The sequence below is a fragment of the Haemaphysalis longicornis genome, unplaced genomic scaffold, assembly GCF_048455015.1.
Source record: "Haemaphysalis longicornis isolate Haplotype H1 unplaced genomic scaffold, Haemaphysalis longicornis Haplotype H1 scaffold_5, whole genome shotgun sequence".
NCBI lineage: Eukaryota > Metazoa > Arthropoda > Arachnida > Ixodida > Ixodidae > Haemaphysalis > Haemaphysalis longicornis.
The window spans coordinates 40,245,270-40,311,636 of NW_027526385.1; the positions used below are offsets into that span (position 1 = coordinate 40,245,270).

Genomic DNA, 66,367 nt, shown 5'->3' on the forward strand with positions numbered 1-66,367 from the left:
CCTTGCGCGGCGTTACTGCCGATATAAGTCTCTTCATCTCCCGTTGTCCAGAGCAGGTGGCGGTGCTTTGTTGGCGGTCTCCGGAGAACGACAGGTAAAGCCCATGGCACCGCGGAACACCACCCTCCTCAAAAGTAAATTGGGCGCAGAGAAACGTGTGTCTACTGCTTACATTCACTGCTCGCCGGCAACAGGGCCGTAGCCAGAATTTTTTTCGAAGGGGGCTGTGGGGTATGAAGGGGCGGAGTTTTGCCCAAGGGAACCCTCGCTTACGCTTTGCCTGGAAAAAATTTCGGAAGGGGTTCAACACCCCCCCCCCCCTCTCGGGCTGCGTCCCTGGCCGTCAACATAATGTGCTGCATGTACTTACAGCATAATATGTTGCTGGGAAAAACGGCTAGGGTAATTCCACTTAACGGCCCACTCGCTTAATTGAATGCACCCAGCCAGCTTTGCCTGTAGGCTGTTGGGCTATCAGGAAAAGCTAACAATAAATTAACTTGCACATTAACATATCCACAGGAGAGTTTGTAGCTGGCTAAGGCAGTACGTAAAAAGACGCGACAAACACTTGTGTTTGTTGCTTTTGATATGTCCCGCCTTAGGGCTGCTCAGCTTACGAGATAACCTCGGAAATTTTGCCGGGTACATTTCTTCCTTTCATTCAACCCGTTCATTCAACCCAGTTGCCAGCAAAACTGACGAGATGCGCTCCAGTTGACAACACATTGACCTACTGCCTGTTATCTGCGACGTTAAAAATTAACGCTGTTTTATTTTTAAGCAGAACGTAAAGTTGAGTTGTTTAACAGCATGGATATATCCAAGGAGAACAGAATAAAGCGATGACACAGCTTTGTTTCTGCGCTAGAGACGTTTTTGCCTTGCTGAAGTGTTTTCGTTTTAGCTATTCGGGTGTCATTCAAGTGATTGATTTTGTCTTTTCGGAGTCATTGTTATCGTTGGAGTGGTTCTGCCGATAGTCAGTTTACTAGGGGAAAGCCAGGTATGCAACTGCAGCTAAAACAACATACAATATCGTCGAAACATAGAGGCTTACCTCGCTTCAGCTTACGCCATTAGAGGTAATTGTCCCAGGGATGCAGCGGTGTTTTACCTGAACAGGCCAACTTGTCGCAGCGGCCCACTCAGCTGACGTTGCGTAATTACATCCGCAGACTTGGAGGCTCAGGAAGTGTTTTGAAGGCCGGAGGGCAGCTCAAGACAATCGCTTCGGGTGGTGGTGATGATTAGAGGCCGGCAGCAAGCAGAGTTTGTAGTTGGGCAAGTTGGTTCACCTCCCAACGAAACAGCGCGAAACATGGGACAAAGTGAGGAAAAATCGTGCACAAGCGCTGTCTAACAAATGTTTATTTGATTACAAAAAATGGGATATATAGGCAAAATATTCTAGAAGAGTAGCTCTGCGTTTGAGCACAGGCCGGATGAGCACAGACCAGAGCACAGCACAGGGGTATGAGCGTGAGCGTGAGCGTGAGCATGAACACATGAGCATGAGCATCAGCACGGAGCATGAACACAGACCGGAGCAAGATGCCGGATTTTTAGTCATTAAAACATTAAAAAGCAAGTTTTAGGCTCCAAATATAGACAGACAAAACAATGTTTTAGGCCTCCAGTGTATATATAAGTATAGGCGCGCCTTAAATTACTACGTAAATGTTAAAAAACTTCAAAGGAGGGCGTGCGTGATCTGTATTTACTACACGAAAACCAAAGGATGTTATTGTTTATGATGACACAAAAGCCCCAACAGTTTAACACAGCCGTTAAATTGTCCCATAAAACTGCTGGACTAAGGACGATGCAGTGACTTCGTTCAACAAGCTGCTCGCATTCATGTTCAATGGCCACTGTCACTTGATCCAGCAACGCGTATAATGAAACAGGCATGAAAAAGAATACTTAAAAGCTGGGAATACTCATTCAAAAGTGCTACTTTATGTCTGCATGACGCAAAAAAATTACGACATTACAAAAACAGACAGGAATAATGAGCGCAAAGAAAGGACGATTTATTAAGAAATTAACATGTTCTTATAGATGAAGACTGTTAGGCACAACTCTGGCAATTTTCTCAGAGATATTATCCGAACTATACAGGCAAGACGTCCCAACACTGCCAAATACACTACACACATTACGAGAGCATTTCTGAAAACGTCTTTAGCAGCCGAAGAGATTTTGATAAAAAGAAAACGTGTTTTAGAGCCAGACGTCAGTTTATGAAGTAAGGAAATGCAGTTGAGCACTGATGTTTCGCCGTCGGCTCTTCAACATAATAGTTATCTGCTAACAAAGGCGTGTTGAAAGCTCAAACGTTGCGTTGAAAATTGAGTTTGGTCAGAATATGCCCCCAAAAACAAGGATGCGATGGCTTGTGCTGGAAGGAATCTGTTTGGAGAGCACGCAAAAGGTTGTCTAAGAATCACTGTGAGAATTGTGGAAATAATAGCAAACTACCACCATCTAAACATTTTTGGACTCAAAATTATGCCTTTTGTGTCTGAGAATGACCAACATATTTCACTGCCGCTAGCTGTTGTTTTCCGGGAGTTGGTTGCACCAGAGGAGTAGTTTGAACCCTATAGAGTTCAGAAAAGTCAACGGTGCCCGGTTACATGAATAACTATCTCAGACTGCACTCGAAATTTAAACTTGAGCTTAAATAGTGTTCATATAGGCGCCGATTTTGAAAAAAAAAGGCATTTATAGGGATTTATAAGAATTTAGGCCAAAACGCCATAATTGGCATTTATAGGCGCTATAAAAGCCCTTCTTAACATCGAATTAATATCAAAGTGGGGCGACAGGAGCGCAAGAAACAAAATAGGCATTTGCCGAAAATCTAGTCCTTAGGGATGATGACGATGATGATTGCCTTAGGACACCTTTTGCTCGATTCCAATTTTTCTGCTACTCTGAGTATATGCGTGCCAATATATTGCATTTTAGTTTTGAATTCTTAGAGTGGTTTTAGAAACCAGAGTGTTTTCTTTTGGCGTCCGTGTAGATTTTCTAAAAGAGGTAGGCCTTGGTTTTTCCAGCTGAGTCTTTAAACAAAGATATTTTTTTAATTAACAGCGTTTGACCGCCTCAAACATCCTACGTAACGTAATAATTAGGAAAAATGCCTTTTTTGGTCAGGGAAGGGCAAACGCACTATTTGCGTGGCACTCGAAATGTACTTGCAGGCACCTTCACGCGTGATACAATCGGCATCGTGACTAAAATTACGGGAGGAGGAGGAGGAATGCTTTTATTATCAGAGGGGGCATGAATGTTCTGTTGGGGAAGAAGAGGGACACAAAGAAAGGGAGGGAATAATCGAAAAAAGAACACTGTTCCGGGTTCAATCACTTGAAATGCATTTTAAAGTCCCTAAACATGTAGTTTGCAAGTTTCATTAAGAGATAGGTGCGGCGATTTTTTATAGGTATCGGTCCAGGTTGTTAAACCAACTTGTAGAGACCACTGTAAAAAAATAATTTATTCCCTGTTACAGCAACAGCAACGCACTGCAATATTACGCCAGTAACAGGCCACGAGAAATTTTGAAGCAAGCAAAGGCAATTGAGGAATGAAATAACAACTATCCTCGTCAGGCAGGTCAGATTCAGTCGTATACTCGGAGCGTCGCGCTTGGGACCACTCCAGATATGTTTTTTGCTTTTCCAAGCCATGATTTTTCTAATCATGACAAGACGAGAAGGGGGGGGGGTGGGGGGGCTTGAGACAGGACACATGTACGACCCCACAACCCCCCAGCAGACCCCCTGCCCAGCTATCTGTCTGAAAAGGCCAACTGTTCAGGAACCTAGCAATACCATTGCAAAAGGGGAAACCCAGGTATTTTTCTAGGCTAGGTTCCGAAATATAAAACACAGGCATCCTTTGTATTATGCCATCTTACCAGACGATGTGCCGTCCAAACATCAAAACACTTGCAAGAAAGTGATATTTCGCCTACCACAATTTGGTATACCAACATTGTAAAATATTTTTAAAGAAGTGTGAATAATTTTGTGTAATTTGTGGTCAAACGTTACTGCCCGTACATTTAAACCTTCCAGTTTCCACGGCTCTGGAACCTGGAAGAGCAGTGTTAAATTTAAAACTGCGCACAAAGAACACTTCCACCGTCAATATTAGCTGCGCGAAAATATTTTGCATTTCACCCAATAACTCCAGAGTAATCACCTGTGAAAGAACTGCGACGAGTCAAAAAGCTGCACCTGACTTCAAGCTCTTGTTTTCGCGCACGGATGAAAAACAAGGATTGCCGAAAGATTCATGACGCAGTCACGCACAGATATATCCACTTCACTTTCATTCCGAGCCGCATAAAGACGACCGTGAACGCGGAAAAGGTGAACGACACTTGTTGGGGCTGTCGAGCCAGGGGACCTTGAGCAACGTTTGCAATCTGCAGCGGCAAGGTACAGCCTCGTTCCCAGCCTTCTGATGACACTCGTGTTCCCAGGAAGCGTGCCAATAACTCAGGTGAAGGTAACTCGCTATCGGACGCTGTTTGTACCGTACACACACACATGGCGGCTTCTGTGCAGCGCGTGATACGGGTTATCGCACCGACTGACGACGGCCTTCAGGGTCACGAATGCATAGTGCGTACGAGCTTACCCGAGAACCTCGCTCAGAGGTTACACTGCTTATGAACCTTATGGAACCGTATCGGAAAGTGCAAATTTTGGACACGTGAAGGTTTCGCCTCGAATAAGAAAACTGCGACGGTACCTTGCAGGGGGCTGTGGAATTTTCGAGCGAAAGCTCTATTATACCAGGCGCAAACACAGAAAACGCCTCGTAGCGACGATCTGACCTTCGAGATCAGTCAAGGTCAAACCAGCGCCACGTGCGGTTGCGCAGTGAAAGTCTAGGTGCTCTGTCGTTCCAAGAGAAGGGGTGGGGAGAAGGGAATAAGGAAAAAGGGTAAGGGGGCATAACACCAGAAAATGACACGAGGAGGCGCTGGCTACATCTAAGTTCACTGCGCGTTCGCGGGGGGACTGCGCCCAGCAGCGTCTATGTAGTGTCTTGCGATGCAGTTGTGTGCGCGTCCACTGCGTGCCCGCGGCGCGCAAACCGACCTTTCGCTCAACAAACTTGGTTTAACCGCTTTCAACCAGGGCGTCCATTTTTTGTGTTTGTGATTCTTTGTCAAACGAAAGCCGGATGGCTTTCAGGTCTAAGGAACACTGTTTGAACCATATTCTACACGTGATATTGTACACTACGCAAACAAGCTTCCATCTTCAGCTTTAAATATTAATTCAGTATTAATTAGGACAGAATTTCTAACGCAGGCTGTGAAAGAAAGTAAGGATCCTTTTCTGGAAAAGCTGAGGGAAGCTATCCTGCAGTACAAGGCCGATCTTTGAAGCACAACCTTGACTCACCAATTATAGATGCTTATCTGACTTTTGATCATTTGACGGCGCGCACATCTAAAACGGCATGAAACGGAGCTTGCGCATGGTGTAAGAGTAGTTTAAATTAAGGGCGACAGGCGGAAAAAACATATTGGGGCTGAACTCGAAAGCCGATTTTTGTTAAAGGAATCGTGAAAATTACTGCGCTAGCCCTCAACAACCAAATCTTCCTTAATAAAAACTAAATATGCGATCAAAGGGTAACCTGATTTCATTGCACCTACCGTAACAAAGATTGATTTAGTGTAATTTGATAGCGGAAGGCGTAGAGGAAGACTCAAAGTAGAGGAAGACGGTTAATTGTATGGAAAAATGAAATGATAAAATTCGGGGTCAAAGAATGGATTCGGCATCGCAGGTTAACAGTGGGTTGAAAGTCTATAGTAGAGGCCTTCGTCCTGCAATTGAAATAAGGGGATTGCTGCCGCTCCTGCAGCTCATGATGATGGCGATAAAGAGAAGTTTGAAGTTTGAGAGAAGTTTGAAGTTTATTCACTTTCCAACAGTGGAAAGTGAAGCAAGAGCTAAAGGCTACAGCCTGACAGAGGCTCTTGCTTCACAGGGCAATCCAGCAGTACAGAATCAGTACAATAATATTCAATTTCACACACACAAAAATATACTCGAAACGTGAGTAGGGTGAGGAGAGTGGGGATCAATACATATATTCACAGGCCCTCTCGTTCAGATGTAGAATACTTAAATACAAAAAAGTTAGTCTGTAGCTTGCAAACACACAAATTATTGTTTAAACTACATCTTGTATACATACAGTAAACATATAATAAATGAAATAATACATTTACAGACACCAAAAATAGCGCTAGCACTAAGACCAAAAATGATAGTTTACTCGGTTATCCCGGTTTCACTCATTTAAACAGTCTCTTAATTTAACCGGACCCTCTATTAAAGGGTCGTGAAGACAAAATGCAAGTTTGCTTCATTTAAAAGACTGCTTTGTACCGATAACAGTGATGCTCATTGTACCAAAGAATTCAACAAAATTTGAGATATTACAGAAAACAGATGAGGCGCTGGCTACTACCCAAACACTTTGCGGCGATTTTGCGATTAACGCGGAATCTTGTTCGTGCGATTGGCGGTCGTCTACCTAAGCCACCGCCCAGAAACATCTTCTAATACCGTTCGATCACATGACTTGAATGCTGACGTCCAGCTAACACACTGATAACTATATTTTCAGTGCTCGGTCATATTACGTCACTCCTGCACGTGTGCCGTCACGGTAGCGCAAAATTTAAAAGTACAGTAAGCTCGCGATAATTCAAACTCGGATAATTCAAACGTCAAACTTTTGGTTGGCCCGCCATGTCTTCAATCTATTTTAAAGCCGCTTAAGTCAAACGGCTTCATTATGCAAACTCGGTTAATCCGTACCTTTTCGCTTGTCTTTGCAGGAAAATATCTGCTGCATTTTCCGCTCCTAGCTGCACATTTGCAACCTCATATCGCTAACAGTCACATATAAAGCCGATTACCTGCATACACGCGCCAAAGAAATAAACTGGCTGCCCCTGATGGCATAGAAAATTTTGTTTTCAACTCTCATGCAAAGGCAAATCATCCATCCATTCGTTATTTTGTTTTCAAAGTGTGAATAGCAGTTTAATATTGATTGTTGGTGAATGCTGTATTATTAAATATATGTGAATGTTTCACTACAACGCAAGTTGGAACGTTGCCCGAAGTCGTATTTATGGCAGCTTCTGATAATTCGAACTTCTGATAATTCAAACAATCTCTTGGGGTCCGTTCGAGTTTAAATTATCGCCAAACTACGTATTTTAACATTGCTTGCGTATTTTCGGGTAAAAAAAAAACGTCTTTCGTGACTGGGATGAAGCTAAGTGAGTTAGTGTTTTATTTTTTAATTGAACAGAGTCTTTATGGCCCCTTTAATTGAAACCAGGCATGGGCTGCCAGGAGTCGTACTCGAGGCCTTCGTTTCTGTAGCAGGTGCTCGATTCAAGCGAAGGGCAGACAGCACTCTAATCGACCGTGGCAGCGAAAGTGGAATCTGCGGCGTTTCGCGAGTACCGTTGCTTCGACGTAAGCAACGACGTTGCGCAACGTCATCCTGCGACTGAAGCCGCACCGCCTTTAAGATAAGAAGCAAAAAAATATTCCACCCCCTTCTTCCCTCACAGCGTGATTGGCTCAGGCGTTATCTCGTCGCAAAAGCGTTTACGATCTAGGCAGCGAAGAACCGTACCGTTTATTCGGCTCAAATCGCGCTGCTGAGGAGGCTTTGTGCTTATCTACCAGGCATTGTCGAAGAACAGACACTTGTCAGCAAGCAAACCCTCTCCCGTATCGAATGGGTCGCACATCCTCGCCGTTATCAACTCATTCTCGCCGCAATCTTCTCTTTTTTTTGTTTGTTCAAGCGTGTAGGCACGCGTCGTAGCATTCATTCGGACGCACGGCCAGCTTTAGCAACCGCAGAAAGAAAAAGCAAGGCTTCCGCCCCCGCATAAAAGTTCGTCAACCCTCGGGGGAGCCCGACTCGTCGTTCGCTCGGAAACCGCACTGCATATTGGGCCGCAATTCCGTAACGGCGCTGTATAAATTCACCCCCGCAGAGCACGTACGGGAAAGTTGGGCGCCAGGTGCGTTGCTTTGGGCTGAAAAAGCACAGATACGTTGCTCATTTGTTTTTACCTTTAGCAGTACGAACGTACGGAAGTACGGTTTTTGCCGGCTCGGCTAGATGGCTTGCGCGCGGTACATCTGTCTGTTGCTGCTGGCGGCAACTGCTTTGCTAAATCGACCCTGCCGCGGCCTGCCAACGACGGCATCGTCGAGCCAGGAGGGCGCTGCCAAGTTTCTGGAAAACTACGACTATGTGATAGGTAGGTGCATCGCTTTTTTGTTGTAGTTGTTATTTCGAATTCTTTCTTTGCGGTGTAGTTTTTTGGAGCAGACTGCCCTACCGGTTGCAATTCATTGCTGCAGTGAACTGAAATGGCTCAAGGCACCCGCCGTGGTGGTTCAGTGGCCAAGGCGTTTTTGCTGCTGAGCACGTGGACGCGGGTTCGATTCCCGGCCACGGCGGCCGCTTTTCTGATGGAGGCGAAAAGCGAAAACGCCCGTGTGTACGAGGTTTCGGCGCACGTCAGAGGTCCCCAGGTGGTCAAAATTAATCCGGAGCCCTCCATCACGGCGCGCCTCTTCGCCTGTGAAGCGTCGGCGCGTTTAACCCCGCAATCAATCGAAATGGCTCAAGGTATAACACGCTTTGTTGTAAGCTACACTGCCGCGATCAGCAGGACATACAGGGGGCATACAAAAGAATACGAACAACGGGGCCTTCGATACATGCTGTGTTATCTAGTTTCATTTCATTTTCATTTTATTTATTTACTCTCAAGGCACAGGGTATTACAGAGAGGAGTAGGTAAACAAATAAAAAAACATACAGTCCAAAGACAGTATTAAAGTTAATTACAATTCAGTGTTCGAAATGGCTGTTTTGAAAGCGTTGGCGTCAATGATCGATGCGATGAATGCTCGAAGGTGGTTCCAGTCGCCGGAAGTTTTGGTGAAAAGAGTTGAGATATTGGTTCATGTGGCTTAAAAGAATGCAAACTTTGTATTGGTGATCACAGCGTGATGATATGTAGGTTGGGGGCGAAAACAGTGAATCGGAGAGGGCTCTATTAGTATCATAATCTTATGAAAGAGACACAGACGTGAATTTTTTGCGTCGTAGTGAAAGGTCAGGCAGGTTGAGATTTGATTTCATTGACGTGACACTTGCAGTCCGGAAATAATTGAACATAATAAAACGTGTAGAGCGTTTTTGAATGGATTCGATACTGTCTGAGAGTGCTAGTGTCAGGATCCCAAATAGAAGACGCATATTCAAGTTTTGGCCGCACTAATGTTTTGTAAAGAAGTTCTAGGTTTACCGGAGCAAGAGAAAAATTTCGACGTAAAGAGTGCGGTTAGCATTACATGTTATGTAATCAATGTCAGCCTGCTACGAAATGTTATTAGAGACAACACCGAGGTACAGGGGGGATTAAAAGAAATACGAACAACGAAGCACAGAGCCTCCGACGCATGTCGCACCGTCTGGCTGCAATGTCAGTAAACTGCGCGCATGCGTAGTTTTTTCAGTGCGTTTGAGAGTGTGGCCTACTGTTAGGGGAAATGCTCGATAACGAAGCGACGCCGGTCATTTATTTTGAGGCGCCTTTTTATGCTCTGTCGCCACTGAGCGTCATGTTATCTAGTGCATTGGGTAGCCAAACGCGCAGCAGGCTGATTCCAGCTAGCATGATGCCCTTCAAGGGTCATCCTGCTCAGTGGCGACACAGCGTGGAAAGGTGCCCCAGAACAAACAACTGGCGTCGCTTCTTGATCAAGCATTTCCCATAAATTTAGGGCACACTCTCAAATGCTCTCAAAGAAGTGCGCATGCGCGGAGTTTACTGACTGCAGCCAGATGGTGCAGCATACGTCGGAGGCTGTGTGCTCCGTTCGCATTTCTTTTAATCCCCCCCACCCCCCTTGTACTTATAAGAAGAAACGTTGTTTAGTGGGAAGTTAAGTAGGTACGAGGGGGTCGTAGCTTTTGATTGATTACTAGCGATCCTCATCAATTTGCACTTAGATACGTTAACTTGGGGTGTCAAGTATTGCACCACAAAGAAATGTTATTCAGGTCAATTTGTAGCTCATCGGCGAATTTAGAAGCTCCGCGCATGCGCGACTTTCTCAGCGTATTTAAGAATACGGCCTACTACTAACTCGAATGGCTGGTCTACGTAACGGCGCTAAATATTTATTTAGTTGGGCCATTTAGCGCTGTTGCGGCACCAAGGGAGCTTACATCCACAGCATGCATCATCACATTAAACGTATATTCTTATTTTTGCAAGCTTCATTTGTACTTAAATAAATAAAAATAACAACCCCTACTCTTGCACTTAACCTCGCACTCCGCTTTTAATGAAACGGGTATCAGCAAGGGAGCTATTGTTACAAAGAACGAGCCAGTCCAATACAGCGCCTTTGGCAGGATGGACCTTGCGAAATAAGAAATGTTGGACCCGAAACTTGCTTCTTGCTCAGATGTGCAATGGTGTTGAAATGAGCAACTAAAGAAACGTATAGCCTCGCTTAACTGAGCACGCTCTCGATATAATGACAGGCCGTACTGCCAGATGGGTTAACGATGCTCTACTGGGGGCCGGAAGGCATCCGGAAGGGCGCCGGATGATATCCGGCGGGGTCGATTTCCCGCGGGGTCTCACGCTGTTAGCGCAGAGTCGCAGAGCGAAAACACCACCCAGCTTGCGTCGCGCGCATGAGTTTTGGCTATAATTTAGTGACGTCACGTAGACGCCGCGGGAAGTCAACACCGCCGGTAATCCGGCAGAATTCGGCCCCAGCGCATGCTCAGACCTTGTGCATCTGTCATCGGAATACGCCGCATGTATCGGAGGCTGTGCAGTCTGTTCGCATTTCTTTGTGTCCCTCAACTACCGAGTGCGAGCGACTGCCAGGGTGTTCTGCAAGGTCATGCATTGGCGTTCGTCTTTTTCCTGCAATGATTGCCGCTGCAAAATGATTATCGCTGCCGTGTCAATGACGCGTGCGTTTCGCCAGGAAAATCTTGTGGTCATTGCGAGAGCGACGATAGGCTTGCTGTTGCAAGTTCGGTCTTATGAGCTGTGGCAAATCAGTGCGAAAAAAAAAATTGTTTGTGAATTAGTACTCATTACAATGCTGAGACGTAAGACTGAAGAAAAACTAAAAACGCACAGCAACTGCTTGTTGTGCGTCCTTTCCTTTGGCGTTGCGCTGCTGCTTAATGCATCAAGAAAGAGGGATTTTTTTCTGATTATAGCGCAACCTGCGTAGTTACGCCGAGCCGGTTCACCACGCAAATGTGACGAACAGCTCACCAGATACACAGTATCAGACAATGACGAGCACTGGAGCCATTCCAGGGAGTGGGGACTAGAAGAATGAAAGAGAACGACAAAGGAGGAAAGTAAAAGCAAGACAAAGTCCTAAACCAGAAATCAATGCGAAAAAAAAAAAAACGCCGGTATGCCGAGAGAATATTCTACATGGCTTCCCGATAGTTGTGTTCATTTTTGTTTTTTACATGGTGCCTGATCGTTATGATAGGGCGATGAGGTAACTGACCGTTATGGTGAGGGCAGCCATCGAATCCACGTGAGGTTCACGCTTAACCGTCGTCGTAAAGATAATTATTGGAAATGTTTATTTGGCAATAGACAGAGTGCGCTCGTTCTTCTCTCTCCATGATTTCTAAACATTTCGAAGGGGGGGGGGGTGCAGTTCCTTCGGCACTTCCTTCCGCACCTTCTGCGTACGCAAGTGATACTACCTGACGCACCATGTTAGACACAGCGTACTGGACCCGCTACCAGCTGTCACCATATAGCTCGCATCGAGCACGTTCGGCAGTGATTATTTTGTACTTCGACTTTGGCCAACGAAACGAGACAATCGGCTCTGATCTATTAGGAAACGGAAGCTGTAGCAAGGATACATCAATTTTATAAATTCAGGCGATGTTTTAGGAGCTAAGGCTATGGGTATCAGGTGCGTCGTAGTGGAGGGTTACAGATTATAGTTCAATTATGTGGGGATGACTAACACGGTGGAAATTTCGCACACACGGGTGATTTTTGCATTTCCTGTTGTTCAAGGATAGAAACCACGACCTCTTTGCTCAGGAGCGCAATGCTCAACACAGTTATCCACCTGGCCGGGTAACTAAAACAAAAGGCGTAGCAATAGAACTGATCCTTACGAAACACGGGGATAACAAGCGAACAGCACGTGTCTGACACTGAGTCAGTCGGGTAGCACATGGCTCGCGTTAAAGGAAGAACATAACTTGCGGCGGACACCTGGCGGGGTAGGCCGTCATCAATTTTGAAACAATGGGGAGTGGGGCTAATAGTCGGGGAAGTTGCGAATTGGAAGGGGAAATGACCTGACCACACTTCGAACAGTGTGTTAACAGCGGGAATTGGGACAGGTAAATCGTTCTGAGAGATCTTCATCCTGCGGAAACATGTTAAAGTAGCCCATTTTTAGATGCGACGCATCTCTTGCTCTCGGGCTTGTACCTCCTGCGTCGTCGTCGCGGCGTCCGTCCGCATCCCTCCTCCGTTCTTCTCTCCCACAGCGGTGTGCAACGCTCTCACTCCGGTTCATTAGCATACCACAGCAAGCGCGCTTGTTTGGCGCGCGCTTCGCTGCGTTAACAACTGCTCCGGTGCGCGCAAGTGCGCGCATGCGCGACTCTCCGCCGTTGTCTCCTCTCCTTCAATCACTGTGAATATAAAGCGGGTATCGCGCCGCGGGGTATCGCGCCGCGGCGGTTCAGTCAAGCGCTCGCTCTCGCACTGACGTGACCTTGCTTTGACTACTTCGTGCTTGACTTGATTCTTCCGATGAAGACGGGATGGAAGCGACGGTCCCTTCAGTGAGTGGTGTGACGCAACAATTACGCCCGTCGTCCCGCGTATAGGAACACCCGCATGTGATGGAAATGCATCATACGCGTTCACAACACGTTCCACGCGATTTAGAGAATCAACGCAACGGAAATACCAATTGAACCCCCCGATGCGTCGCATCACACCAGGGTTCCCTCGCGGGAGAGAAAGAGAGAGAGAGAGAGAAACTTTATTAGAACCCCATTGGGCTAATCTGGGTGGCGGGTGACCAGCGGTGGTAACCGGCCGGTGACCATTGCAGCTCGCTGGATGACCTTAGCCTGGAGCTCACGGTCCGAGCTGCACAACGCCTTCGCCCAGTGCTCTCCGTCTGTGAAGGGGGGGAATGGGTTTTGGGGGCACTGCCACATGCAGTGGTCTTGGGTATCGAGGGACCCGCAGTCGGGGCACAAAGGGGTGGGGTACAAAGAAGGGTAGATTAGGTGAAGTCGATATCGGCAGGGGAATACGTGTGTCTGAGTGAGTCGCCATAAGCGTTCCTCTTCGTTGGAGAAGGTCGGAGCGGCTGGGGGTAGTTGGCGGCGGGAGAGGCGGTAGTGCGAGGTTATGTCGTTGAAGGTAACAAGTCTGTCGCGGGCGGATAGGGCTCCGTGGAAGGGCTCAAGGCCAGATGGGCGTAATTTTTTAAAAAACGTACTGGTTCCACTCGGGTGGACGTGCTGCCGGCGTATTTTGCTGCTCTGACTATAAACAAATGTCGTAAACCGGTACAACTAACGGCGGTAATATTTAACGACAATAATATTAATGCATAGAGTTAATAATTAATTACTGCCATCACGATAAGTTAAACTGGCAAGAACTCGAAATATTTCTCGCAATATAAAACACCGAAGTATTTGTGGGAATCTTTGTTTACTTGGTTCAGTTCCCGAAGCTCCCGGGTAGGTTTTGGTGGTGCCAAGAAACCTCTGGTATTCTTGACCTGCCCTAGCTGATTCTATAGTATTCCTACCAGCAGGAACAAGAAACGACTCGCACTCCGCATCTCGGAAGTTTGACCAAGCTTTATAGCTAGAAATCGGCACCTTCGCGGTTCTACAGTCGATGTCCATAGTTGTACAGCTTGCGGCTGACTCCGTGAAGGCCTACAAAATGCTGTACATGCTACTAGTTACCGTTCCCCAATCCAACTAACTACCCTGTCCCTTACAGTGGCTTTGTTTTTCATTCCTCCAGAAAGGTCTCATTCACTCATTCATTCACTCATCCTTTCTTTAGTCCTTAATTCATTATTTACTCATTCATGCATATTTTAATTCTGTAATTTTAACTCCGGAATGCGTTAAATCTTTTGTTAAATCTTTTGTTAAAGCTTTCGTTAAAGCTTTCGTTAAAGCTTTTGTTAAAGCTTTCGTTAAACCTTTTGTTATACCTTTTGTTCAACCTTTTGTTGAAACTTTTGTTAAGCTTTTGTTAAGCTTTTGTTAAAACTTTTGTTAAAACTTTTGTTCAGCTTTCGGCAAAACTCTTGTTAAAACTTTTGTTCAACTCAGGTTCAATATTCATTTCAATCTTTATTTTTTTATTCAATCAAACCTGAATTTATTCTTTAATTCACTTCTCAGTCGGCGGAGGCACCGCTGGCAGTGTCCTGGCCAACCGGTTGTCCGCGGATCCACGCATCACCGTGCTGCTTCTGGAAGCGGGAGGACCCGAACAAGCCGTGCAGCAGATCCCTTTCCTCGCGCCTTTCCTGGCCAACGAGCACAACACCTGGGGCTATTCCACGGTTCCTCAGGAGAACGCCTGTCTGAGCCTTCCGGGACGCGTGAGTAACCGGGTGATATCGTCCGGGCGGGAGTTAATTTCCGGCTAGTAGGCGAGCGATTTGTTAAAGGGGCCGTGTAGGCAAAGTACAAATCTAGTACATTAAAAAGTCTGTTTTGTCATGATAAGAACGACACCAATTTCACCGCGAATAATAGACGTATTACAGAAAAGGCATGAAGCAGTGGCAAGTCCTCAGCCACTTTCCGGCAGTTATTTGATGACGTCACATAATTTTGTTTGTGTGATTGGTGACCGCCGACGAAAGCCATCAGTTGAATGCTAACAAAACAGAACGCATCAGTTGAGTGCTAAAGTGCTGTCAACATACTGATAACATATTAACAGCGAAACTGTTTAGGAAGTCGTTATTTTCGGGTTCCTCAGTTAAAAATACCAAGAAAATGCCGAGCCTACCCACTTAGGGAGATTGGCAAAGATTGGCAAAAAAAAAAAAAACAAATCCAGCACTCTTCGTAATCGTGGCAAGATTTGCTCGGAACGAGAGACACGTCATACCGTACGCTCCTCCGAGGTGATGTCAAATGATTATAACTTCCAAAAAAATGAAGGAAGCTCACACTTATAGCAACAATGATGGAGTAGAGGTCGTTGCGGTAGTGAAGAAAAAGCAAATCATCTGAAATCTTGGACTTAAACCGTCGGGAGCCGTGAAGGGTGCGCAGAGCTTCGCTACCTCAAATTCTTGCCCGTTAGTCGGAGCTTCCATGATTTTTTTAGTGCCTGGCCTTACTGCGACACTGTAGCGCGAGTTTAGAAAAGTCTTCAATATTCTACGTGTGTTATTTTTCTATTTAAAGTGGCTATGCAGACAACACACAAGTTTGGTTCATTCGTTCGTGTTTTATAGTGCCCCCAGCGCTTGTCCGGCAGCAAATGATGCCGTTATAACGGAGAAATTAATCAGTTTAGGTTAAAATTTTGATTATTCCACTAAATCGTGTTTCCGTGACGTATATCATGAAGTCATAAGTGCGCGTACTCAAACGAACTTCCACTGCGCCATTCGGCTCTGCAGCCTTGCTTACCGTTAGTCCTCCCAGATGGAGCTACCATACTCGGCCACGGACCGTTGTGCGCCGTTGCTTCGTTTTTGACCGTACTTGCACCTGTTACTTTGTTACTGTAGAAAGTAATCGTTTCGTGAAAACACGGGGTATCCTCGACAAACAGGGTCACGTAAGACAACGTCGCTTACGCCAGTAATTCAGTGTCGTGTAAGATAATTTTAAAGCGGCAGACAACTGTGCAGCTAAACAAGCAAAGTGCGCCCATTTCCAACAGCGGTGCGCATTAGTACTTCTATGCTTACGGGTATTTTCTTAACTTTCGTTGTTTACCGCATTTTTATTGCTGTAAAATGAATATGCGTTACATTTAAGCGCAAATAGCTCGCTCGGCAAGCTTATATAATAAGCCCTGTCTAATTTGCGTTTGCTTTTCCTGGCCTCAGCCAATCGCACAGCTGGGCATATGACATAGTAGGTTCTGTGGCGGGAAATGAGCTAGTGGGTCGCATGGTCATTCCTTTTTAGGGGCGAAGCTCCTAAAGCCATGGGTATGTCCATCCCTTGTGTCTCGTGGTACGTGACCGCTGCATGCTTTCGGAGATGTCGCAAAGTGGGCCGCGTTGCACGCGCAAGAACCGGCTGCAACCAGCAGCGCAAACTCGGGAGCGCGAGCTTGTCTGTGTTCGCCAACGGAGGCGCGAGCGCACGTGCACTGCGAGGGGGAGATCACGCAAGAGATCACGCCACGAACGCAGGCAGTCGTTCTTGGAGATCGAACGAGACGCAAGGACCTTTGCTCGTTTCCTCTCGTCTTGTTCGGGCACAAGTTCGCCCTAAATAAAAGTTCTTTCTTTACCGTTGTGTCCCACCCTACGTGACTAATTGTGGTGGAGGTGCGGGGTAGTCCTCGATGGCGCGGGGTCTTTCACCAGGTCTGGGCCTGGGAGCATTGACTCCGAAAATAAAAGTTGATTTGTACAATGTACGCACACAGTCTTACGTCTTTCTTAATGATGTAATGGGCGAACTTTCACGGGAGAGTTACGGTTACCGATGATCTCCCGCTCTCGAGCTTCGCCCCACTTATCATCATTCATTCCGTGGATATGGCGTGATTTTTTCCCTAATCATTTAGCTTATTTGAGCGAGGTGTGCATTAAAAGTGATGTCAATATGATTCTAACAAGCCAATGTTTCGAATGAACCAAACGTATTTTGTCTGTGTGGCCCCATTAAGCACGTTTCTTATGGCTGTACTGGAACTAAGTGAATTGCTAAAGTCCAAGTTTTCAAATTGAACAAAGTTTTTTTTTTTGTTTTCATGGCACCGTTGAGCGTGTCATTGTTTTTTGTGTGTGTTTTTGTGGTGCCTCGGGGCCACGGTTAACGTTGATCAAAACCTAATGGAAACTTTATCAAAACCGGTGCCATCTTACCTGGACGCTGATGGGAGGGTGCTTTGATTACGGGAATTCTCCGTAACGAGTATAGACAGCAAACTTCTATAAGTATGAGATAGATGGGAGCCCTACATCAGTCATGGTGCTCTCAGTCTCTGCGAGAGGCTTCTAATCTGGGGAAAGAAGCTGGATGATGGGCAGCCCGGGATGCGAAACAAGCCTTCCCCATGTCTCGCAAAGGCCATTAAAACATCAGCAATGGCTTGGTCACCTCTAAAATCAAGCTGTATTTTTAAAAGAACGCGGAAATTGTCAACGTATACAAAATATTTGACGAAGCATTACGATAGAGTATATCGTTCAGAGTTCGGCCAATATTTGATTCAGAGATGTGGCATAAAACATGCGCTACACCCTGCCCTACGCAGATGCCATATTTTTCGAGTCCCGTTCACGAAACTGACGAAGGTGGCGTTCAGGTGAAATTCCAGCGAGGGTAGGAAATTATCTACTGTCTATCCCATTGCATTATGGGAACTTTACTTCCCTGTTGTAATTGATGCCTTTTTTAACGGCTTGAAACACTTGACACGAGGGAAAAAGAGAAAAAAGTTCAACATTGCCTCAAAAAGCGTTGCCAATTCGTAACCACATTGTGTTGCAAGCCGCTTTACCAGCGATATTTCAGAAGCTCTAAAGTTAGTTATTCATTGTTTATTTGTCTTCGCAGCGTGCTGGAATTACCCAGGGAAAGGTTCTTGGAGGGTCCAGCGGTTTAAATTCGATGAGCTTCGTGCGGGGAAATCGTAAAGACTATGACAGTTGGGCCACGAAGTACGGTGCCGTCGGCTGGAGCTACAAGGAAGTGCTGCAGTACTTCAAAGAAGTTGAGACATACTACGTGGGCAACCCAGGAGGTGAGATCAATTCGTTTGTGTCGTTCTCAGAATAGTATTTTCTTCTGGAAAGCCGCAGAAATGGTAAACGTAAATTATGCAATTGTATATGATATGTACCGAAGAACACAACAATCGTTGACGTGCATTTCGCGAAACGTAGAAATATTTTTTTCGAGAAATCCGCAGACATAGTAAACTTAAATTAGGCAATCGTATATGTTGTCTACCGAAAGACAAAACAATCGCTTACGCGTATTTCTCGAAACGTACTATTATTATGGTGTGCATAGTGCTCTAGCATTATTATTTTCTAGTGTAGTATGATTTTTTATCTATCTGCCTGCAATCGGATTCATAAAGACTGTGTGAAATAAACGCTTCAGTTTTGTACTGCCGATGATCGAAAACGAATTGCTTGAGCACTCCACTCACTTACGCAACGAAACCTAAAAAGCTTTCTATGAACGTTTTTGATTGAAACGACAAGTAGCAGTTTTGATAGTGAAACACAGAAAGTAAAGCCTTTTCTGAAGCGTTAAACCTGTTCTGGCAAATTTTATGAATTTCCTAAATATTGACACATTGTAGAACACACTTTGTGAATCGCTTTGTTCGTTTTGCTGCGAGCGCCGAGCCGCGCAGGTTGGTCACATCCCGTGCCGAAAGCGAAGCATATCCGCTTGTTCCTTCTGACAGTAATCCGCTCCTTACTGCGACATCCCGTATCGTCAACTGTACAGAACCGGCCCTCCATGCGCGGCGCAAAGAATCAGTTACATATGTTTATAGGCCGCGAACTGCCCCTAAAGCAGTTTAAAACTAGCGATGTGCGGTGCAAAGCATCAGTTACATATGTTTATAGGCCGCGAACTGCCCCTAAATCAGTTTAAAACTAGCGAACCCCTGTTGTTTACAAAAACAGGGCACATGTATCGATTTAGAACATTTTTACATAAAAATCGCTCGATCTAAAAAACACAGAGGTATGGTTCAGGGCTCAAACCCAGTCCTTTAGAGCTAGCAGCAGAGACATTTTCTCAAGACCACGAAGTTTAAATTAAGCAGTCGGTCGAATGAATGTCGGTTTAGAAAGCAAACCGCGGCAGTCGGGACTAGGTGTCTTCGTTTGGGTACCGTTTGCGAAATTGAATAACGCCACCCAGCCTAAATGTTTCTGGAAATGACCCGTTGTCGCGAGCTGCTTTAGGTCTAATTGCGCAGCTACCGATGGACGTAGCGATTAATGAGCTCGCCGCAATTGCTAACCTGTCGGCTATTTCATCTCCACTCATGCTGACAAGTGTAAATTCACTCAAAACAAACTTTGTGGCCAATATGCGGTGAAAGTGTAAGCGTTTGAGCTATTCCGTATACGAGCGATCTTTTTGGTCAATTAAGGCAAATCTGAAGAGGTGTTTACAGCTCCGCTTTGGAGTGCACTCTTGAAAGTAATTGCACTACAAATGAATAGAATAGAATGGAATTGAATGGCATAGTGGATGAACGCCTAAGACAAAACGAGCGAGCATTCGTTCTCCAATATCTTACTTCTGAATTGTTGGTATCATAAGTAACATTAACAGTTATGCTTGCCGATCGAACATTTCAGTCTGTAACGATTCTGCTGTCAAGTCTTCTGTCAAGTCTTCTGTCAAGTCTTCTGTCAAGTCTTCTGCTGTCAAGTCTGCCAATTCTTCCAATTCTTTATCCATGTTCCCCCCCTCCCAAAAATAAAAAGAATAATCTGGGGAACAACACCCGCTCCAGCAACGCTATGGCAGGTTTGCAGCCAATCAAAAATAAATGAACAGGGGTTATAACCCAAACATACTTTTTGTAGTAAAAGCCAATTTGTAGAATGCAAAATTAAATACACACCCATATTGGTACACTTTCGGCCAGTTCATAGCAGTTCGGCCAGTTCGTACCCGCACGGCCACGCATGTCCACTGGCCCGTCCACACGCGTACGAAACGTGAGCGTACACCACCCTAAAATCAAGGGTACAAGCGGTACGCTTTATCAATAAGCAATTGTGCTGCGTTTCTTCATATGGTACGTGAGGACAATGAGGAGACATGTTACATGAGCAGCCAACCAATTTTTGTGGTGTATTTGCACTCTTCCAAATGAAATGGCATTACTTAGGACACCTCGAACCAAAGCAGTTTTCTTGGAGGGCACTGGAGCGTTTAAAAGCTGAATTTTTATATCTCCCAGCCTTGAGTGTGCTGTCAGAACGAATGCTGGCAACCATAACAGTCAGCCGCGCGGCAACATACCTTTAAATGTTCGAGAGATAAAAAGAGGTTTTTAAAATTTTGAATCCCTCTAGAGCAATATTAAAGAGCAGTGTTTTTTATTCCTTTATCCGGTTTCTGTATCCCGCATTGAAACCGACAGAGCTGTTCGTGTATGTACGGCAGTGTCACTTTAAGACAACATGGTGCCACATTTCAGATTTCAGAAAGGTTAGTGCCAAATTAGTTAAAACGATTTCCGTCAGTTTATTAAAAATTTCTTGTGGTAATCCCACGGGCTTCAGTATGATCTAGAGGGTCTGCGCTCCACAAGACTGTTAGGTGGTATCACCCGCTGCGGTGGCTCAGTGGCTAAGGCGTTGCGCTGCTGAGCACGAGGTCGCGGGTTCGATTCCCGGCCGCGGCGGCCGCTTTTCTGATGGAGGCGAAAAGCAAAAACGCCCGTGTGTACGAGATTTCGGCACACGATAAAGATCGGTGGTCAAAATTAATCCGGAGCCCTCCACTACGGCGCACCTCATCGCCTGCGTTGCGTCGGCGCGTTAAATCCCACAATCAATCAATCAATCAATCAATCTGTTAGGTGGTATCCAGCTTCAGCCAAGTTAACCTTTACGGAGAGTTGCCCTGGTGCAAGGCAGTCGGTCCACTTTAATTTTGGAAGTGGTGATAACTATTATTGCGCCATTATAGCAGGCATGATTTAAAAACCATCGTTAGCACCAGCCAATGGTACCTGTAAAGTGTGCTTGAAAAGTGCATTGTTTTTACTGCGCAGAGTACCACGGTACGAATGGTGAGACGCCCATCAATTACGCCAATAGCCACACGCCACTGAGTGATGCTTTCATCAAGGCTTGCCAAGAATCTGGGTACTTGTACGTAGATTACAATGGAGAACACCAGTCGGGTGAGTGCGCATGGAGACACCCCATAAACATGGTTTGAATGGTACTATATGACATGGCCAACTGAATGAGACTCGGCGGAACAAAGGAGCGACGTTTTTCCCTGAATTTCCTTAATTTTGTTTGAAGGAAAAAAAAATTCACAGCATATCCACGGGGTGAATGATGATGAGTGGGCGAAGCTCCTGAGGGGGAATCATCGGTAAAACCGTGACTCTTCACATCTTGGCGTGGCGGACGCCGTGGTTTGACGCGCCGCTCAGTTTTCGTCCACCCCAACCTCCATGCAACGTGACCCGGCGAACGCCGCCGATGAAAGACAGGACAGGAAGTACAACGAAGTACGAGGCTGTGATTGGCTGCGGCCTCAAAATGCAGTTTGCCGCTTCCGGTCGCGTTCGCCGCCGCGCGTTCGACATCTAGCTCGCGTAGATCGCCGACGAACAGCCGTATTTTCGACGCCGGCGGCGGAGCGGCCGCCGCCGGGCCACGTTCGCCGCCTTTTCGCCTACATTTCGCTGCATGGAGGTCGGCCTTTATCCATCGGGCGACTCCGAGCGCGCGCCAACAGCGAACGGATTTTATTACAACGCTCCCCGCCATCTAGTAAACAATCCAAGAACTAAACTAGAGGTAGCCACGCCATCTAGTAAACAATCCAAGCGCATCTTTTCATCATATACAAGTACTGCCATCTAGTAAACAATCCAAGAACTAAACTAGAGGTAGCCACGCCATCTAGTAAACAATCCAAGAACTAAACTAGAGGTGGCTACATACATACGTCGAGGATGGACAGACCCACGCCTTAATTAAGGAGCTTCGCCCCTAAAACCCAAACCTCCCCACCTCATCCACTGGCGATGCGCCTTAAAGGGGCCATAAACACTAAAAGCAAGTTTGCTTTATTCGAAAGCTTTCGTGTTTTATAGTGCCCCCAGCGCTTGTCCGGAAGCAAACGATGCTTTATTCACTGCGAAATGAATCAATTTAAGCTAAAATTTTTGTTCTCGCGCCAAAACGTGTGTTTGGACGACGTTTGCAATGACATTATAAGAATAGGGCTTTCAGCTTAATTTGGCGTGGAGCGGAGACTTGCTTACTGTTAGTAACACTAAATGGCGCCACCACACCGCGGAAAGCCGCTCTCTGCCTTTGGTTTGTTTGTGACCGTATTTAAAACTGGCTTGTTTTTGTTCATGGAGAAAATAATCATTTCGTGAAACATGGTGCTCGCTCGACAAATATGGTCACGTAAGACACTGTCACTTGTGTCAATCGGCCAGTGTCGTCTGAGACAACCCCAAAGCCCTGCAGTGCTGTGCATCTAACGAAGCATAGTGCGCGCAGTACCAACAGCAGTACGCATCGGTACTTCTGTGTTTACGTGTGCTTTTGTAACTTCCACTGTTTGTCCCACCATTCTTACTGATAGAAAAAGAATGTGCCCTAAATTTAAGCGCAGATAGGTCGTTCGGCAAGCTTATAAGTTCTGCCTAATAATTGCGTTTGCTTTTTCGGGCCTCCGCCAATCGCAGAGCTGGCTGGTATGACATCATAGGTTGTTGCGGGAAATGAGCTAGGGGGTCGCATGTCCGTTCCCTTTTTTCCCAATTATACAGCTTATTTGTGCGAAGTTTACGTTAAAAGTGTGTAGCTTGTAGTAATATTTTAACAATTGTTTTTCAAAGACCCTGTAACGAACACCCCGTTGCATCCCAAGCAAAGCTTTACAAGTGGTCGTATGTCCTTCACGGCTTATTACTCTCAAGTCTTGAGTTACCTGCAGGGTATTATCACACGAATAGGATGGGAGGGGAAAGTTTGGTTTTTGCTCCAAATTTATTTTTGCCATGTTCCAGAGAAATCTAAGACGTGAAAAAAGGGGCAGCAGCACTTAACGACGATCACATCAAATCGTAGAGTGTTACAAAACTTTTTGCGCTGCTGAGTGGTGATGACAGCTTTGACAGTTTGAAGTGCAGCGTTCGTTAAATTGTGTCACATTGTTCTTAAAAGTCTACCCTTCATACAGAATTGTAACCGCTGGCCATTCATGGTGCACCGTGCATCAGCCATCTTTTCTAGGGTCGCCAGATTTTGGCAGGGCCTCTGTGTCTTGAATACTGGCTTGTATTCGGGACGTATGGAAATTAATGAATTTGGATGTGCTTCTCTACAGGCTACTCCAGAATAGAGGCGAACGTAGCCAATGGTACGCGACAGAGCGCCAACAAGTGCTTTCTCAAGCCCGTGCGAGGCAAGCGTCCTAACCTGCGCATAAGCGTCTTCAGTACTGCCAACAAGGTAATATCTTTAAGAAATCGGAAAGGGTTACTGAGCCTGCGCATAGTACTGTATTTTCCATGAATATGTTTAATACGATGTGAAAGTGCACTGCGTCGCTAGAAATCCCGCACACTAGCATTTTTACATTTTATACATTTAAGAAACTTCCGGCCTAGCTGTTCGTGATAGCCTGTCCCTCGCTTCTTTTATGGAGCACGGTGAAATTTCTTTCTAGAGTTTTATTTTATGATCTTGTCCCTGAAGAAGAAAGTCTATGACAGCTGCATCTTGCCGGTACTCGCCTACGGGGCAGAAACTTGGAGGCTCACTAAGAGGGTTCAACTTAAATTGAGGACGACTCAGCGAGCAATGGAAGTAAAGATGATAGGTGTAACATTAAAAGAGAGAGCGGAGTGGGTAAGGTAATAAACGTGGGTTAAGGACATATTAGTAGAAATTGAGAAGAATAAATGGGTTTGGGCAGGGCATGTAATGCGAAGGCAAGATAACCATAGGTCACTAACGGTAACAGGGTGGATCCCAAGAGAAGGCAAGCGTGGCAGGGGGTGGCAGAAATTTAGATGGGCAGATGAGATCAAGAAGTTTGCGGGGATAAAGTGGTCGCAGTTGGCACAGGAGCGGGGTAATTGGAGATTAATGGGAGAGGCCTTTTCCATGCAGTGGACGTAAATAGGCTGGGGATGATGCTGATTTTGTGATCGCGAGAAATTTTCACGAGCATATTTTCTTGCGTTGAGCCTGTACAAAATGTAAACGAACTCGTACCCCAACCCTGTTGCGTACAGTCACTGCCACCCCGGGAAATAACCTGACAAATGCCAGCGGAGTAAGGACAGGGCAGACCTAGCACACGTGCTGTGGGCATGTCGACATGCGACCGCGTTAGGTCGCAACATCACCGGTGTGGAGCGATTGGAGGCCGTATTGCTCAGTTCCGATCCAGCGGGTCGAGTTTGGGCTATTCAGCCGGCCGAAGCCCATGTCATAGTGCCCAAGGGGTCTTGACCGGCGTCCAGGATTACTGAATGTCACGCAATAAAATTCTTTTTTTTTCTCTCTCTCTGCAAACGAAAACATGGGTGGCGTTAAAAGGAACTGCGCAAGCTTTTTTAGTGTTTTTCTGTTTGCCTTGTATACTTTAATTCTATTCAGCAAAAATCTTTTGGGATGCCACTCCGTATAACATGCATTTTAGCATGTTTTATGCATTATTTTTCAATTCCTTGTCCGATTGTGCTACAACATTGCATAAAATGAGGTTAGAAATGACCATTTCACATTCGGCTGTTTAATGTTAGAGTTGCACTTGTTTTCATTGCTTTTGTTACAACGTCACAAGAAATTCTAGAGCAAATTTCACTTCGTATGGGTGGTAATTTTAGTTGTCATCTTAAACAGAGGTGACCATCTAACGTTCTTTTTTGTTAATTCGTCGGGTAAAGAACCCTGTTTTATAGCGTTTTTGATGTCTGACACTGTCTGGCATCGGTTTTGCTATGTGACACTGAGCACGCCTTTTTGAATCGGGGTTGATAAAATGTGTTGTGTGTTGTTCTTTTCAGCACACGCGCGGTTTGAGTATGTATAGAATGTTTAGTTTTGGTGCGCCGGGATCTTGTCGGATGATAGATTGTAAATTTAGATGTGATGACGGGGGCGTTTATTTTATGTATACATGTATTTTTTTCCGTAATAAATTTTCAGTTGCTAGTAGCGCTTTGTTCAGTGTACTTGCTTGTCTTCTTCATTGTAGCGCTTTTCCCACGAGGAACTTTCCGCAACAAGCCCAACTCGCAGTTCTTCTCGTCTACTCTGTTTCATCGTCCGTGTTCTTTTGTTGCGCTCCAAGTCACGACGACTGTTCCAGTGAGGTGCCGGTCCATCTACATCGGACACCGGCCGTTTCCTAAACGACAGGGCCCGAAAGCATGCTGCTTCGCTCCAAGCAACCCTTTCCGGCCACCTTACTAATTACGTTCAAGACTGCCGCTGCGAAGCCTACGTGCACGAAATCACGGTTATCGGAAGGAAGAGAAGCAGGATCGGACGAGAAACACTAGAAGGATTGGCGATAAACGAAGCTGGAGATAGCTACGTCGGTGTGCCGTCTGTGGCCGTGTCACGAACCAAAAAAGAGTTTCTGCGCAGCGATCTTTGTTAATCGTATTACTGACCAGCCTAAACAAATTTTTTATTTTTTGCATTTTGTATGCATATCTGTTTCCTTCAGTAAAATTTCAGTTGTTAGTCAGCAGTGTTTCATGTATCTCTTTCTTCCTTTGTGTTTGTTTCTATTCAAGCTGATTGCCGTCGAAGATGTATCAACTAGCACAGACCAGAGCCAGTCTATCAGTGATTTATCGGAGCTGACAACATTCAAAGGCTGATGGTCGACTGACATTGCTTACTTATTACTTACCTGGAGAGATGAGCCTTGGGATTATGTCAGATCAGCTGTTGCGCGTTCATGGTAACGGTAACGGGCGAGAAAAATAGAACTGCTTAAAAATCTGAGATGGTCCAAATTATTGTCGAACTGCTAAAAGACTCGTTGATACCAGAGTACAGATTCCTGCACTTTGAGAGACCGACATCTGGTATCAGAAGTGACTGTCGCTCCTCCAAAAGGGAACAGAAAGCAGAAAAGCTGGTGTATATTAGAAAATGTCGCATACATAACGCAAATAAAGCTCTTGCAAGATCCAGGGCTTTGTGCATGTATATACGTGTTTATCCTTTACAATGGTGCAGATTGTCTTCGAAGACAAACGGGCAACCGGAGTAATGTTTACGAAGAATGGCAAAGTGCGGTCTGTTGGTGCGAACCACGAAGTTATTGTGTCTGCGGGAGCCCTCAACTCTGCGAAGCTTCTATTACTCTCCGGAATCGGACCCCGAAAGCATTTGGAACGTCTTAAGGTACCATACGTAACTGTGCAACTAACCTTCAACAAACTGTTCCCACAATTACACTGGGATTTCTTTTCAGTTGTTTAATAAAAGGAGAACTGGTGTCCCAGGATCATTTTATGGGCGTAGGAAATGAAAGGCGTGGAAGATATGGGATTCCACCACACGGTGGTAGAGGTGAAATATCTGAATAGACACATTATTTTCCGCCTTCAGCGTAGAAACTTCGACTGCTCCTAGTAAGGAGCGCAGATGAATCTCTGCCACTTGATAGTTTCTTGCAAACATTAATAGCATTCACTAGTTATAAAATTGTAAACTTGAGAAACTTATGGCATAATAAGTTTAAGCAATGTTTTCGGAAATGCTAACCTGCGGAGACAAACCAGTAAGCTGATTAAGTTCAGGGCATGCATATTGAAATTTGTGCTGCTTCTAACTTTTATCTTTTTTATGTATGTTCCGATGTTCTTTTTTAAATAACTAAAAGCTTGGGTCTTTACCAGGTACCAATACCTATAATGCACATACCGGTGTACGTGAATATTTTGGATTATTCCCATTTATTTCCTTTCTTGAACTTTTCCCCATGTGTGGGCTTTCATCTCATATTTGCGCAGCAGTCATCATAATTTTATATTGGTTTTTGTAGGAATTACACTTTGGCGTGCCCTCACAAGTTTGTAATCTTTCTGTATCTTCTGTAAGTTTGTAATCTTTCTGTTTGTAATTCCCCAGTTTTGTTTATTAGGGGCGAAGCACCTTAAGGCCGACGCTTGTCCGGCATCCGTGCTAACGGCACAGCACCGTGTAAATCGAAACATCTGTAAACAAAAGGTTCACAAAAGGTTAACAAGAACAAAAAAAAGGTTCACAACAGGAGAGAGAGGCGCTCCTGGAGAGCCGTGCTGCGCATGCGCGAGGAGCATTCGATTGGATTGGATTAAATTGAATTGGATTGGATTGAAAATCGTTTTAGCAGCAGTAAGCACTCTCACGGGGGAATTATGGTAAGAACAATCCCCAGTGCTTCACCCACTCGTCATGGTTCACGCGTGAATTTTTTTCTTACAAAACAGCTGGAAAAAACTGTTTTAAGTATTTTGCAACCAAAGCGTTGCATTGTACAGAATTGCGCAAATATAACAAAGCTAAGTTAACCCAATAACACTCTTCTTGTGAGCCTGCTTCGTAGTGATGCGACTTCGTAACATTGGCCATGTTCCAGTCTCCGCTTCACAATTGTGGGACTTCGCGCTCCATTTTGACGCTGCACAGATTGACGTCGTGGCGGACCTTCCTGTGGGAAGGGGACTGCAGGATCACGTGGTCTTCACGGGTCTCGTGGTCACAACACCCAATGACGAGATCGGCCTTCGCAAGTTCTCCACCATACTTCACTACGCCTACAACAGGACGGGTACGCATGCTGGGTGTATGTTTCTGATACTTTGGTTTAAAAAGCTGAATTGAGGATGAGGTTTCCGTTGATTAGAATAGAGGCTGATTGCTGAAAAGATGATTGCGTCGTTGAACGGCCCCTCTAGCAATCTAATTTCCTGATCCAATGTAATACACCAAGCACCAAGTAGACCGGTGAAAACATTACTTTGGGTTACTGGTATATCCTGGCTAGCCGGGTATTCTTTGTTACCAAATTAATGCGAGTGCGCCATTAGATCTGAAGCCAATGATTTTAGTACTGCGGAGGTAAGAAAAACATGGTTGACCTTGCCACGAAGAAATCGTTGAGGGAATAGAACGCCGAAACGACTCTTCTATTCAGTAAGCTAACAATACAGCTAGATAGCAAGAAAACAAATAAATGGTAAGAAATCACAAAGCCGGCACCAAGTGAATGCGGTTCAGAACAAAACCACTTCTGTTCATATCACCGCCTGATACAGATTAGCGAAAGCCGATGGCGGCCCTTATCACACGGAACTGATGGGTGTTATCCTCAGCGCAGTAAGCATAACATCTCAGTGAACAAAGACAGTTTGTTTTCATTTATAGCAGTCAAGCATGAGCTGCGACTTAAGGGACAATGATGTTTGCAGCACATAAAAGTTATAAGGTAGGAAGTTTTTTGTTGATATGCGGTTTACGCCTCTTTCTCTGCAGGAGTGCTCGCCATACCGGGTGGCACGGAAGTGATCCTCTTCACTAACAGCCAGAATGGAACAAGTGCGGATGATTTTCCGGACATACAGGTCGTGCTTACTGACCTGTTTCCTGGAGACAAAACACCTAAGCCTCCTGAAGTTTCCGAAGAAGTAAGTATCGTTTTCAAAAGCTTTCATACAAATCGCTGAAAAATGAAATCGATTGCAACAAAATTGATAGTTGGGCGAGTTGGTGGGTGTTCATGTTAAACTGGTACAAAGCAAACACACGGGCAGAGAAATAAAGCAGAAGGCAGACGCTGTGCTGTCTTGTGCTTTCTTCCTCGGCCCTCCGTCTGTTTGCATTTTACCACTTCAACAGAAATGAAATCTATTGTCGATGGGCTTCCTCATCCGGGAAACCACGGTCACGTCTTTTTTTCTCGCCTATGACAGATATTAGGGAAGTGGAAGGCTACATCATCTACGGAATTTGGCTCAATAGTTCAGCGTTTCGACCCTTCTTTCACTTTATTCGGATGTCGACAGTATGTAGACATCATGTAAGCATTCGCATGTAGGCAGCATGCTGACTCGGTGATTATCTTTGCATGAAATTTGCGCCGCGCGTTAATACAAAATCCCGTGAGACATTAGCGGAGCTGTGAAACAAGGTACGCTTTAAACAATTGCTGTGGTTAAGCTTTGGTTAACCCCAGTTAATAGCGAAAGCTTCAGCCCTGGATAGGCTCATTGTCGAGGAGTGGTCGAGGTAGTGTATCGCAATGATATACAGACATGTTTGCAATGAATACCCTGCTTATTCATCATTTTGTTTTCGTCTCTCGGCGTTTCTTAAGCCTCGACGCTGTACGAGTGATCACAGCTGGATGTTCGTCTTCCTCCATCACTCACAACTCCGCGCCGCACGTGCCTCCTAAACTTCCTTTGTGGCGCGCACTTATCGCTGCGCCGGCGGCCTCCTCTTCTTCCTCCGCCAGATGGTGACACAGGTTCCGCGCACGTCTCCGTTCCCTCCTCGCCTATCTCTCCCCTGCCGCCTATATCCCCGCCATCGGGCCGTTGCTCCGTGCCGGGCGCTTGCGGAAGGGGGTGTGGTTCGACCTCTAGCTCTCAACGTCAAAACTGGTCACCCCGCCAAGAGCGCCTGAGGTGGCGTAGTGTAGCTTTCGCTTCAAAAGATATCACGGCACGATGTATGCTTCATATTCACGCTCTTTTTTGCAGCGGAGGTGTCATAGGTCGAGCCTTTTCCTAAGTCTTCTGTAGGTAGTGGGTCACGCACGGGTAGGAGCAGGTGCCCACACCCGCAGGCGGCCTCACAGAAACGGGTTTCCAGACCCACCGATAGAGGGCTCGGTGGTCTCACAGGGGCGGGTTCCTCTCCCTCCTGCCTGGAAATGGAGAGTGAGAGGGAGCCTACCGGCGCTGAAGTTTAGCTGCCGATTCCTTTGCGAGAAACGATGTAGAATTGGCGCAGCGGCGGCGCTTCCGTTCTTGGGCAAGCGCCCGTCGACGTTCAAGCCGACACAAGGGAACCACAGCTCCGCTGTTTCAGCAGATTTCGCGCTGGGTGGAACTGGGTTCCATTTTCTTTGTTAGCCGACAACTAACAAAGAACATACGGCGTGTACTGCCCGCCCGCAACCTGCACCTTTATGATTGGACTTGCGCAAAACAAACGGGGACGAGGAAGGAACGACAAGGACGAGCGCACTCTAACAACTGGTTTAATTTCTTAGACCAGTTAGACCTATTTTTTTAGACCTAATTTAGACCTAATTTCAGTTAAACCTAATTTCTTAGACCTATCTTAGAGGAAACTTAGGTGTTGTTTTCGCATCCTAAACAAAATTCAAGAGAGATTGTGGAGCGTTTTTAATCTCGCAGCACAAAGACAAGTGCATCAGCCACCCTTCTGTGGCCTTGTTAGATAAGGAATTGACGCTGCTGTCGCCTTTTTTGTAGACGCTGATCTACTTATGTGATGCGTGTGCGCTGTAAAGCTTTTACTGAGATGTTGTACGCAGGTCTGTAGGGTATATACGTCTTTCTTCCAAGAAATTAAACCAGTTGTTAGAGTGCGCTCGTCCTTGTCGTTCCTTCCTCGTCCCCGTTTGTTTTGCGCAAGTCCAATCATGAATCGTTTCCAACTAGGCCGGCTTGATGTGATGCTGCACCTTTAGCCTCACTACTTTTGCACTGTGTAACGTGAAATAGTTTTGAGCGTGGATCACTTGGTTAGTACGGTAAAAGGTCGTTAATTGGAACTGGAAGGGAACCATAAAATTGTTCGAATTAAGCGGAGTGCGAATTAGCGGGAGGTGCTACAATTAATGCAGAACTCACAGAAGCCACCTCTGGACTCGTTATCGCGAATCAGGTGCGACTACACGTTTGTGGCAGGCGGTTTTGTAAATAATAATGGCATGCGCAGGAGCACTGGCGCCGGTGGCATGGCGCCCTTTGTAGAAACGAAATAAGCTGTTGCAGGGGCGTAGCACGCACCATGCTGTTGTTTTATGTCTCGTTGTTTTGCATTTCTAGTCATTTTGGTTTGGTTTGGATTTGCAACACATTGTAATCACTCTGGGCCGACTTCTTCTGTGATGAGCGATGGAAACCAGGGGATCATAGTTCGAATTAACCGTTCTGGATACCGACGCGTTCGAATTATCGGGAGTTTTCCCCCATTGAAATATACAGGGCTGTGCCGGGACCAGGGCGTAAGTTCGAATTAACCGGAAGCTCCAATTAACCGAGTTCGAATTAACGAGCTTTTACTCTATTACCTTTAAAGTGTGCGCACTAAAAGACATTTTGTAACGATACACATGGCAAAAGGTTTACGTTTATAAGACACTTTGCGGTCAAAGTGTATTTTGTATTGAAGTGTGTGAGCCACATTGTCTGACTTACGAATACTCCCAAGTTTGGTTTTGCAAAAGAAATGAATAGTCATTTTGTTCCTCAAGTGAATGGAATTAACTTATTACACATTTGCTACCTTCTACCAGACGAAATGAATCTGAAGCCATTAATAAAACGCTCACCAATGATCCAGAGCCAGCACTAGCCTATTTAATGCTGCACTTAGCCTCTTGACCTGTTGCTGCTTGCGTTTAAAGGGACAGACAACCGATTTTTGTGGAGTGCATGTCGTCTAACTCGTATGAAGCCAGCGTTTTATATATTGGGGTAGCCGCAAGGAATTTATAAATAAACAGGCGGAAACAATGTTAAATTTGCTCTAAAATTTCTGAAGCCTGAAAGGTGTACACGGACGGTAGTGTCACTTTTAAACACTACATGGCACCAAACGGATCTGTCGGCTTCAATGAATGATTCAAGAACCACACATAGGAATAAAAATTACTGCACTTTATTATTGTTTGATCTGGGGACATAATCTTAAATGACTCTTTTCGTCTCAGGAAATGTTCAAAATTTGTCCCTGCGTAGCTCAGTGCCATGGTTTCTAGCATTCCTTTTAACAGCACACTTTAGGTTAGTAGATCTGAAACTTACACTTTCAAATGTTCTAGGGCCCCACCAGAAAAGCCGTTTTAGTTGAAGTTGTTCAAGTGACGCCATTTCTTTTGGAATAGAGAGCGTATACTCCACAAAAAGGCGTTGTGTCTCTAAATATTCGTTATGTAATTATATCACTGTCTTTAAGTAGTCAACCACGTGCGAAGGATTACAAGTTCACGGAGGGTGCAGTAGGAACTTTAGTGGTTGTTGGTGCCCCATCGAAACACTTAATGGAGAATGTGTTAAACCTTTTGTTGGCTGAAGCACGTGGCACGTAAAATTTCATTAGTTAAACTTAGTACATTGAAGGAGTGGTAAAGTGTCCGAAGTATTCGAAGTGTCCGAAGTTAAAGTACGAAGTTTCAGTAAAAAGCGTGACTCTGAAGAGGAAACTTGTTACCAGGTCTACGAGAAATACTACAAGCCAATGGAAGGCAAGAAGGGCTTCTTCGTCACACTTATCATGATCCAACCGAAGTCACGAGGAAGGGTGTCTCTCAACATGACGAAGCCCGCGGGCAAGCCACTCATCGACCCGGCGTTTCTGTCCAACAAGGAGGACGTCAAGAGGACTGTTAAGGGTGCGAGATAACGCCTTATTTGCTCTGTGCTCTTTACCTAGTGTAATCAACACGGGAAGTGGGGGTGATTTTTTCCCAGCGGAGCTGTTGTTGGTTCAGCATTTACATCCGTATGCTGAAGGTCTTGCGTACCGCAGGGGTACGGGCCGGTGACGATGATGATTCTTAGAGGTCCTCCATTTGTATCGGGACGTTGGTTGTTACTAACCGACTTGCCTGTGTCATTCTGCCTATTTTCCCTACGCTTAACTAACCGAATGGGTTAGCCCCCCCCCCCCCCCCAGTTTTAAACTCCCATCTCTTCCCCCCTCCGTTCCCTTGCACACCTGCTTACCCCCCCCCTTGTGTTCTAAATTCTAATTCGGTATATTACTCATCCTACGTCCCACTCTCTTCCCTACTATTCTTCAACCACTACTCCAGCCGCCCCTTCGTCACCTCTATGGCCTTGAAGTTGAGTGTCCCCCTCACATCAAATCCCAAAGCCTCCGCCGACGTCGTTTCCCCATCTTCCCGCCGCGGTCGTATCTCTGTCCAGACTATGACAATGTGCTCTACGGTCTCCCGACTCCCGATCCCTACCGCAGCATGCATAAGTTTCGTCGTGTTGCCTGTAGTTAGCCGTGTACTCCCGCGTTCTTAGACCCCTCCCCCCCGTGCTTCTTCAAAGAGCAATTTGCCTCAGGATTTGAGCTTCTATAGCATTTAATTTCTTGTGTGGAGTATGAAAAGTACTTCTTTTTTCCATAATAAGCGAGAGTATTTCTCCATATTTTTCACGGAGGAGAGTGTGATAAGCGTGATCGTCAGATGTGCGGTGTCTGAGTTCACGCACTGCCTTGTCCGCTGCTTCATTACCTTCCAGCCACTTATTGGTTGCCCTGTTGTCACCTCGCAGCAAACTCGTTCCGGCGCATTCCGCAATTCGTGAAAACACTGCATTTTGCGTCACTCTGCAAAGCGGCTGTGGCAGTGTGCGGAGTTTTATGTTTTTATTATTTTTATGTTCATGAGACCTATCGTAAAAATTCTGAACCGCAACTTGCTTGCGTTTTCTGTGCTCAAATGTTTTTCGCGAAAAATTTCCCCCGCGTAATGAACCCATCCCTAAATTTGCATCATAATTTTTGGAGAAAAAGTGCGATCATTACGCGAGTAAATACGGTAAACCGGCGTTGCTGTTTTTCGCTACAGGAATCATGAGGATTCGGAAGCTGCTCGAAGCCGACGGTCTTAAGGCGAAAGGTGCCGAGCTGTGGGATGTGCCGTATCCTCCGTGCGAAAGTGCGGGGCCCATCTGGAGTGCAGCGTACCTCGACTGCTTCGTCAGGCAGACGGCCTTTCCAGCCGCGCACGTCTGCTGCACGGCCGCCATGGGTCACCATCCGGGGGCGGTGGTGGACGAGAGACTCAGGTACGGCTCTCGCCACAGTTGCCAGAGTGGCTGTGTCGCACCTTTAAAAAGGGGCCGTGAAGGCGAAATACAAGTTTGTTCAGTTTGAAAAAACTGGCCTTTTGTAACTCACTCAACTCCATTGCAGTCATAAAAGACGTTTAAATGAGCCATGAAGAGAAAACACAAGTTTGGTTCATTCAAAAGATTGCCTCGTTAGAGCCATACTGACACCAGTTTTAACGCAAACTTCGCTCAAATAAGCTACATAATTAGGAAAAAAAAGAATGGCCATGCGAACCACTAGCTCATTTCCCGCAACAGAACTGGCCGATTGAATCAAGCAACCGTGTCTAACGTGACCATATTTGTCGAGCGCACAGTATGTTTGACGAAGCGATTATTTTCTCCCTGAACAAAAACAAGCCGGGTTTAAATACGGTCAAAAACAATCCAAAGGCAGAAAACGGCTTGCCACGGTATGATGGCGCCATCTAGGTTCACTAACGGTAAACAAGGCTTCCCAATCGTGGCCTCCGCGATTTGCTGCCGGCGGCGCGCCGCCGGTAGCCGATCGCGGAGGCCACGTCCCAATCGGCTGCAGAGCGGTCGATTCATGTGGTGTCATTGCAGACCACGAAAACGCACGATTTAGCGGGAAAATCAAAATTTTAACTTAAACCTAATTTCTCAGTGAATAAAGCATCGTCTGCATTGGTACAAGCGCTGGGGGTACTGAAAGCACGAAATCTTTCGAATAACACAAACTTGTATTTTGTCTCCAGGGCTCCTTTAAACAAAAAATAACGCAGGAAATATTTCAAGTATTTCAAATTTCGCGCTATGGTGACGTAACGCGGGCACGAGTGACATAATGGGCCTCCTTGATTATCAGTCCCGGATCGTCCGCGGACTGCCCGAGACGCGATCCGGCGCTCGATTTTCCCATGTATTCCTATGGGGCTCCCGGTCCGAATGCAGTCCTCGGACTGCCCGCGGACCGTCCAGGACTGGTAAATCGAGGAGGCCCAATGTATGGGCCAGCACTAAAGTAGTTATGTGGGTTAACTGCACTTTCGCATTCAAGTGATACGATCGAACTGAGCTAGAAGCCCCGCTACACTCGCCCAGTCTTGTTTCCTGGCGGTGGCTTAGGCGGTGGCCACCAATCATGGTACAGACATTTTGTGACGTCCCAGAGAAAATGCCGGAACATGGCTGGGGAGTCGCCACTGCTTCATATGTTTTCTTTAAAAGTTCGATTACTTGTTTGCAGTTCGCGATAAAATTGATATAATTGTTATAGGTACACAGGAGTATTTTTAACGAACCAAACATGTACATTGTGTTCAACAAAATACAAGCTTGGCTTTTATACAATAACAATGATGCAAGTTGCATCATACTCTTCAAACAAATGATGTATAAGTACAAGAGGCGACTCACCAGCTGCTTTCTGGACAGGTCTTTATGACGTCACAAGATCTTATTTGGGCGATTTTCGGCCGCCGGCCAATGACAACGCCGAGCAACATGAGTGTTGGCTCTAAAGAGTGCGTCTATTTCATGTGGTCGTACAACTTCCATCCGTGCTGACGTGCATTTAACACAATGATAACTGTGCTTTAAGTATTACCTCTGTTGAGTCACTGCTGACGTCTTGTATTGCTACATTTGGAAGTACTTCTTGGTCTTCCTTTTTTTCGGTTAAAAAATGCCTTTCGTGGTTGGGATGGAGAAGATCGAGGTACCAAAAGCTAGTTCCTTCACATTCAGCGCAGCTGTATTTTGTCTTCATGGCTGCTTTAAAGAGTTAGGGCAGCTGTGGTCTACCGTCGTCTGACCTTTTTTAACTTTCCCCACCTTCATTTTCTGCTTCGTCCGTGGAGGCCACGTCGTAAGTTGAGTCTCGTGGAAATAAAGTAATACCAGTTAGTTATATTGCCGCGGGGACAGTGACGCTGAAATAAGGACGCTTCTGAAATAAAGATTGCATGGTGTCAGACGTTGCTGCCTCTCGACCTTTTGTGGTTGCAGTGCATGTATTGTATACAGTGTAAATAGTTCATTAAACATGGCTGACGGGTCTCCACCGTGTAACAGTTTTTCTGGAGATAGCGGAGAGCAGTATACAAAAAATTGGCCGCGTATCTGCTCCTTTCGTTGCAAATGTCGTCAAAAGACGATAGACTTTGTAGGCATTTGCCAAGGAAATGCCCCCCTTTGCTTTCCCGCTCACCTCTGATGCTGTTCCTGTTCCGTCGCGCTCATTCCAAGGTAAACACACTAAAGGTTTGCGCAAGGCGATTTGAAGTTACCAAGTTCCACTGCTACAGGCCGGGTTTCTCGATGCCAGCGCTGCAGTACGGCGGAGACGCGCGTGAATGGAGGTGGCCGACTAGAAGGTTTAGAGAGCCGCGTGGCCGTGCTCCACGTGCGTTCCAAGCAGAACGTGGAACCTAGCTAGTGGAACCTTTCGGTGCTGTTGCCGCGTGATTTTTCATAGGCCGCCAGGAGGCGGCGGTTTTCTGCAGTAGATATAGAATATCATTTGCTATAGAAAAACAAGGGATCCATAAATTTTTAATAAAGGAACACTGTAAATATTCCTTGTGTACTAATTTACTGTGTTATATTTGCGTAATGTCTTGTTCTTCTTCAACATAGTTGTCAGGTATGAACGTATAAACCGGGCTTAGACGTTTACATGTGGCTGTGAGTATATAAAACTATTGCGCAATATCAATTTTACTTTGGCCGGGTGGCTGAATCGAGTCACAGAAGACAGACAGACAGACGGGATGCTCGCCGTGGAAACAGTGAAGCATTTTGGGGAGGTCACGGGGAGTCTGGTAAATTGGGGAAAATGCCTGGGGTTTTGGCACGGTGAATGGATGTCAACGCCAGCGATCTTTACTAATGTAGCTTGGGTAACCACCCCAGTAAAGTACTTGGGAACCCCTCTGAAATAGTGTAGCGACAGTGAGCCCTACTGGCGGGGGCAGGTGCAATCACTGAAAGAGAAAGTGGAAAAAATGAAAGCAACTGGACTGTCAGTGTTCGCGAGATCCACGACTTGTAATCTTTTCTTCGTGGCAAAGCTTTGGTTCGTTATGCAAGTGCTGCATTGTTCGCGTTTGAATTTGCAGAAACTACATCGCGTATTTGCTGTTTTTGTGTGGGGGTCCACGTGGGAGAGGAGCAGTAGGACGAATTTGTTTCGGCGTAAACGCGACGGAGGATTAGGACTGACTCATCTGTTTGTACGGCAACTCGTAAACCGATTTTTGTTTTTACGCGATGTACAGGACCCTTTTCTACGCACTGTAATGCAAGTTCGGTTAAGGCGTGCTTTGTCAGAATTTGTGGTTTCTTCAAGTTGCATGCCAGGTGGTGTCCATGGATATTTTAAAGAAATTGTTTTGTCATTCCGATTTTTATCAACGCGTTTTTCGATGCAATATCTGGCCAGTGTAACTAGGAAAAAATTATATAAGGATGTATGTGACGTAGTCTTCCCAGTGCCACTGTATAGAGCTCTGTACAGCAATGGTCCAGGACAAGATGTTTTAAAAGGAGTCAAACGAATGGAAGTGTCACCTGGGGCAAAGACTTTCTTTTTTAAATTGCAAACGGGTACACTTTCAGTCGATACTTGGATGAATGAAAGGGGGCTCTCGGTTCCATGGGGAACCAACTGCCCCATTTGCAAACAACCCGAAACTGTGGAGCATGTTTTTCTTCATTGTTGGGCCGCAGTGTTCCTTTGGGATGTCCTCCAACGGTCACTCCAGAAAGATTTTCCACTTAGTCCACACGGTATTCGTTTTTTGTGCATTGATAGAGAGGATGGTGTACCATTTGACAGTGTCATGTTGTTAGGTCTGCACAGCATTTGGCGTTCTAGCATGGCTTGGCTGCATTGCGATGTCGACGCGCGGCCAACGAGACAGTATTTTAGGGAAAGTGTGTCACAGTTTGTTGAAGTTCAGAGAGCGAAGAACATTCCACCAGAGTGGTTGTCTAAAATTGAACCTCTGACTACGCTTAGGGAATTTTAAATGACAACACCGGCCCTGGGGGGCATGGTGGCATTACTGTGATTTTTTTCTTTGTCATTGTACCTGGTACCTGGTGTTGCTGTCCGAGATGGGCAATAAAGAAAAAAAAGACAGACGGACAGACAGACAGACATACAGAGAGACCAAAATTTCTGGGTTTAAGTAGCCCAAGAAAGACCATCGTCCTTAAAATCGACCATTCGCAGCAGACGCTTGTTTTAACCCCCAACGATGTGCGACACCAGCCGGGACCCATCGCGTACCGCACCCATTTCACTGCAGCCTACCGCCATCCATTTTGTTTGTGATATCGCCTGTTTCATCCGAGTTGATAAATTGTTTTTGCCAATCGCAAGGTTTTTCTTAGTTGCTCTTAAAATTCGCTATTTTAACACCTTTTCAATGTTTGTCACGTTGTAGTTGCCCTGCTTCTGTTACTAAATGTCGACAACTACGCCAATTCGATTTTAACCTCCGTTCTTGACACTGTCAAGAAGATTATAAATTACTTTGTTTTCTGAGATAGCAAGTGTTTTAAGCACTGTTCCTCCGACGGCTACTACTGACGGATTATCGTGGTTAGGTGGTCTGACTTTATGGCAGTGGTTCAAAACAAATTCTTAAGGTCTTACAGGAAAGAGCCTAGCGTAATTTAAAACTCGTGCCTCCTCCTCACTGGCTGCAAGTTCGACATTGTTCGTTTTTCAGGTTTTATCTTTTCTCCTTTAAGATATAGACAGGTTCTGCTTCTCACCATCCATTGATATCTGCTCTTCGCCTTCCCTAGCACCTGGACATCGTGCACAATAACCGATTGGCACTTAAAACGAATCCGATTGCGCTGAATTGAGGTTGCTGCTTGGCGCAACTGTGTCCTTGTTGCTCTAACGTGTTTGCGGTGGAAATGGTTGACTAGTCGATAGACCACATTGTAGTGTCATTGGTGGGGAAAGAGGCAATAACATTCTGCAAAAGTGCGTTAATTTGTGTCAGTTTTTGTGAGGGCTAGGAGCGCGAGATAGTAGTGCAGCCATAAAAGCATTTCTCTAATTGTGTAATTTTCAAATGCTGCGCATGCGTAGGAGGAACAAAAGCAGCTGCCACTGCATCGTAAACGACATAGGGGCCGGCCAAGGCCTTGGTGAAAGGACGAGCTATGAAAATTTGGAGGCAAACAATGGACTCACCTTGCACACGATGCACGTTGAAGAAATCGAGGGTTGGACGGAAACCCGTCTGGTCAGGAAAACATATGGAAATAAAAACTGGCACCGACCCAGAATGTTTAAAATCCAAAAAAGACGTTTCGGCTCCCGTACGGGCGCCTTGTTCACAATGAAAAGTGGGGGCGAAAGTGATCCGGTTATGTTTGCTTCAAGATGTGACGTAGGCAACGTGCGTACGTGTACGCACGTTGCCTGGGGCGAAAGTGATCCGGTTATGTTTGCTTCAAGATGTGACGTAGGCAACGTGCGTACGTGTACGCACGTTGCCTACGTCACATCTTGAAGCAAACATAACCGGATCACTTTCGCCCCCACTTTTCATTGTGAACAAGGCGCCCGTACGGGAGCCGAAACGTCTTTGTGCTGGGGCACAACCAGGCTGATGATGATGGTGATGGTATCATATTTGCAGGGTTCAAGGAGGTGTGACCGGACTTAGAGTGGCCGACGCATCGGTTATGCCTGCCGTTACAACAGGAAACACAAACGCCCCCGTGATGATGATCGCGGCAAAAGCAGCCTCCATGATAATAGAAGACAACGCCTTCTAATCTGGCGCTGCCACTGCCATCTGGGCGCCAGTTATCCAGTGCCATGCTCCGCAATAAAGAAAGGGACTCCATCATAGCCGCTATGAGCTTGCGGCATGCTGTAAAATACACGACATGTAAATACTGTTCCGAATAGTTATTTTCGAGCCACGCATTGTCACGGGATTTTTAGATGATTGGTCACAGTGTATCGATTTTTGTTAGGAAGTTTGTTTTTAACATGAGTGACAAACGCTGTTGAGCGGCTCGCCCTAATAAAGCTGAAAACTGAAAATACCCTTGTATTGTCGTCTATTCCCTTTTAAGCCAGAAAAACAATTGGCTCCAATACATGCTGTGAAGATGGTTGGAAATCAAAGCTTTAAACGACACCCACAACAATTGCCCATTCAACGTCAATTGAATTCACACAAGTGGCTCTAAAAAGAATGAAACCAGATATTCTGCCTGCCGTTACCTAGAATTCGCGGGGGCGGCTTCCCGAATACAAGAGCGTCGGCCACGGCCGGGCTAGAGCGCTGGACGCCGCCGCTGCAGCCCGGTCATCCGTCGGCAGAAAGAAAACGGCGAGGAGCATCATTTGACGGGTGAGACAGCGGAACCTAGCCATCCTGATGTGCTAGCTCGGGGCTACAACACCGCGCTACAGAATCACGGACACCGAAACAATTCGGCATGTGAGATTAGTTATTCCCATTTACATTGATTTAAACTAGTTAGTCTAGTAAGTTCTAGAATTGCGAGAAAGCTGAGGGAACTTTTATGACCGCTATTTATCAGAACCGGTTGCTCCTTTCGCCTTTTGTAATACCTAATAAAACACGACTGAATTGGTATTCAACAGTTTAGAAAACGCAGTCCCGATCGTGGCTAGCCGTGCGCGAAAGCTGGCGTTTGTCTAGCGGCCAGATGTCTATATATGGTTTGTACATTTTGTTTTCCCGCCCTGCAAACCAATCCTTAACGCGTGTTTGCCGTACGACCACTAAATTCCGTCCTGTGCGGGTTACCCAGGAGGTGCTGTCGAACAATTTAATCAAGGCCTGCGAATCAAGCGCACAATGGACGCGAAGCTGCGCCAAAACATGCCCAAAACCACCAGACGCTGTAGCAGGCGACAAAGCCGGGTCGCGCCGATGCGCCCACTGGCGTGAGCGCAAGGGGAACGGTGGGTAAATTCGCCGCGCCATTTACACTGCGCTCTGTGAGTGAAAACCGCCCTCCCCCTCCGCAGCCGCGTAGGGAGTCCCGCACGCCACTAAAGAACCGTTTGCTGGTAGAGGTAGAAAGCTTCGGTTTAAAAGCGGGCTAGACGGGTACAGAAGAAGAGACAGTGACACGGGACGAGTGCTCAGATCTCGTGTCACTGTCGCTTCTTTGTCCCCCTCTAGTGCGCTTTTTATAATGTCGAAGTCGTATGACTAACTAGCCCAAATTTCTGCGTTGAAATAAATAACCACCTCTTTCTCTCTTGCCCTCTTTTCCCGGCTGTACTACTCCGATAGATCTTACTTCGGATTTTCTGCGCACCGCTGTGTAGCTTACTTGCGGTTACTAAAGCTCAAATTGTGTTTTAGCACGGTATAGCGAGCCTTAGGCACGTAGCATTATGCAGTAGAAGATTTCTGATTAACTGATGCTATTTATTATGTGTAATGTGGGCCTGAACCTTACACCCAAAGATGTTTAGTTCTCTAGGATATAGGCCGTCACCACGGTTGAGCAAACCGTATTTCTTGGTAAAGAAGCCCTGTGCCCCGTCTCTCTCTTGGGAGATGGGGAGTTATTCTGTTAAACCAAACCGCTACGGTAAAAATATTCGTTTCTAGCAGGCATTTCTCTTATTTAAATCGGGCAGCGTTAAAGCCTTCCCAGCAAAGACCAGCCGCCTTTAAGGTGAGTTGTTTCAGCAGTCGACAATGGCTTGCATGAGGACAGGGTGACCTTAAGTAGTTCTTTTTGTAGATGGCATTATTTATGCTGTATACGCATGGTATATTAGGCCAATATTCCGGCTTCAGTGGTGGCGTACCTTTGACAGATGATTATTCACAAAACTACTAATACAGCGGTCTATGGTGCACTTCACACCAAACGCGATATGGTCAGCGTGCAACCCTTGAAGAGGTACTGGGTTCAGGTTTCGAAGAAATAATGTGTCAGGTTGGCGTATGAGTCAGTATACTACTACTACTACTACTACTACTACTACTACTACTACTACTACTACTACTAGTACTCCTACTAATACTGATTTAATATTAAATGATATCGTTTATTACCAGTTTCGTATGGGATAAAGCGGGGCATGCCCATCAACAGGTATTTTGGCTCGAGGGTGTAGTTGTTGCGAGGTTTAATGGAAAGGAAGGCCTCTTGCCAGCGCGGGAAGAAGGAATGGAGGGGTTCAGTCCATGTAGAGGTTGTCTTCCACAGGGATAATTTACAAATCATCTAGACCACGGCTACATTGCGCGTACTAGGCCGCTTTCCGTGACACAAATGACAAAGGCGCAGGCCATGATAATGGCCTGCGACATTATGCGACATTAGGATAATGATAACGGGGCAGTGCTAAATCAAGGAGTTGACATCGAATGCGATGCGATGGGGACAGTAAGGACATGGGGGGGGGGGGGCAGAATACAGATGTCGGCCAATAACTTGTTCCGGAAGATTTCTTGTGGTCGGGTTAGAGTGGTGAAAGAGTTGAGAAATTGCAAGTCGGCGAAGTGGAAATAAAAGCACATACCTATATAAGCTTTGTCAAAGCTCAAGCAGATACATTGAAGGAAGAGGAGAAACGTAGAAACCATAGTTGTGTACAGATTAACAAAGTGTCAAACGGAACCAAGGGAAAACATAAACGCCATAGGTGTGGCAGTACCCATAAAGTTAACTTCCACGTGCACCAACGACTTCCTGGGGTAATAGACCAAATATTTAAGTAATGTAAACGCTGGAACATGATCATGAAGGCCAGTTTCAGGGGAAAAAAAAAACAAAGCGTGGCAATTGTATAACAGTTAACCATGTAATCCTAAAATACAACATTCAGGAAGCATAATAACCGTTGTTTCAATTGGTGTTAAAAGAATCTACAGACGATGCTTTAAAATGTCAGAAGGAATATGCTTTGAGGTGGTTTGAGATGATCATCGAAACCAATATTTCAGCTGGGAGGAGCGGCAAGAAAGGTAGTGCCGAACTTAAACAGTGTGATCACAGTGCCCGCAAACTCAAGCAGTAGAACGGAGGTTATAGCTTTGGATAGCCAGCACGTTACCTTTCAAATTTGATAAAAAAATGTTGTATAAATAGGTTTGCCACAACAGTGCATATATAAAAAAAAAACAATTTCACTTTAGAAACTGCGCTAATTTTCTACGAATCCCACTAGTTATCATGAAAGCATAGCGGCGGGGTCGTCAATCATGTAGTTTGCATTTCCCCGCGGATATAAAAGTGTGTTTGTTCGAAGCCGCGACGACAGATCTTCCGAGAACCAATCGACAGGGCTACATGCGTCATTTTTGCCGAATAGTGGGCGAAGTGTATTAGCTGCAGTCTCTTTCCAGTGAAGCTGTACTGTTCCGCTGTGAAAGAGGGTGCCAGAAAATCGATCCCTAAAACTACATGGTTTGTTGGGAAAATCTAAAGCGACAAAAGTGGTTTTGGGGAGGCAGAGAAGGAAAGTGGCTGACGGAAATTTACAATAATGGTTGCACCAACCGAGAAAAAATTGCGCGAAGATAAGTATTTACTGGACGTCTACATCAATTATTACTGTAGTGATAGTATTATCACCTGATCAATTTTCGTTACATATTAATATTATATTGGAATTAAGTAATTGAATTAGCGTTATAATTACATTAACCCAGCAGCACAGAATGTTGTCATTACAGGAAGAATATTGGTATTGTAAAATTTGTATGCAGAGACAAAAATTTCGACACCTATTAGAAATCAATTCTCTATCAACAAGAAAAATGACGCATGCGTTAACAAGTAATCATAGCAATTTTCGAGAGTTGTGCGATTTCGTTTTGGGCCCTTTGGTTTTTTATAGTTTTTATAGAGATTACGCTTCATTTCACTGCTCAGTTGCTATTTGGCGTTTTTATGGGTGTGTCATTCTCCATGTCTTAGGTGGTAACATTTTTATGTGCGTATTCTTAGCATGTAAAAGAACTTTTAATTAAAGTTCCCTTCCTTTCTTCTGAATTCCTTGAACTCTGTGCATCATCGTGCCCTGACGGCTTTATAGTTTAGGAAGAGCATTCAACGATCACACTCTGACGCAGTTGAACTTTAACACTTTAACGAATCTGGCACACCCGACCAGAAAGGGAGGAGGAGGAGGAGGAGAAACTTTATTTGACGGAAGAACTGATAGGTGGGCGGGGTCCTTCGTCCAGGGATCCGTTGGTTCTACGTGCCGTCGTCGCCCTTTCGGTCTGCCAAGCTGCCTGTTCGAATCAGAGCAGGCAAGTTCAGTCTCCCACTGCTCGTAAGTACGACTCGGAATTGAATTCAAGTCTGGGTACTCCCAGACAACGTGACAGAGGGTAGCGCGTTGCTCACAGTGTTTGCACAGGGTGCACAGAGCGAGTGGTGGGTGGCGTGTAGGCTCTCGGGTGGATGACGAATGGGTTGATTAGGCGGATGGCGGGTAGGCTCTTCTTTTGACAGAGTGCAGCGCCTGGCGGGTAAGTGCATCAAGATAGCCTGTGGTGTTGCGTTACGTCGCTGAAAGTAGTGAGAGGGGGATCTGCCCAGCCGTCATCTTCCAACGGTGCCCGGTTTGCAAGACCTCAGTCGTACGCGCGGGCTGCTTGATTGCCGCGGAGTAACGAATGGCCAGGCGTCCAAATTAAAAGCGTCCAGTGCGATGCCACGCCGGGTCTGACCACAATGCCCAATATCAACAGCACGCATTGAGGAAACACGCTTATTGACCTATAGTTCATACCACAAGCTGCATGCAGCACTGTGGAGGCTACATTGTTGTCAATGGAGCGCCAACTGTATGCGCGTAACTCACCGTGAAGGAGAGAGAAAATAGGTGCCGGGGCCTTGCGGTTCCACCTGCTGAGAGGGGAGACTGAAAGGTTCTTCCAAAACCCCCTTCACGGTGAGTTAGGCGCCCTCAGTGGACGCTTTATTGACAACAATGTAGCCTCCACAGTGCTGCATGCAGCTTGTGGTATGAACTATAGGTAGCGATCCCTATATCGTGGAAACGCTCCTCATGGCAGGGTCAACCAAATATGTGGGGCGCAAGTACACAGTAACTGACTGGGACGTCTTACAAAAAATCCAACAATACTGCCGTAATATCCAAGAGGTCGAGGAGTAGGTAGAAATTATACATGAGCACATCGACTTTGCCACTAAAACCGTTCCCCAAAAAGGAAATCTCAAACAATTAGACTCTCGCATACTTCATATGTGGGAGGCCAAGGAAAACATCCAGAACCATCTGCACAGACATACAACAATCGCACCCTCTAGAGACTGTTTGTGCGCCCATCACTTGTGTTCAAAAGGCCCACCACTTTGGTTTAAATTATTCCGTGCAGAGTTCATAACGAATAATTTCGGAGCTTTTGGGCTGCCAAATAAGCGCAAAACAAAGCAGCCAATTTTTTTACGCCCCTCATTTTGTCCCACTTTCCAGAGAAATAAACTAATCAAGAAGACGAAGAGAGGTTTAGCTTCACTAGAAGCTTAGAGCGGACAAAATTGTAACAGGAATTTCTCGTCTTGAATTTAGAGTCAGAATGCTTGTTACGAACCGCTGCAGAATGTCATTGCACTACGGCTAACAAGGTCATGTTTGCGCTTCGTAGCTGGAAAAGTGCACAAATAATGCAGCATGGTTTTGAAAATTGTCATCAACAACAACCTTGGCTTCAATTTGTGAAAGTTGGTAACATCCATGAGGGCCTTTGGTATATTGGCTTTGAAATTTCAGTAAAAGGCCGAACTCAAGTAGTGCAGAGTTCAAATGAGCTTCTTTTCTAGGTAAGCTAAAATTAGCACAAGAGATCAAGGACCAGGAACGAGAAATACTTAAAAAATGGAACTCTCTAGCTTATTTAGATGCAGAAAAACAGAACCCGACATTTTGACATATTTTCAAAATGTGCCATGTTTGTTATCTTTATTAAAAGAATTCCTTCTTCAAACAATGCATTAGTTCATTAATTCATTTAGAAGAGCACAGAGCCTTCACAGAAAAAAACCCCGGGCGGACAGCTTTGATGGTTCATGTTCAACGCAGGCAAATGTTTTGAATTTCCCGCGATATCTCCAACGTACCTGCAAAGTAGGATTTGAATTTTTTTTTAGAAAAACCCTCCGCGGTAGCCGAGTTGCTAAGGCGTTGTGCTGCTGAGCACGAGGACGCGGGTTCGATTCCCGGCCACGGCGGCCGCTTTTCTGATGGAGGCGAAAAGAAAAAATGCCCCTGTGCACGAGATTTCGGCACACGTAAAAGGTCCCCAGGTGGTCAAAATTAATCCGGAGTCCTCCACTACGGCGCGCCTCATCACCTTGTTGCGTTTGCGCGTAAAACCCAACAATCAATTTTTCAGAAAGGTAGTGTGGTGGCGCCCCAGCAGCTTGCGTCGTCTGCTGCCGCAAACGGGCACGCTCCAGGAACGATGACGCTGGGGCTGAGCCACGAGTGGCGAGCGCTGACCACGCGCTTGCGGTGCGTGCTGGGCACGAGCGTGGAATAAAGCGGGGACCCCAGTTTGGGTCCACGGCGCTGTAGCGTGCAGACGTGTGTCTTCGCATTTCTCTGTCGCCGTCGCGACAGTAGTTTTTCTTCTGCAAACTAGCTTCACATAAAACATTTTCTGTGCTTAAGGAGGTATATATATAAATTTGTCCTCCAGATTAAAAACGTTGAGCTGACAAACATGACACACCTCGTCGAAACACACCAACTAGTCTCTATCACGCCATTAGGGCCGGGGACGAAGCGGCTGGTGAATCGTCACTACTTTACCTGTTTTATATAAATATCTGGCCGAATTATTTTGAGTTGTCTTTGAAACTCTATCACTGTATTTGGAAAAACTGGTAGCTTCTATTTTTGTTGCTGTTTTGTTGTTCTGGTTCAGTAAACATTTTTTTCTTACTTAGATGGCAACTGAAATCAGCGAACTTGTTCGGTACGCGATTTAGTCGAACCTGAACCGTCACTATATCTATATATATATATAGGGTTTGGAAATGAGGGGCTCGTTAGGAAATACAGAAAGAAATGCTGGCAGTCTACAACGCCAAAGAAGGCATAGGGGAATGGTTAGACTATTTTTTTACCATTAGGGATGTTACATTATTATTTTTCTTTATTATTAATTACGCGAGAAAGAAAGAAAAACAGGCGCCCAGAGTGAAGATCGAAAGGCGTGGGTTCGGTCCCCACTCTGGGGGCGTGTTTTTCTTTCTTTTTTTAGTGAATTTTTTCTTTCTTTTCCTTTCTTTCTTTTTCTTTCTTTCTTTTTTCTTTGTGGCAAGTCCTGCCTAAGTGGCAAGGTTGTGGCAAGTCCTGCCTATACAAGCGCGTCCAAACGAGCTCTCGCGTTAAGAATCCGGTCTCGCGCACTGCAGTCTCAATTGGGCTGCCTAGCCCAGTTCTAAGCACATACCCACTTGGGGCGAACTATCCCAGGATCAGGCACACACGTGTATCAAGGCACATGCATCGTCTGTGCCTTGATACACGTACGGCGCATACCCATTTAAGGACGTTCTTGGCGCCCGTACTATCTTCATTACAATCACCCCGCGGAAAAAAGAGGAGCCATCCTGGCTACTCAGGGCGACGCGACAACGAGGGGGTCATAGTGGGGCTTCATACGCTGCACGTGAACTGTTTCGCGCCCACGGTGACGAAGATCGGTCGTGGCCGTGATCGGCTCTCAACGACGTATTTGACGGGGGATGTTTTCTCGAGAACTCGGTAGGGGCCATGGTACCTAGCCTGGAGCTCCGTCTAAAGACCAGGTGTCTTGGGCGGAATCCACAGCCATACGAGAGATCCGGTGGCATAGGTACGTGAGGGGGCTGGAGCCTCATGACGAGATTTTTGGCGTCCTTGATCCGCAGCTGTGTAGGATCGAGCCTGTTGGCGGCACTCTTCGGCATGCTTAGCGATCACTGAAACGGACCTGCACTTGGAGACGTCGGGAGGGTAGGGCAGGATGGTGTCTAGGGTGCCCGAAGGCTCACGCCCATAAAGTAGAAAGATTGGCGAGAAGCCTGTAGTAGTCTGCGTAGCCGTAGTCTGCGGGCGTGAACATATCAGCGACGTGTTCGTCAATCATGGATAGCTCCGCAGGTGACACACGAAAACGTCGCTACCGCAGTGGAGCGTGGAATACGGTATCGATTTTGTGGGAAACAGTAGTTGGGCGGCCCAAGGAGGTCGGATAACAGTCGAAGGACTTAGGAAAGCGATCGAGAACGGCAAGGAGTTCATCGTGTTGGGCTTGGGTCAGATCTCCATCGAAGGATTGTTGAGAAACATCTGGGTCTGCCTTGGGATGAAGAATGAGAACATTCGCCGAAAAAGGGACGATTCCTCCTGGACGGCATGGAAAGGAGGGGACCGTCAGCTTCCACATATCCCAGACATTCCCCAGAAATAATGTTGAAGGGAAAGACGATGGGTTGCTGACAAGCAATCAGACTGGACCCAGATTGAACGCCGAGGACAGCAGAGGGCAAATGAAGGCACTTGTGAGACGCAAATACACTTGATGGCGTGAAGACAACAGGTGTATCAGGGGTGACGTCACAACAAACAGCACAACCAGCTGCTGCTACTGATGATGATGATGAATTGAGAATCTGGCTGAGAGTGAAGATGGGGGACACTACAAGTGGAGTTGATCAATTCTCTGTTCTTGGTTCCCGTCTAACGTCCCAATTTGAGGTCAAAACTGACGTGTCGGCTTTCGGATAGTGGCAGGGGGAAGGGTGAGGTTTCTGACAAAGTGCTGGGGCTGCATAAAAGTGCCCCGCGGGCTGCATGGGGCCGGCGGGCCGTAGTTTGCCGACCCCTTCACAACAAGAAAACGAACACAGTCAGTGACGATCGTATGTAAACGTTTGGGTTGCGCACCGTGTACGCGGCTATGTTATGTTATGTAAACATAGAAGTACACATCTCTCCATGCAGAAAACCTGCGATCTGGTGCTTGTTGAGCGTCCTTTAATTGCGCCGAATTGATTTATTTGATGCTTTAGCCTCACCCTCTACCCGCTAGTATACATGTACCCTGCGTTTGTAAATAATGCGGCGTTAACCCTTAAACGCCCGCAGAGAAGCTAATTCCCACTTCATTCCAATTCCTCCATAGCCCGCTGGGTTGCATACGCCCTCAAGTATTGTGGCGCCATCTAGCGTGATGCCTTCCTTCCATGACAGGAAAAAATCGTTCTTTTATCTTCATTCCACCAGGTGCAGCTGCAGGTCTTGTGACCATATGCCGCAACTTTCTGTAAATCTTGCAATGTTTCGAGCACATTGAGCACTATAAGAGCGACGAGATATAGATTACTAAGTAATTCACTGTGGGCAAAGTAAGTAAATAATACTGATATCTTAAGTTGATGTTTTAGCTAGCGTACTACATATTTTTTGAGCCCACTTTTTGCTTTTAAGTACTGTAAGTAAGGCTTGGATCAAATCTACCACATGGGAACATATTTCCCTACGGGCTTTCCGCGAATTTGAATATTTTCGCGCTATTTTCTTTTTTGTTTTGTATGGCTCGGCATCTGACGGCGGAAGAGGTTTAAAACCTTTTTATTCCCTTTCTGACAATGTAGACCCCTACACAGATAGTGGAAGATTATGTTGATGAGTCATCAGCTGTTTTACCCATTCAAAAGATGCAGAAATTGATAGTATTGAAGACATGGTCAGCGTGTCAAACGCGAATGCGAGCAGGGACATGTTTTGAAGAACATGAATGTAATTATAGCCGCTGGGACATACACACCCTTTAGCACAAAAAAAAGCATCCCGAAGTTTTGTTTACAGCCATGAGCTTCATCGAAGCTTACCTTGCATGACATGTCCAACCTTAAGTTTTGACTTATTGACGCATTGTTTCGTGATAGAGTGAAAATTGTTTTAGAGCAAGTAAATCTTTAGCGAAGCAAGGAAACCTGTTGGCGAAGGAAGGAAATCTAAAGGGCTGGCAGGATACAGGAGATAAAAAGATCAGTTCATTTATTGTCGGAATGATCAAGATGTGTCTTCATAAGCCACGCCCCTTTTCTCAAAAGGTGGCAGCGCCCTACGTTCGGTTCAGATATGGTTCAAGAGCAAAAAGCGACAATCGGTCCGAGGTAACTTGCACAACATAGAAGGTTCGCCTGGGCGCGGTTCTAGCTTCGCGAAGTTTCCTCCAAAGTAGGACACCCCTAAATGCCCACAGGGAAGAATATTTCCAAAGCTGTATTTCTTGTTCCATGAAACTGCAGGAGTTTTCTCGGTTGTTTTTGTGTTCGCAGCCTAATAAATACGGTTTCGGGAAGAATTCCCTTATATATGTCCAATAGAAACCTTATGGGCATTTAAGGGTTAAATGTTCCGTGAAAAATTATTTAGTTTGCGAAAATATTAGAATTTGCACTTGTTTTTAGGCCGGTGCCGGGCCGGTGGTTTCAACTGAGCCGTATGCGCTTCACGCGTCTGCGTGCATGCTTTCGCTGAAGCAACCTTTTGCAGTTACCTCAGGATATAAGAGAGAAACGTTCTTTTTTCTGTGCTACTTGCGGACTGTTTCTTTGGTGACTGTACACAAGAAGACAGAACTTTAATTATCGTCAGAGAGTTCGGCCAGTCGACCTGGCGATACTGACGCACGTCGTGACGATCGCGACAGCTTACTGAAGAGGAAGCCGCTAAATCGGCTTGTTTTAGCGGATATAATTTTGTTTAGCCCCTGAAACTACCTTAAGGGCTATTTTATTGAGTTGGCTATCATTTAAACGCATCAAAACACGATCAAATCAAGCACAACCAAGTCTGCTCTGACTTGTAATTTGAAACCCTTTGAAAGAGTTTAAAACTTCAAACATTTGAAACTTGAGATTTGAAACGTTTCCATTCTATTCACCGGGTGATTTTTCCCGGAAGCAAACCAACAAGGCCCTCAATCTTCAGGCATGTCGGAAGATGATCGCTCCCATGGATTTCAGTATCTGTGAACCACTGAACACTGTGAGTTAGACTTCTGGAGACCAAGGCGAAGTCCAGACAACTGCTATTTGTTGCTCAACCAAGAAGAGTTGGGCTGCCATCATTTACAAAACAAAGCTCACGCCGGGACGTTAGTGAGACAAGCCTTCCACCTCTCAGATCGTTCTTCTGGCTACCCCAGAGCATAAGGTGTACGTTAAAGTCTCCGATTATGAACTATGGTCCAGGGGTGTAAAGGATAATTATTTCTAACCTCTTGTAATCGAAGTGCCCGGATGACGATATATACACCGCTATTAGCGTGAACGATAAGCCCTTCTTTTTCCCCCTGGATCAAATATACTGGTTACTGTACTTTGCTTGAGATACCAGAAGTTAATGAGGTAAATGTTTCATATCTGAAAAGTTCAATCTGCTTAGTTGCGTTCGGCTCGCAAGTGACGATGATAGGAAAGAACATTATGAACACATACTGACGAAAGTACGACAAACGGGGTTTCAGGCCTCTAGCGTTCCATTGTAGTATAGTCGCACGTTACATACGCGATAGCACTTGAATACAGCTGGGGCGCAGCGGATGCCCGTAACGTGCACGACGCATGAGCGGCGTTCCTGGAGTCGCGTCGAGGTTCCATGGAGCAGGTGCTGCGCCAGATTTGGCGCTGCTGGTTGCTATGCAACGCCAGGCGCTTTTCGGGGTTTTCGCCAATTTTTCTTTTTTTTTTTGCTAAAGCCACTGCGCGAGCCGGGGACGCTCGGCGGTCGCCGCGAGGCACGCGCTCACGAACGCTCGGAATTTTCTTGGCATGTTTAACGTGTTAGGCACCCCACATTACGGCCACCTCTGGCGTTAAAAAATAAATAGGTGCAAATGAACATTGTGCGGTGTCCTTCAGTTCCATACACGCTTTCGGTCGCATTTAGGTCAACGTTAGTTGGTTGCATCGCGGGAAAAACGTTAATTTCAACCAAACAAAATGTCCCTAATTTGCCAGTGTTAAATTTTGTCTTTATTTTTAGAATACGTACGAACTGTTTGTGTATTTTTGTGCGCAATATGGGATGGCTTGGCAGTGACTTTGTGAAGCCAAGCGTGAAATTACGCGGCGTTTTGTCAGTGCTATTCGTGCACACATCACTGATTGCGTAAGTATCGCCTGCCCTTGCGCCATAAACACACACATAATACTACTAAGTTTTACCTATGCAAAAAGGGAAGCGGAATTCATGAAAAACCATAAAGCCGAGGATAGGGCCTGGAAGCTGAACGGATTAACCGTTACGCGCCTTAAAGGAGCCATGAAGACAAAGTACAAGTTGGGTTTATTAGAAAGACTGCTTCGTCCCGATAACAATGATACCAATATCATGGCAATCTTCGAACAAATAACGGAGATACTAAAGAAAACTTGTGAAGCAGTCGTGACCCCCTGGCCAATTTCCCGCAACGTATCTATGACGTCACGGAACCTTGTTTGTGCGATTGGCGGCCGCCCAACTGACCTGTCGCGACGACACATGACTGGACGTCTGTAATGGGGCCTCTAGTTCCATTTGATTGATTGATTGATTGATTGATTGATTGTAGGGTTTAACGCGCCGACGCAACGCAGGCGATGAGGCGCGCCGTAGTGGAGGGCTCCGGATTAATTTTGACCACCTGGGGATCTTTAACGTGCGCCGAAATCTCGTACACACGGGCGTTTTTGCTTGTCGCCTCCATCAGAAAAGCGGCCGCCGCGGCCGGGAATCGAACCCGCGACCTCGTGCTCAGCAGCGCAACGCCTTAGCCACTGAGCCACCGCGGCGGGTCTAGTTCCATTTGACCGCATCACTTGAATGCTAACGTGCAGTTAACGCACTGAAAATTATGTTTTATTGTTGACCCGTATGACGTCATTCTTGCTCATAACACGTCACTGTGGCGCAAAATTTGAAAGTTTTTAAATACTTCTTGCTTTTTTTTCGTTAAAAACATCTTTTGTGGCTGTAATGGAGCTGAGCGAGATACTGAATTCCAGTTCTTTCAAATTACACGAAGTTGTATTTTCTCCTCATGGCTCCTTTAAGCACATGCTGGCTGCTGCCCAGGATTGTGTTGCTCGCTCATAGTGAATGTTGTATACCACTGGAGGCTAGGCGGCACCAGCATGATCAGCGTGAAAATAACCATCCCACTAAAAATATCATCCTCGCACACCTCGGCCATGAACATAGCGTTTTATACTAAGATATACTAGATGGAAATCTGCCACTGCAATTGGGCGCCGTCGTTGGCGTCGTCCTTGCCACCAGAGACGTTCCTCGCCTTCTTGGCTTGGCTATCGAGATGGCTTCTTTTTTTTCTTGAAGCCAAAATAAAGAAATAATGGTTAAATTTTTTTTCTTAGTCTTGCATGAAGCTTCTAAATAATCTGTCAAATGAATCTTCGTGGAGCTCCATTTTTATAACTAATAAACAACTACAAATAGTTTTTTACAATAATAGTATGGCCATTTTGGACCCACAGGCAACTTCCCAGCCTGTTCATGAGATGCCAAGGACAAGTGGAACGTGTCTACGAGATACATGGCGGCAGGCTCACCGAAGCGCGGCTGCGTGGACGCTGGTTTCCTGCTATAATATTAGTACCAAGTTCTATGGCCATTACCACGAACGCTGCTGCGCTGCTGCCTCTCTCCTTATGCTGTAACATTTGATGCCGAAACACACAAAGCGTCGGCGAGTGCACATTCCAAAAAAAAAAACGAAGCGCTGCGGCCGAAATCGAGAAATTTGCCAGGCATTGAGTAGCGAAGGGCGCGCATGCGCACCTACATATCTCGACAGCAGGCGCTGGGCAGGTTGTTGCACCGTTGATAGCTTTGTATTGTGTCCGCCCCTACCACGTACGAGGGTAATCGGTGTTATCACTCAGCGGAAGTTTCTGGGCGCCTGAGCTGTCACTACGCCCCTTTCAATCATTTCGTATCAGCCCACCAACCGAAAGCTGCCGAAGAGCGCACTCCACACGGAATAGTTACCGCTTTAGCTGGGAAGCCAAGACTGTTGCGATGTCCGACCGAAACGCTTGCCTTCACCGAGTGCACGGGTTTGCCAGGGGCGTAAATTGGCGAACCACCAAGTTCGCTGAAGCAGTGCCTCGGCACATGACGTGTGCACTGTGCCGCGTGTTTTCACGGGCGACGGTTGTCCTCCCTTGTGTTCACACCCTGTGCGAGTCGTGTGCAAGTCGCAGCGTCAACGACGGCAACATCGTGTGTCCCGTCGACGAGGAGTCGTTCGCTTCAGAGGAATATCGGAAGCTTGTTTGGCCGACAACTACTGCTGAGTTGAAGGTAAGTGCTTTTCTGTTCTGAAGAAAAAGAAGGCAAAAAAGGCGGCAGCTTCATACGTGGCACTATCACGTCGAATTGCGGCTCATTTTTAAAAACTAAAGCAACGAGAAAATTTGCGACTGTTCGTCTGCTGTCTGTCTGTGTCTGTATGTCTCGATACAACCTCCTGACCAAAAGATTGAAGATTTCGTGAACAATACGTTGGTATAGCCAAAAACACAACCGACCAGTGTCACTTGAGCTAACTGCCTATGAATGTGGACTCCAATCGTTCAAATCTTAGGGGCGTGTAGGTTGAAAGGACCGACGGCTTTGCAATTAAGCGTTGACTCCCTGGTTAGTGTCGTGAAGTAAATTTCGCAGACGCGCTCCCGTAACTCGTTTGTAATGTGTATATCAAGCTTCGCCTCCATAGGTCTCTGCACTGGACAGAGGCCGCTGAAAATCGGCCAATCTACTACGCAACGCTTTCCGCCAACTTCTCAACCGGCTTTCGTCAAGCGTCTGACGGGCTGCACCAAGATAGTCAACGTGAATGACAGTGTCAATATGTGAAACCAGGGGTAAAAGCAGAGAAAAAAAAAAGAAAAAAAAGAAACAGCGATTTCTGCATACCATCACCCTATCTTTTTTTCGTGTATGTGAAACCAGGGGTAAAAGCAGGGGAAAAAAGAAAGAAAAAACAGAAACAGCGATTGCTGCATACCATCACCCTATCTTTTTTTTTGTGGCGTGGTTGGATGCCTCCGATATTTTAATCACAAGTTTGCCGGCTTCGTATTTTACCACGGGGGTAGCGATTGTGCAGCTTATTCTGTTGTGTGTGCTATCGCAGACGCCTTACATATGAATGCGTTGCTGACTTGGCTGTTGATAACTGCCTCTTATTGTCTAGGGCAGGGTGCTGATGCTCGCGTTCTTTGAATTCGTCGAAACACGGTGGTGACGGTAGCTTTATGTACAGGGGGGATTAAAAGAAATACGAACAACGGAGCACACAGCCTCCGCCGCATGCCGCACCGTCTGGCTGCACTGTCAGTGAACTGCGCGCATGCGTAGTTCTTTCAGAGCGTTTGAGAGTGTTGTCTACCGTTATAGGAAAGGCTTGATAAAGAAGCGACGCCATCAATTTATTTTAAAGCGTCTTGTTATGCTCTGTCGCCACTGAGCATCCTGTTATGTACTCATTTGGGATCCAAGCGCGCAGCAGGCTGATTGCAGCTGGCATGATGCTCTTCAACGATCATCCTGCTCAGTGGCGACGCAGCTTGAAAAGCCGCCTCAAAATAAACGACCGGCGTCGCCTCTCGATCAAGCATTTCTCAATAATCTAGACCACACCCTCAAACGCTCTCTAAGCAGTGCGCATGCGCGCAGTTTACTGTCTTTGCAGCCAGACGGTGCAGCATGCGTCGGAGGCTGTGCGCTCCGTTGTTCGCGTTTCTTTTAATCCCCCCTGTACAGTACTGCCCAGCTAATGTCACCACTTGCCACCGGGATGTGTAAATTGGCGCTGCTGCTCCCGAAGCAAACTCCAGCACAGGGGGAGTATAGGCCTTCTGCGATAAAGTATGTCACCTTAGCAGCTGCATAATTTGAAAAGGCATGTTGCACTGCCGTTTGCCGCGTGAGCACTGCAGCTCTGTTTTACACATCATGGTGGTGTGGGGCGTTGCTAAGAATGTGTCTCATCAAACTCAAAAAGTGACAATAGTAGTCCTCCGTCAAAACAAATCCGCTGGGAAGAGAAAGTAAAGAAAAGTTAAAGCTGTCCCACTGAAAGGGAAAGCTGTCAAGTTCGGAGCAGGGATTCGTTAGTGGGGCTGTGGCACCCTCTGTTGACTACGTTCAGCATCAGCCTCGCGATGGTACCGAAAATAGTCAAGACAGAGCGCCGCAGACGCTGTGAAGGTCTATAAGGAGACACTGGATTAAGTTTTCACTAAGTTGTAATGCACTGACTAATGATTTTTCTTATTTTAGAGTATTGTGTATTTATTTGCTGGCAAAGGCGCAGTGCAAACATAACCCCCAACACTTTGCATGCGATAACGTGTGCCTTGTGTGGCGCAATTTGATATAAAGTTTTAGTTGCGCGTGCTTACAGAGAGAGAATTTATTTCTCTCAGCTTTATTTCTGGTGAGGCTCAGTCCTAGCGAGTGTCCCTCAGGTGAGGGAGGCGCGCCAGGTAATCCTGAGCCCTAGTGGCGGTCAGGAGCTGTAGCTCGGGCGACGAGCTCCCGGTCACCTCCAGCCAAGTAGTGGGAGGGTTAGAGTTGACGTACGCAAACGTGCAAAGTATACGTAGCCAACGAGCATGGAGTTTGAAACCATTTTAGGTACGACAGGTACATGACTCCCACCTCGCGTAGGTCGTTTGGATGCACGTGTTCTCCGCAAATAGCCGCGCCTTGCTCCTAGCGCCATCTACTAACAGACACAGATACTTTGTAGCCACTTGTGATCTCGCGAGTCCCTTGCTATAACAAACGCTACTTCGTCAGCTGAAAAATCGCTCTTCTGTCTAAGAAAAAAAAAAGCTGTTTGTCGATTTAAACTTTAGGTGAGCATAAGAATGGGCAAATTGAAAGCGAAATCAACAGATTAGAACGCGATATCGCACCGAGGGATTAGCGACGAAGGTGTTCTCACTGCGAATCGGGAGTGCAGGGCGTCGCCATGTTGGTTACTTTAGATTGTATTAGCTTGGTTGATTGTAGGGTTTTACGCGCAAACGCAACGCAGGCAATGAGGCGCGTCGTAGTGGAGGGCTTCGGATTAATTTTGACCACCTGGTGCTCCCTCTTAACATTTTTCTTCCTCCATGCGTTCGATGAACACGGCTGATAAACAAGACAGCTACGGACGGCTAGCTTCCAGGGACAGTCTCTCAGCAAGTCTATAGTAACACTCTCGCGTTGAAAGTTGCCAGCCCTCCCCAAAGAAAGTTGAGAGAAGCGCGGAAGCTAAAAGTGCGTTCACCTTTCGCTTAAAGTGTGTCCAGTTCATGGTCAAACCTTCAAAGACCCAAATAGCAAACGAGTAAGGAACCAATGCGACGATTTTTCTGCCACTAAGTAAAGGCATACATAGTGGTTTGTGAGGTGAAGGTACACTATCGTACTCATTCTCCATGATCGATGCATGTATTGTCTTATTTAGAACTGTTCGTTTATCGCGATATTCAGGTAACCGTCTTGACGCAATTGAAGCCCGGTCTCACGCACGCGCCGTGTGTTCAGGGATTTTACCGGAGCTTTTCGGTCGACCAACCAGTCTGTGAGCAAATGCACGAGTTTTTTACAGAACGCGGTCGGTCTCACTAAGAAAGCTTTCGCTTTAAAAAGGCGGCCGCCATCTGAGCAGCACGTGCAAAGCTCAGCAGGACACCCCTTTCTCGGGGCGAGAATGAGTTAATATCGCCAGCAGAAAGCGCACGTCATCATGTCAGTATATTAGGCGCCTTCTCCAGGAAGAAAGCTTCTGATAATTCGGATTCCGGGTAAAATCATGATCATCAGCCTACTCAGGTCCACTGCAGAAAGAAGGCCTCTCCCACTGACCTGCAACCACTCCTGTCCTCCGCGGCTCGGGTCCGGAGTTTACCGCAGATTTTCCTCATTTCATCCCTCCAACAGATTACTGGCCTTTCCCTCCTTCTAGACCTATCTCCTGGTATCCACTCTGTTACCCTAAGTGTTCACCAATTGCCGGTTCGCCTCACTACAAGGCCAGCCCAACTCCATTTCTTTTTCGTTATTTCAACTATGACATCTACTCTACTTTGTTTTCTGGTCTAGTTAGCTCGTTTCCTGTCCCTGAGCACTACTCCTAACATTATGAGCACGAGGACGCGGGTTAGATTCCCGGCCGCGGCGGCCTCTTTTCTGATGGAGGCGAAAAGCAAAAATGCTCGTGTGTGCGAGATTTCGGCGCACGTTAAAGATCCCCAAGAGGACAAAATTAATCCGGGGCCCTCCACTACGGCGCGCCTCATCGCCTGCGCTGCGTCGGCGCTTTAAACCCTGCAATCAATCAATTACTCCTAACACTATTCTTTCCATGGCCCGTTGAGCGACCTAAGTTTATTTCCTACTTTTGTTGTAAGGTGCCAAGTTTCCGCTTTATACGTCATAACCGGCAGTATGCCCTGGTTAAGATTCGGAGCAGCGATCATAGGGTGGTTAGATGCATGCTAAAGCTAAATCCGGGTAAAGGAACTGACGACAATAATGACAAGCCTACAAAATTCTCTTCGCCGTTACATTGAGAGGCAATACGAGTGCGGAGGAGAAGGATAAACGTCTTTATTGTGTATCAAATTAGTATGGCGTCTTGAAGAGGTGGAGTCCTCAGTCCAGAACCCCATATGCTTTGCCAGCCACTTCAGCCCGCTCCACCAGTCGAAGCTGATCGGTAAGGCATGTGATATCAACAAAGAAAAATCCCATGCCATCGCACCAACATTAAACCTGCTGTTTTAAACCAATTTCGAGACAGAATTTAACATTGTTCTGTTATTATTCTAATTAAATCCTGATTGATCTTGTATTTTATATTACCTTAAATCAAATCAGTTTATTCTAAACTGGTTTTATGCAATATACAGTTGTTTTCTGATCACCGCTTGGCAACTTGATTCACCGTGACGATGTCAGGAGAGGACAGGAGATGCCTACATCCCGAGCCCCTAAGCTACTTCCCCCCTAAAATTAGCATTCACGCACTTAACACTGAAGTTTAGTTTTACGACACTACAGAGAGGGAGGCAGGTATTTTGTCCTAGAAAAGTGTACAGGGTGATAAGGTAACTTATCCGTGGCTATGGCTATTTATGGCTATATCATATATAACAATATATGAAGTATATTATATAATTACGGCTATATCATTACCATCTGATTCCGTGCGTGGTGAACCCATCGGTAAAATTTGTGACTTCGTAGCTGTCCATCCGCTGATATACAAAAACAGCCACACCAAACAAATGACGTTTCAAACTAATCGACACTTGTTACGCCCGAAGGACTACACAACAATATTGTCAAGTTCAATGGGCGGGAGCTCCATTTAAGGGGCATTTACACGGAGGATAAAATCCATTCCTCCATCCCCGCGCCGCGTTTCACGTGACCGCACGTCACGCCTTTGTGCGTATACGTGCGCAGCCGGCACAAGCGCGGGCGGCTAGCCGTCGGCAGCGGCGCCGCTGGTGTCGGGGACTGTTTACCTAAGCTGTGCAGACGATACCCGCCTCTCCAGGAATCCTTCGCTGTTGACGCAATGCTTCTCGCCCGTCCGGCGACTTCGCTTCCTTTGCTTTTAAAGCAAAAGCTTTCTTAGAGGGGCCGATGACGTCCTGTCAAAAAGCTGGTACACTTCTCCATAAACTGGTTGGTCGACAGAAAAGCTCTGACAAAAACTAGACACATGGCGTGCACTGAAACTGGGTTTCCATTGCGCCAAAACGGTTACTTGAACATCTCGAAAAATGAACGGTTCTACACAAGACAATATACGCATCGATCATGAAGGAGGAGTAAAATAGTACACCTTTATCTATCTATGCGTCTGCTTAGTGCAAAATCGTCGCATGGGTTCTTTAGGCGGTTACGATAAGGGTCTTTGAAGGTTTGTTGATCGATTGGACGCACTTTCAGTGAAGGTTTCGATGTACAGCCTCCCAAATTTTTAATAATGAAGCGGGAGCGACGACCTACCGGCATGTCAGCGCCTTATCACGGTGTTCAGCAGCGAAAAGGGCGAGACTACGCGCCCGCGCATAGGACCATCTGCTGTATGAGGGTCGGCTGCAACGCTGTTTCCTTGATAGTGGCACACCCCCTGCCTCTGAATCTGAATGACTTTGTGCCCCAAGCTGTTTAGCTACCTTTGGCGGTAGCGAAACGGCCTTGCAAGATAAGAAAAACAGGGGGTGTGTTGCCCCGAGAAGAAGAGCGGAGCAGACGACACTCTCACAACAGATAGTTCCATGCGCGTGCGCGTACCTTCGCCCATTTTTCCGGTGAACGCCGTGACAAGGCGTGGACATGCCGATCGGTCGACGCTGCCGCTATATTATTAAAAATTTCGGAGGCTGTTCCTTTGACGCAGTTTTGACACCAGGAAGCTTTCGCGTTCAACTTTCGTTAATGAGGAATGGTACATTATGGTGCCTTGCTTTTATCTGAGTTACTGCTGATGACGGATGCGCCGAGTCCGCCATGCCCAAGCTTATGGCTGCTATGGGGTGGCTGCTGCCAAAGCGCCGAGTCATTGCACCGCCCATCGCCGCTAGTGAGAAACGTATTAGAATGCGTCGCCAGGGCACCCAACGGCAAAGAAATCCCCGCCGAGGCGGCCTTAGATCCCAGCGGCGCTGCTCCCAAGGGAACGCCGCCTGCTCCACACGTGAATCTTCTAGCCTTCCCACAGGTTTACGCACGACGCGTAACGTGCGGTTACGTGATAGGCGGTGCGGGGAGGGAATAGTTGGATTTTATCCTCCATGTGAATCCCCCTTTATTCGAAGCTGCAGGTACCAGTATCATCAACTTGTACCCATGACCAGCTTGATCGATAGCGACCTGCCCTTGGCAGCCAGCGACAATGGGAGCCAGCGTGCCGAAAACTTGCTTGGTAGGGACGGCGCGCTCCGTAAGATGGCGCTAAATGTAATCCCTGACCTCGAAAGCTTCACATCGCTCTCAGTGCGACCTGTGACTAGTCCCGTACAATAAAGCGGTCGTAAAAATTAATATCAATTGTGCCTATCAGTGGCAACAATACCCGCCAGCTCAGAGAATTTATGGTTCAGTCTAGACCAGCTTTTTAGCTATGCAAACTTCAACTCACGCAAGTCATTTACAGTGCTACCATATCTGCCCGCTCGACTGGCATTTCTTCTTACTGCAAAGCAGTATAAAAGCAGTATAGGTCTAACACCCCCAGTTTTCATTCCGGTGTGACCGATTTACTCGACGCCGCTCCGAGGCTCCTCCTCACCACAGCTGACACTTCTTTCACAACTATTTTTCCCTTTGCCTTCACCGATGCCCCTTTGGCGAGTTGCGCAGTCGGCAGCTAACAACGGTAGTGCGGTTATCAGATGATTGCGAAAAATACACAGAAGCATGTATGGTCGTAAAAAAAATTCACTGAAGATCACTATAAACCTTTCTATTCGTTCATCTTTTCTAACACCAGAGCATGTCCTGGACAGTGTTGCGCATGCGCAGTTACATCTTCCTGTCGACTGCGCTAATTGTAGAACCGCTAGCACAGCCACTGATAAAATGGACGCTTCCAGGAGGAAGCTAATAAAAATGTCTATACTCCCTAACATGAAATTTGTGCACAGCTCGAGCTGCAATCTTTTCAGTCGCGGATAATTTCTGCTGCGTCCCAGGAAGTGTGCGCGTGATCAGCGAACGCATGGCGGGGTGTGCTACTCTGCGGGTACCACGCAGTCCGCCGCCGCCGGCGGCCTGCATGTTGCAAATCGTATTTGAACCTCCCGCGCAAATGTCACTTGGTTCTGATTATCCCCGCACAAGGGAGCAGCGAGCATGTTGTTGCATATCGTGTTTAAACCTTCCGCGCAAACGTCACGTGTTTTGGATTAGCGGAGAATGGAACAGCGTCTGCGGAAAGTGTTAAGGGGAGGGCGCTCCTTGGTGGTGATGCATGAAACATGTGTTAGGGAAAGGCAATGAGAGAGAAAACGCCATAGCCGCACGTCTCGTACTCCACTTCACCCTTCGCTAGACTCTCCTCTTCATTTTCTTTATTTCGTAGCTGCTGAGCTCGCTCACTCGGTTACGCGGGCATAAACTGATGCCGCTCCCGCGAAGCCCAGGTGACAGCTGCCAAAGGGCTGCCCTTTGAAACGACCGAAACCCGCTGTCGCCGTTTCCGCTCAAATTCCACTGGGCCACGTAGCTGCGAATCCTTCCCGGTTGAAGAGAAATTTGCCCTGCTGGAACGCCGGAGTGAGCGCATATTTCTTTTTCAGCTTGGAAGGCCTTCCGAGCGACATTTTCGAAGGTGTCTTTCACACCTAAGTATGCTCCATCACAGGTTGCTGGTTTATGCGTGCACGCTTTGCGGGTGGAAAAAGGGGCACGTGCACACACACCTAAGCTTCATGCTGCTACCAATGAAATGCCGGTTGTGTTGGCGGGAGATTTAGATGTCTAAATTACATAGCTCAGTGCGCTTAGTCGGCTGTCCTCCTTAATCGAGTAGTTCGGGTGTGGATTGATGTGGTACACATACCTTTTACACGGACAGTAAAATGTCTACGAGGGGTATAGGAAATGGACAGCTGCATGTTTGTACGCGAGAATAGATTTCAAGGGCTTCCCGGTTTTAAATCGTTGTGGGACGGATGCACGCCGTTCGTTTGTAGGAAGAAGAGCAAGAACTGACGCGTTGACCCGAACACAAGCGCGGACGGTCGCAAAAACAACGGAAAGATGCTGGCGTCACCATTACCGCCTCAAGTTCAGCTCGTTAAGTAGCGGCGAATCCCTCCCGGATGAACAGCAACTTGCCCGCTTGGAACGCCGGCGTGAGCCAATATCACTTCTTCAGAGGGCATTCAGGAGATATTTTCGACCGCGTCTGTCCCTTCTAAGCACGCGCACAAGACCGGTTGCCTGTTTGTGCGTGCGGAGGATTTTATTGAAGAATAGTGAGAAGGAGGAGGGGATGTGCCCTCGCAGCTATAGGTTTCACGCCCGTACTGATCGATGACATGTCCGTTGTGCTGGTGCGAGGTTTCAATGGGGACGTTAAACGGCCCAATGGAACTTTTCCCGGAGTCCTTAGTGGTAGAGCGGATTGAGTTTGTGTGTTTCACGAACAGTAAGATGCTTACGGCGCGGGCGGGACACAGGTGGCTCCATGTTTGTCTGAAAGAACAAAGCTTGGACCCTGAGTTCTGGAATGCGTGCCTCAAAGTACAAAACCCGGTTCGAGGAGAACCGGGGGAGCCCAAAGCAAAATCGAAGGATGTGCCTCTCCAACAGGTATGACGGTCACTGTTTGTAAATAGGGCAATTGCAATACAAGACGCAGCCAAACTCCATGACTGGCCCGACGTAGGATCGGTACAACAGCACAAGTGGGTCCCGCCGCATTCCTGCTCGTTTCCCCCACACAGCCTTTTCATGCGACCAAATGGTCTCCGCTTTAGTGACTGATGCGCATTGTGTGTATGCCAATCAAGAGCAGAAGTGTATGTAATACCAAGATACTTCAGCGAATCCACTTTCGGAATGATTTGATTTTTGTAAGCTAGAGAAATTGAAAGTGGCCCTGCAACCGGGAAGACGAGTTGAACACTCTTCGACACATTTAGCGTTAAATGAATTCTGCCAAGCCATGTCTACAACAGAGATAAATAGGCCTGCAAACGCTTATTTAGCGTATGAATGATGGCATCGGCCGCAAAGAACACTATATTATCCGTAAACGTAGGTTGTTACCTCTGGGAGTAGAGGTATGTCACCCATAAAGATATTGAAAAGTGAAGCTGATAAAACACATCCTTGAGGCACACCTCTAGTTTGTAGAAATCTTGAAAATAGTTTTTCGTTTGTACGAAAGAGTTCCCGGTCGGCCAAAAACTCCCTAATTCAAGCAATCTCATAAATTCCCAAGAACGATTACAACGAAAAGCGATAAGATTTGTCTATAACAAATACCGAATAACAGGCTCACCCACAGAACTTTTAAAAAAGGCAGGTCTCTTAACAATAAAAGACCACAGGTTCGGGAGGAACGACGGCATCGTGACATGTTCCGCCGAGGGCGCGTCAGAACGCACTGGCATCGCGGTAACTTGGACATGCACAGAAACACTACCGAGCTTGCATTTTTGCGGCATGGCGGACGTGATGGATGCCAGCTCCTCCCTAATGATCCCTTTGAGGCCGGGAATGACTGCACGCCGCTGACTATCCTAACAGCTGGACAATGTCTGCCAGTGTAGTTGCCCCCGTTTCAGCGCTCGTAACGTCTCCCGCAGGTCACTATCAACAGCGCGCGTGTGGTACGTGGATGGCTGGAGACGCTGAGATTGAAGTTGTTCCAGCCGCTTACAAATGGTTATAGGATCGTAGAATGGTGCCGGATTCTGTATTGCAAGAGCATTAAATGTGACCCGAGAAATGCCTTTGAAAATGTGCCGAATGCGGTCACATTCCGGCATTTCGTTGTTAGTGAACCGAAAGAGAGTCAAAACATCTTCTATGTAAGATGTGTAGGGTTCCCCGGGATGTTACAGTCCTTGGTATAGTTTTCTTTTGGCCTGTGCAGATCGTGAGGCAGGAGTGCCAAAAAATCTGCTCAGTTCTGTGGTTCGTAGAAACCCGGTTGTAAGGTCGACCTCATGGCTCAGGAACCAGGTTTTGGCCACTTCGCTGGGGGAAAATTCCATGTTTCGCAGTTTCAGTGCCTCATCCCAGCTGTTACAAGAAGCGACGCGGTTGTAATTGTCTAGCCAGTCCTCCACGTTATCCCCTCGAAGACCAGAAAAGATCGGCGGATCCCTCTCGTGGCTGGTGGTGGCCCATGTAGGAACAAGGGTGGCTGGAGCTCAGGCCGGAGGATCGGTGGGGTCACTAAGCATGGTTAAAGCGGACCGCAGCAGGGGGCGACCTGATCGGAGCTCCCGGGAGACGTCACTTCATGTTCCATGTTCGACTTATCACTCCCGGAACGTTTCGGGCCCACTAAAGCAGCACCCACAACGCAGTCTTCACCTCTGCTGCAGAGCCTGCGCGAGGAGTTCCGTGGTGAGTTCTCCATGCAATCAGACCAAATCGCCACTCTCTCAGCACTTTCGGATGAGAACTTGCAATGTACATGGATGTACTTCCCTTCCGGCACTTCTTGGAGGGTCGAGCGCTCCATATCGAGACGGACAACAAACCTGTGACCTTCGCCACCCGGTCAAACTCCACTAAATTTCCACCCGTCATCTGTTTTTCATCGCAGAATTCACAACGGACATACGGCACGTGCAATGGCAGGATAACGCTGCCGCGGATGCGCTCTCACGTGTCGCCGCTTCTATTTCTAGTTCCCACAACTCGGCTGGCATCGACTTCACCGCACTCGCATCAGCACAGCAAGATGACGCCGAAATAATAGCACTTCGCGAAAATTCCGGCGGGCTGAACCTTCGTGAAGTATGCATTCCATTGTGTGCTATCCCGGTGCTTTGCGACGTTTCCACGCCCACCCCGCGTCCAATCATCCTGGCGAATTCCCGGCGCATTGTTTTCGATGCCTTCCATAGACTACCGCACCCTGGCATACGAGCCACGCAACAACGGCTGACGAAGCGTTTTGTTTGGCCGGGCATCAAAAAGGATGTACGCGAGTGGACGCGCTGCTGTCTCGCATGCCAGCAGTAAAAAGTTAACCGGCACACCAGAGCCCGTTTCGGTTCGTTTACGGCACCAACTGAGCGCTTCAACAAGGTGCACGTAGACACTTTGGGGCCCTGGCCTCCTTCAGAAAGGAACACCTACCTACTAACTTGCGTCGATCATTTCACACGTTGGCCCGAGGTGTTTCCTCTTCCCGACATCCTTAGTGAAACCATCTGTTGCGGAATTACGCAAGAATGGGCATTTCGCCGAAGCGATGACGATACCATCTTAGACTCGGGTGCACCCGCGGCCAAAGCCGAGAAGCCAACTCGTATAGGCAGCACTCAGATAAAGACAAGAGATTAACAACCTAGAAGTGATCCCGCGTGCAACGGCAGCAAGGCATTCATTCGTGCATCGCAGTTAGAAAACGAGTGGCT

General features: G+C 46.6%; 1 protein-coding gene across 1 annotated transcript; it reads left to right on the top strand.

Annotated features, from left to right (window-relative positions):
- Nucleotides 1–7,873: 7,873 nt before the first annotated feature.
- On the top strand, nt 7,874–40,244 carry LOC144138089 (4-pyridoxate dehydrogenase-like). The gene is made up of 11 exons (XM_077670181.1): nt 7,874–8,347; nt 14,575–14,777; nt 17,938–18,124; nt 21,146–21,277; nt 23,458–23,582; nt 26,337–26,504; nt 27,774–27,915; nt 28,620–28,771; nt 32,559–32,736; nt 33,931–34,150; nt 39,829–40,244. The coding sequence occupies exons 1-11, from the start codon at nt 8,206–8,208 to the stop codon at nt 39,965–39,967; spliced, it is 1,788 nt and encodes a 595-aa protein (XP_077526307.1). The 5' UTR covers nt 7,874–8,205; the 3' UTR covers nt 39,968–40,244.
- The last annotated feature ends 26,123 nt before the right edge of the window (nt 40,245–66,367 follow it).

What these genes read in the sequence shown, in the direction of transcription:
- LOC144138089 (XM_077670181.1), top strand. Translation starts at nt 8,206, where the DNA reads ATGGCTTGCGCGCGGTACATCTGTCTGTTGCTGCTGGCGGCAACTGCT. An exon ending in AGCATTTGGAACGTCTTAAG is followed by an intron (nt 26,505 to 27,773) that starts GTACCATACGTA and finishes GACGCTGCACAG; the next exon opens with ATTGACGTCGTGGCGGACCT. An exon ending in CTCCTGAAGTTTCCGAAGAA is followed by an intron (nt 28,772 to 32,558) that starts GTAAGTATCGTT and finishes ACTTGTTACCAG; the next exon opens with GTCTACGAGAAATACTACAA.